Genomic DNA, 71,587 nt, shown 5'->3' with positions numbered 1-71,587 from the left:
GAGACTTTGGGAGACTGTTTACCCACAAAATAAGGAAGGCTAAGGATGATGGTTTGGTTAAAATCTCTGATTGTAACAAGTAAGCAGATTATATACAAACTTTCTATCATTGACAAAGAAGAGCCATAAGAAGGATGAGATGATTAGGAAACAAACCTTCAAAGAAGACTCAAGGAGTTCAGTCTATTCCACTTAACAAAGACTAGGTTAAGGGTGACTTGAGCCCAGTTTATAATTACTTAGATGGGGAACAAATATTTGATAATGGGCTCGTCAATCTAGCAGACAAAATTATAACAAAATCCAATGGCTGGAAGTTGAAGCTAGACAAATTCAGACTGGAAATAAGTTGTAAAATTTTAAGAGCGAGGGTAATTAACCATTGGAAGAATTTACCGAGTGTCATAGTGAATTCTCCATCGCTGGCAGCTTTTAAATCAAGGTTGGATTTTATTTAAATGATACGCTTTAGTTCAGAAGGAATTATTTTGGGGAAGTTCTATGGCCTGTGTTAAACAGGAGGTCACACTAGATGATCACAATGGTCCCATCTGGCCTTGGAATCTGAGAGTCTATGTTATTTTCAAACCAGTTTAGAGAATTATAGGGCAGAGCAGGGTGGAGATAATGCTAATAATTCCACCTCCTTTGTTAAGATTTAATCTCAGCATGCAAACCTGTTCTGTGCAGTAACAGAGTAGAGTGCTCTGGTTTCTAAAGCTTGTGAGTCAGCAATACATGCAAATGAATAAGCAGAAAATATTCTTTTGTGAAAAGAAAACCCACAGATTATATAAATGATCACAATTCACTTTCCTTCAGTGGACCTACACTAACTTATACCTGCTGAGGGGCTGGATCTACAAATGTTAGTTGTACACATAAGAACTCAGGAATTTCTAGACCAGTCAAGCCCACTTTTCCAGCTAGTCCATTATTCTGTCCTTCATAGAGTTGAGCCCCAGATACTGCAGAAATCAATTATAAGTACTCTGAAATGGTCCATTATAGAATAATCTGCCCATAGGGAGAGTTTGTCCCTTATACAAGTAAGGTACAGGTGAGTTTTTCCCTGAAAAAGGAGGATATACAAACGATGGAGTCTAGCCAGCTAGCTAGTTCCACTTCAAAATATCTATGAAAGCTGATCACCATAGCTTGATGGAATTAGTAGGGCCAAATCCTCTGCTGGTGTATTTTGCCCTGACTCTAGTAAAACAAGGTGGTCAAGAAAATATTTTGAGAGAGACAAGCTTTCGAGCTACACAGAACTCTTCGGGGCCTGAAAAAGAGTTCGATGAAGCTTGAAAGCTTGTCTCTCTCATCAGCAGAAGTTGGTCCAGTAAAAGATATCACCTCACCCACCTTGTTTCTCTAATATCCTGGGGCCGACATGGCTACAGAAACACTGTTTCTAGTAAGTCAGATGAGGATTTGGCCATTAATGTATATATTTAAAAAATGCCAAAATAATACTCTCTAGTAGCCAAGTACCTTTTAGGCTGAGAATTTTTGAAAGCTGTCTAAGGTTTAGGAGTATCCAATTTAAATTTAACCAGAATTAGGAGTCCCAAATCCCTATGTGGTTTTGAAATTACCCACCTTATATTTTCCACCTGAAACTGGACTCCACTACTGCCTGCAACTGACTGGGCAACATTTTTTGGGTGAATTATTTATTCATTGAAATTGGAGTTAACTGAAACTGTTTGTGAATTTGGGGTGCATTTCCCTAACATTGCTTAGAATCACAGAATGTTTGTGCAGGTTCAATTCTATGTTAAAACTAACACTAAAGCAACATTTTAATATTAATGAGTTTTGTTAAACCATCCAGAGGATATGAGAAGCCCTTTGTGAAGGAAGTCCTTGTCATTTACCAAACTAAATTTTCACACGGGTAACACCTCTAATTTTGGTAATTGTTTTAATAACTGTTTATGGTTATTAGGCATTCCCAGATTGTAGGATATGCATATTACGCCCTGCAAATTGCTTTAATCTTAAATCCTTATGGACCATATTATTTCCTTGTTTCATTCCACTGACTTCATTGGTGTCAAAATGAGAATTTAATAACCTGATAATATGAGCTGGCTCAGATATGTATCAGTAGCACAATCTGCTGTTGTGCACAGGATTCTAGGTTAGTTTTTTCTTTTTCTAAATCCAGGCGAGTATCTAGTTGGGGGCATGGTGGAATTTATCCTTGTAACTGCGAGGAGGATGGGAGATTTTATTCTGTATGTTTAGGATTCCTATCCCTAACAATTCTCTATGGGCCCTTTGAAATGGATTAATAGAGTTTAAGGTATTTCACAGGCCACCAAAGCTACCCACCGCCCACACACTCACTCCCAATAATCTAAATGCAATAAAATATTACAGTCCACGGGAGTCTACACTATTGTCTACCACAGGCAGAGAATAGAAGGGACCAAGTTGTACCAGTGCTTGAGGCTCCTGCAATGGCAGGTAACTGGAAGAAAATCAATGGCCATCTTTTCAATGAGTTAAATGGCCTCCAACTCAAGGAATATTTCCAACACACCTCTGACCAACATATTAACCCACAGAGACCTTCCTACCAACACTACAAAAAGAAGGATTCTGGGTGGACTCCTCCTGAAGGTCGAAACAACAGACTGGACTTCTACATAGAGTGCTTCTGCCGACGTGCACGGGCTGAAATTGTGGAAAAGCAGCATCGCTTGCCCCATAACCTCAGCCGTGCAGAACACAATGCCATCCACAGCCTCAGAAACAACTCTGACATCATAATCAAAAAGGCTGACAAAGGAGGTGCTGTCGTCATCATGAATAGGTCGGAATATGAACAAGAGGCTACAAGGCAGCTCTCCAACACCACTTTCTACAAGCCATTACCCTCTGATCCCACTGAGGGTTACCAAAAGAACCTATACCATTTGCTCAAGAAACTCCCTGAAAAAGCACAAGAACAAATCCGCACAGACACACCCCTAGAACCCCGACCTGGGGTATTCTATCTGCTACCCAAGATCCATAAACCTGGAAATCCTGGACGCCCCATCATCTCAGGCATTGGCACCCTGACAGCAGGATTGTCTGGTTATGTAGACTCCCTCCTCAGGCCCTACGCTACCTGCACTCCCAGCTATCTTTGAGACTCCACTGACTTCCTGAGGAAACTACAATCCATCGGTGATCTTCCTAAAAACACCATCCTGGCCACTATGGATGTAGAAGCCTCTACACCAACATTCCACACAAAGATGGACTACAAGCCGTCAGGAACAGTATCCCCGATAATGTCACGGCTAACCTGGTGGCTGAACTTTGTGACTTTGTCCTCACCCATAACTATTTCACATTTGGGGACAATGTATACCTTCAAATCAGTGGCACTGCGATGGGTACCCGCATGGCCCCACAGTAGGCCAACATTTTTATGGCTGACTTAGAACAACCTTCCTCAGCTCTCGTCTCCTAATGCCCCTACTCTACTTGTGCTACATTGATGACATCATCATCATCTGGACCCATGGAAAAGCAGCCCTTGAGGAATTCCACCATGATTTCAGCAATTTCCATCCCACCATCAACCTCAGCCTGGACCAGTCCACACAAGAGATCCACTTCCTGGACACTACGGTGCTAATAAGCAATGGTCACATAAACACCACCCTATACCAGAAACCTACTGACCGCTATTCCTACCTACATGCCTCCAGCTTTCACCCAGACCACACCACACGGTCCATTGTCTACAGCCAAGCTCTACAATACAACCGCATTTGCTCCAACCCCTCAGACAGAGACAAACACCTACAAGATCTCTATCATGCATTTCTACAACTACAATACCCGCCTGCTGAAGTGAAGAAACAGATTGACAGAGCCAGAAGAGTACCCAGAAGTCACCTACTACAGGACAGGCCCAACAAAGAAAATAACAGAACGCCACTAGCCATCACCTTCAGCCCCCAACTAAAACCTCTCCAACACATCATCAAGGATCTACAACTTATCCTGAAGGATGACCCATCACTCTCACAGATCTTGGGAGACAGACTTGCTTACAGACAGCCCCCCAATCTGAAGCAAATACTCACCAGCAACCACACAACAGAACCACTAACCCAGGAACCTATCCTTGCAACAAATCCCGTTGCCAACTCTGTCCACATATCTATTCAGGGGACACCATCATAGGGCCTAATCACATCAGCCACACTATCAGAGGCTCGTTCACCTGCGCATCTACCAATGTGATATATGCCATCATGTGCCAGCAATGCCCCTCTGCCATGTACATTGGTCAAACTGGACAGTCTCTACGTAAAAGAATGAATGGACACAAATCAGACGTCAAGAATTATAACATTCAAAAACCAGTCGGAGCACACTTCAATGTCTCCGGTCACTCAATTACAGACCTGAGAGTGGCTATCCTTCAACAAAAAAACTTCAAAAACAGACTCCAATGAGAGACTGCTGAATTGGAATTAATTTGCAAACTGGATACAATTAACTTAGGCTTGAATAGAGACTGGAAGTGAATGGGTCATTACACAAAGTAAAACTATTTCCCCATGTTATTTCTCCCCGCCACCCCACACTGTTCCTCAGACGTTCTTGTTAACTGCTGGAAATGGCCCACCTTGATTATCACCATAAAAGATTTTCCTCCTTCCCCCCCGCCGCCCGCTGGTAATAGCTCATCTTAAGTGATCACTCTCCTTACAGTGTGTATGATAAACCCATTGTTTCATGTTCTCTGTGTGTGTATATAAATCTCCCCACTGTATTTTCCACCGAATGCATCCGATGAAGTGATCTCTAGCTCACGAAAGCTTATGCTCAAATAAATTTGTTAGTCTCTAAGGTGCCACAAGTATTCCTTTTCTTTTTGTGAATACAGACTAACACGGCTGCTACTCTGAAACCTTCAAATATGACTCTGTGGGTTGCAGTTATCTCCTGGACATAGTCCTGGCAGAAGGCATATGCACTATTTAAATCCTTATTAAACTTTCAAAATAGGATTTAAGTGCGACAGAAGTGGAGCATAGAACTTTAGGCTGACTCTCTGCCCTGGGGCCCATTTCATTGTAAAAGGATTAGAAATTCAGCTCCGAAGGACCTCCAGTCATGTGAATCATTGACAGTCACTATTGCAGCAGGAGAAAGAACAGATTTTTCAGTTCAGTGGCAGTTCTGAAAAATAAATAATAAAAGAAATAAATAAAAGGGAAAAAAAAGACAAGGTGGGTGAGACAGTGTTTTTCCTTGGACCAACTTTTAGTGAAAGAGACAAGCTTTCAAGCCAGACAAAGCTCTTCTGAAGGTCTGGGAAAGGTACTCAGGGTGTCACAGCTAAATACAAGGTGGAACAGATCATTTAGCATAAGTAGTTAACACATATTCTAAGAGACCATTCAAGGTGAAGTGACCCAACACCTTCAAATCACAAGCCTGGGAGCTTAAATTTATAACTTTGCTAGACACTAAAAATCATGGATTGAACAGAGAAACTGGATTTATGGTTTATTATAACCCACTAATCCCCCTTTTTAGTCCTGTTTCAGAGTAGCAGCCGTGTTAGTCTGTATTCGCAAAAAGAAAAGGAGTACTTGTGGCACCTTAGAGACTAACAAATTTATTAGAGCATAAGCTTTCATGAGCTACAGCTCACTTCATCGGATGCATTTTTAGTCCTGAGACTGCAGAGCTTAATGGGCCACTTCACCTTGAATGGTCTCTTAGAATATGTGTTAACTACTTATGCTAAACTATCTGTTCCACCTTGTATTTAGCTGTGGCACCCTGAGTACCTTTCCCAGCATGGAAACAGAGCTCAGCATAACTCGAAAGTTTGTCTTTCTCATTGACAGAATTTGGTCCAATAAAATATGTGATCTCACCCACCTTGTCTCTCTAATAACTTGAGACCAACAACCTACTAGAACACAGCAAACAAAAAGAAAAAAAAATCAATTTGGCCAAACTGAATCTTAAATTCTCTGGAATTTTTTGTTAATTGAAAAAGTCTGTTTTGAGATATTCTGTCCTCTGACCAATCTGTTCCACCTTGAGATGTTCCAGAGCAGGGATTTGAACCCATGACTACGGTGCTATCTGCCAGGCTAAAGGTTATAACTGGGTCAGGTGGCAGTCCACTATTAACACTTCTTTATTTCAGAGTAGCAGCCGTGTTAGTCTGTATTCGCAAAAAGAAAAAAACCACATTTTTATTGACAGCCTCCCTCCTCCACCAGCCATCTTGTGAATGGCTGAAACTATTTGTGTCAAATTTGCAAACAGTTTTGGGGCGACCAAAACCGCATTTTTCGTCAAATAAACCTTTAGTCTGAAAAAATTTATTCAGCTGTGTGCTGAGACACCAGCGGAGGCGCTAGTGCTGTATTTTACTGCAGGACACTCCAGCTCTCTCAGTGACATGTATGCTCTTCTTCTTTATGGTAAAACAATCTTCTCTATCTTTAGGCATGTCTGTAAATAGGTTTAGCAGGCTCGCTTAGCCTTCAGTAGGAAGCCTGAAGAAATGAAAGCCAAAATTGCTAGTTTTTCTTGCTGGAATTAGTATACACCCTGCTTTAATAATTCAGAATGAAGATTTAATTAACGCCCTTGGAATTATTTGTTTTTGAAGCTGGATATTGGTACCACACCCTAGATGAGCTAAGAGATGGTGCAGAGATATAAGGTTACATTGATGCTACCCATAGATTTTTGCATGGCTGTGATCGAAAGATGTTATAAGAATCAGGCCATCTTAAAAAGGGCTTACTTGGTGGGGTGGAGTTCTTGGGAACCTCCAGCCTGAATAACACGAAACATGATTCACTACCTCCACCCCAGCCGCTTATCTGGTACAGCCCTGTCTGACAATCTGAGTATGCCAGTGGAATCTCAAGCTGGTTTACACCAGCTGTGGATCTAGCCAGTCAATTCTAACAAGTATTTTTTTAATGAAAATACTAGTAAAATCCTAATGAAAATCAAATAGCCACTGGGGGATATTGTCTCTTCAGGAGATCATTGGTGAGCAAGTCAGCATCACTGAGTTAACTATACCTCTGACCCTGCATGATCTCCTCAAGTCCACTCCATCAGGTGATAGGTTTCGTTACCTCCACCTCTCTACCCCATTCTCTGACCAGGACTTTGGCTGCAGTCCTTTATGTCCCATCTCTGATTCCTTAGCTGCATTTTGGCCTTTCCTGTCAACTTCCATTTGGGAGCTATGATTAGGGATTATTACAGTGACCAAGTGATTACTTAAAACAAAGTATGGTTTACACAATGTTTTACCAAAGCTGGTGCTGCCAGATTATAATAGACCCCCTAGTCTTTTTAGACCACTTTAAGCTCTGCTAGAAACCAGGTTTTTTGGAGAAACATACCTTGCCATATTAGACAGTCTACACACTTTTATACAAAGATAAACAAGAATCAACAGTTGGAAGTTGGAGCTAGACAAATTCAGAAGGAAATCAGATGTAAAATATTGACAGGGAGGGTAATGAACCAAGGATCATGGCGGATTATCCATCACTGGCAATTGGATGTTTTGTTTAAAAGATATGCTCTACTTCATAAGGAATTATTTTGGAGGAAGTTCTATGGCCTGTGATATCCAGGAGGTCAGATTAGATGATTTAAAGAGTCCCTTTTAGCTTTGGAGTCTATGAACCTATGTCTTACCTGTACTTACATGGACCTAGCTTATCCTAAGCTCTCCTCCCTCCCCGCACACTTCTGGAGTCCAAAGAGCAGAAGGCCTCCATGCAGTTCCTCCATCTCCATCTCATCAGAGCCTGTGCTTTAAACAGTTTCAAAGATCTTTGTTAGGTTCTCTGTCTGGATTACATCTCCCTTGGAAGCACGAGCATGGCAGTGTCTTAAGCAAAGCGGAGGTAAACTTCAAAGAATTTGAAAGTTCTGTTGGCTTTTGTGTAATAGCTTTAGGGATTATCTGAAGCCACTGTCTGCTTGCTAGCCAACCGTAGCTAGCTCTCACAGAATTAACTCTTTGGTAGTCACCTAGCAAGCAATTTAATAGCTACTAAATAAATGGATGGATATATAATACTCATAAACATGTTACAGGCAGCTCTCATGTTCTCCACCAGTGGCTTTAGTGAAGAGACATATAGCCTTTCGACCCAAGGACTCTGAATATGAACCCTCTTTGGCAAATGTATGTAACAATAGTGAAACTGTCCAAAGGATGTGCACAATGCTAATGACCACTTAACAGGCCAGATTCTCATCTTACCTGAGTGAGGCTTAAGTAGTACATAGGCCTAGTGCAGGTCCCTTGCACAGGTGTGAATTTCACCAAGGGGTGTGTAAATAAAAAATGCAGGAGGAAGGAAAACCAGAAGGCTAATACTATGATGCAACAGAATTTTAAAGCAAATGAGAAGTCAAGTCTATACTTTCAGAACAAAGTGATGCAGAGTAGAGCGAATATAGTTCCAGGGTTTCACGGCAGGCTATAATCATTCACCTACTCCAGCCAGCTGCATTTAACACAGGATGTTCTTCGTTCTTGGTTGCATGTGTGGAGTTTGACAGTCACGTCCTATTTTCAACAATTTTAGATTACTTGTTTTACCTCACTTGATGTCAAAAAAGGACAAATATAATATAAGTAGGGGCTTAAGCTGAAATGTGATAAAACAAAAAAGCTATTCATATAAGGAAAAGCATAACAAGGGGAAAACATATGCAGATATGATTTAAAGAGGTTCTGAGCTTTTCTGTTTCCCTTTGACTTCCCTTGGATTTATGGATATTCAGCACTTGCGAAAGCCATGCCCATAAGCTCAGTTGTGAAACTGCATCTTGCTTTTCATTTCCTGGTGCTTCCTTGTTCTGTGCATATTTCTTCTGGATTTAACATTGCCCAAAACTTCCAGAGCCATATCTAAAGCCTTATAGGAAACCCCAGAACTCTATGATGCCCTGGAACTATAGGAGGTACCAAAACCTTTAGAGCCCCCAGAACCATACACATTCCTTATTCAGTTGGCACTGCAGTTCCCACTAAGCTTTCCTGAGAGCAAGCGCTGAGAATTGGTCCCGGAATGTGACAACTGGTAGTACATAGACCACCGCTCTTGTGTCTCCACATGATGTGACACAAGGGCTCATTGCAGACTTTAACTTATCGGTGGGGAAATATCACATGACAAGGTGGCGTCGCTCCGTGTGGCTCACAAGCTTGTACTCTTTCCTCAACAGAAGTTGGCCAATAAAAGGTATGACCTCACCCCCATTGTCTTTAATATCTCGGGACTAACACGGTTACAAAAACAGTGCAAACAATCTGTCAATAGGAAGACATGTCTCTGTGATGGAGGTTAACCTGAAACACACTGTGGAGAGTAGAATAAGAATAAAAGTTCCAATGATCCAATATTATTATAATAGGGGCTATGTAGGAACTTGCATATATAGCTAATTAAAGAGAGGGTGTTGATGACTTGGTCCTCGAGTTCTTGGCTAGATCTCTGGCCCATTTTCTCCTTTTGGTCCTTTTCCCCATAGACTTCCTTCTAACCAATATTTTTGAACCCTTCACCTTCTTTTATCTCCTCACTCCCCGCCCCCTCATCCCTTGACACCTCTGTTTCTTTGGGACCTGCCACTGAAATGCTTCTGTTTTCTAAAGCCTTTATTGGTGACCATTTGTAGCGATCCCACAGCTCTGACCTTCTACCATCCTCTTCCTTCCACTTCTCTTGGCCACCTGCCCCCCGTTTCCTGACCATTCCACCCTGCAGCTACTAATCCTTCCTTTTACAGCTTCAGACAATAAAAAGAAGTCTGGCCATAACTTTTATAGCAGTTTACATTTTCACCATTCATGGCACCATTAATTCTCACAACACTTGTATGAAGTAGGTAATTATTATTTTATTATCTAATAAAGAGACCGTTGATGCACAAATCCTAATTGAGTTGCCCAAGGCCACTTCAGTGGAAAGACTAGAACTAGAATACCGCCACACCTAATTACTATTAATCTTATTATTTATAATCTGAACTCCGGATATCCTGGATGCCACCGCTGAGATTAGGGCCCCAGTGTGCTGCTCACTTTACAAGCCCAGAGTCTGAGACAGTTCCCATCTTGAAGAGTTGACAAATTAACTAGACATGACTGAGAAAGGGTGGGAGGAAGGACAATCATCACCATTTTGCAGATTGGGAGGCGATGAACTGACTTGCCCAAAGTCCTGCAGAATGTTTTTCTAAAAGACATGCTCTAGGATTTTTTTCGGAGCTATTCAGTGGCCTGCATTATACAAGCGATCAACATGAATGATCACAGTAGTCCCTTTTGTGGCCTTGGAATCTATAAATCCATGAATCATTATCCCCATATGAATGATAGGGAGGACATGAACAGAGAGATTAAGAGCAAGGTTTTTAATACAGTCAGGGCTGATACAATGCCCAATGAAATCCAATAACTTGAGTTCCCTTCTAATATGTCCCTGTCCCTGTGGGTTGCACTTTCCTTCTCCGCAAAGGGCAACAAAAGGCTGCATTTGGATCTCTCTTAAACATACAAAGAACTGAAGTAGGACTGAAGTGAGGAACAAACCTTTATGGTGTCCCTCTAGCCTGGCTGAATTTCATCCTATGATAATTGGAGGACTGGTGTAAATTCATCAAGATGAAATTGAATAAAAACAAGTGCAAAGTACTTCATTTGGGAAGGAACACTCCAATGCAAACTACAAAATGGGAAATAACTGGCAAGGTGGTCGTACGGCTGAAAAGGATCTGTGGGCTATAGTGGATCACAAACTGAATGTGATGTGATGCAGTTGTGAAAAAGGATAATATCATTCTAGGCTGTATTAACAGGAGTGTTGTATGGAAGACACAGGAGGCAACTGTCCCACTCCACTCAGCACAGGTGAGGCCTCAGTTAAAACACTGTGTCCAGTTCCGGGCTCCACACTCTAAAAGATGTTGCTGCACTGGAGAGACTCCAGAGTAGAGAAACAAGGACAAAAGTTTAGAAAGCCGGACCTACAAGAAAAAAGGTTAAAAAAAACTGGGCATGTTTAGTCTTGAGAAAAGAAGATTGAGTGATGACCCGATAAATGTCTTCAAATATGTTCAGGGCATTTATGATCAACTGTTCTTCATGTCCATTGAAGATAGGACAAGAAGTAATGGGTTTAAAATGCAGCAAGGGAGATTTAGATTAGCTATTAGGAACTCTTTCTAGCTCTAAGGGTAGGTTAGCTCTGGAATAGGCTTCCAAGGGGGGTTGTGGAATCCCTATCACTGGATGTTTTTAAGAACAGGTTGGACAAACACCTATTGGGGATGGTCTAGGTTTACTTGGTCCTGCCTCACTTCAGGGGAATGGACTAGATGACTTCTCAAGGTCCCTTCCAGTCTCACATTTTTATTATTCTATAATTATAAATTCATCTCTGAAGGGACTTCTAGTCATGTGAGTCTTGAGGCAACACCAATGATATTGTTCCAGTTTACACCAGTTGAGAATTTGGCCCTATATTTCAAGTAGTATTTTCCTAGGACACTCCAGCTCCGCTAGTGATGTGTATTCTCTTTTGTGGGAAAAGCATGCTCTGTCTCTTTAAGCATATCTATACATTTCTTTTCCAGGCTCTTCTGAGCCTAGTTGAAGGCTCCCATGTTCTTTAGTATAAAGTATGAAGGACATTTATCCATCAGACATTATTCTATAATACCCACTAGCACAGTACATTAAACCTTTGCTATATGTCCTCACACGTTCTTGTCAACTGCTGGAAATGGCTCACCTTGATTAGCACTACAAAAGGTTTCCCTCCCCCTCCCACCCCCGCTCTCCTGCTGGTCACCTTAGCTCACCTTACCTGATCACTCTTGTTACAGTGAGTATAGTAACACCCATTGTTTCATGTTCTCTGGGTATATAAATCTCCCCACTGTATTTTCCACTGCATGCATCTGATGAAGTGAGCTGTAGCTCACGAAAGCTTATGCTCAAATAAATTTGTGAGTCTCTAAGGTGCCACAAGTACTCCTTTCCTTTCTTTGAAAGAGGTGCTACTGGGTATTATTGACCAAAGGATCTAGGACCAGAGGAACGACTGAGCAATTCCTCTCTTCCTAAATATCCACAGAGAGTTCCCCAGTAACCTTCATAGAGTCTTTTGTTCCTCCAACTGCCCTCGTTATAGGAAGCTATGCTTGGATTGTACATTAGAGAGACATGGAGGGTCAGGTAATATCTTTTATTGGATCAACTTCTGTTGCTGAGAGACAAGCTTTTGAGCTACACTGAGCACTTCTTCAGGTCATGGGCTGTATATAGCAATTTAAAAATCATTCCAGCAGTGGTAGGGTAGTTCTCTGAAAAAGGAAGACACATCCTGTTGCATCCTGTGCTGAAGCTAGTCATACACTGGATTGGTCTACTTTGCTCTAGAACAACAGGTTTCAGAGTAGCAGCCGTGTTAGTCTGTATTCACAAAAAGAAAAGGAGTACTTGCGGCACCTTAGAGACTCACAAATTTATTTGAGCATAAGCTTTCGTGAGCTACAGCTCACTTCATCGGATGCATTTGGTGGAAAATACAGTGGGGAGATTTATATACACACACAGAGAACATGAAACAATGGGTTTTATCATACACACTGTAAGGAGAGTGATCACTTAAGATGAGCCATCACCAGCAGCAGGGGGGGGAAGGAGGAAAACCTTTCATGGTGACAAGCAAGGTAGGCCATTTCCAGCAGTTAACAAGAACATCTGAGGAACAGTGTGGGGTGGGGTGGGGGGGAGAAATAACATGGGGAAATAGTTTTACTTTGTGTAATTACTCATCCATTCCCAGTCTCTATTCAAGCCTAAGTTAATTGTATCCAGTTTGCAAATTAATTCCAATAAAGCAGTCTCTCATTGGAGTCTGTTTTTGAAGTTTTTTTGTTGAAGGATAGCCATTCTCAGGTCTGTAATCGAGTGACCGGAGAGATTGAAGTGTTATCCGACTGGTTTTTGAATGTTATAATTCTTGACATCTGATTTGTGTCCATTTATTCTTTTATATAGAGACTGTCCAGTTTGACCAATTTGACTCCAACGAGAGACTGCTGAATTGGAATTAATTTGCAAACTGGATACAATTAACTTAGGCTTGAATAGATACTGGGAATGGATGAGTCATTACACAAAGTAAAACTGTTATTTCTCCCGCCCACAACACCCGACACTGTTCCTCAGATGTTCTTGTTAACTGCTGGAAATGGCCTACCTTGCTTGTCACCATGAAAGGTTTGCCTTCCTGACCAACTGGGTTACTAGGCGTAGATTGACCTATCTTCTATGAACTCGCCTAATTCTTTTTTGAATCCAGTTATCATTTTGGCCTTGTCCCCTGGGAACAAGTTGCAGAGATTGACTGTGTGTTGCATGAAGAAGTACTTCCTTATGTTTGTTTTAAACTTGCTGCCTATTAATTTCTTTGGGTGACCCCTGGTTCATGTGTCATATGAAAGGGAAAACAGCACTTCCTTATGCATTTTCATTATATGATTCATGATTTTGTAGACCTCTGTCATGTTCCCCCTCAGTCCTCTCTTTTCCAAATTGAACACTCTTAGTCATTTTAATCTCGCCTCATATGGAAGCTGTTCTATACCCTTAATCATTTGTGTTGCCCTTCTCTGGACTTTATATCTTTTTTGAGATGGGGTGACCAGAACCACATACAGTATTCCAGGAGTGGCACACAATAGATTTATATAGTGGTATTACAATGTTTTTCTTTCTTAGGATCCTATCCATTTCATAATGGTTCCTAACATTCTCTTAGCATTTTTGACTGCTGGTGGACATTGAGCAGATATTTTCAGAGACCTACCTTCAGTGAGTTTAAAATCTCTTTCCTGAGGGGTAACAGCTAACTTAAACCCCATCATTGTGTATGTAGAGTTGGGATGATGTTTTCCAATGTGCTTTACTTTGCCTTTTCCAACATGCAATTTCATCTGCCATTTTCTTGCCAGTCACCCAGTTTTGTAAGATCCCTTTGCAACTCTTTGCACTCTGCTTCAACTTAACTATCTGGAGTAATTTTGTGTGGTCTGCAAACTTTGACAACTCACAGTATCCCCTCTTTTTCATTTATGAGTACATTGAACAGCATTGGTCCCAGTACAGATCCTTGAAGAAGCCAGCTATTTACCTCTTTCTACTTTGAAAACTGAACATTTTCTTCCTACTCTTTTCCTCCCTGTGTTTTAACCAGTTACTGATTCATGAAGGACCTTCCCTTTTATCCCATAACTGCTTAGTTTACTTAAGGGCTTTCAGTGCAGGAGCTTGTCAAAGACTTTCTGAAAGTCCAGGTATACATTCTCTTCTGGAACACCCTTCTCCACATATTTGTTGACCAACTCAAAGTTCCTTCTGAACTTTCGGGTGAACACAATCTGGTCCTGGTGACTTATTACCATTTAATTTATCAGTTTGTGCTATGTCCTGGTCATGTGTCCAGCACAGTATCGTAACCCAGAAGGCCTGGTTCCAACGCCATTGAACTGATTGGAGAGACATTCATGCAATTCCAAAGGGTGTTGGCTGAAATACCCAGTGTACTGGTAAGGGTGGGAATGCTAGACATGGAGAATAATGTCTCCCACCCCACTAAGAATACAGAAGGGTGAATTCCACCTTGCCGCTAATTAGATACTAGTCAGCATTTCAAGAATGACATGGAATCCCGTACATCACAGCAGATTGTAATATTGATACACCTTCATATTTTGAAGTTATTCAGTGAAGAAGTAATGCAGTGGAACTCTGTCAACACCAAGGAGATCAGTGGGAAGATACCAGCAAGGTATGTTGCCCATAAGGCTTTCAGATTAAAGGAACTTCAGGGTGTAATTCACATGTCATCCATATGTGGGATTGGGAATTGAGTAATTGATGAACCATGGCAAAGTCTTTAAAATAAATAGAGGATAATAGTAATTATCATATAAAGCAAGAAAATATTTTGTTTCGACAGTGGTAAGGCACGGAAGAAAACACTGTGGTTGGTTGGTTATTGAAAGGGTGTCTCCTATCCTTCCCATTGGCTAAGAAAGCACATAAAAGTGCTTGCAACTCTGGGTTGTTCTATCCACTTCTCTTGACTTCATCTCCTTGGTGAACTGGGTAAGTCTATTGAATTCTAATTACTCTAGTTGTTGCTTTAGTGTTGTTGCTTTAGTTTATGGATTGAACCTTTCTCCAATACTGTGTGATTTTAGCATTATTAATGAGGGTAGATTTTCTTTCCAAAGGAGACCTCTCTGTAACTAGTCAGTTTCAGGCCTTGGCAGTGGCAGACTTTAAAAATATCATGCTGGGATTTTCAAATCCACATATGGGATTGGGACACCGATTTGCAATAAATATAATAGGGTAGCGCATGTAAATCCATTACACGATTCTGAAAAATCTCAGCCTTAAACTTTAGCTTTATTCTGACTCTTTATAGATCAATATAATTGCCAGACCATCAGCTGACTTCACTGGACTCACAAGTATTTGCATGAGGGGAGGATCTGATCCTACAGTTTCCATAAAATGCTGGAGATCAGTTTTGAAATGTAACAATTGAACAGCAACTTGATTGTTCTTTTTAGTTTAGTGGATGATCAAGATCTAGATAAGTTTGAGAGGTTGGAAGTGCTTTAAATGAATTTCCCTTCAGGGCAAATCTAGCCCCTAGTTTAGTGATGCTAAGAAGAAATTCTCCTTATGAGCAGTTTCCTCCATAATGGGCTACGTTGAGGACATTGGATGAGTTGGACCATGAGCTGACCCACTATGGCAAAACTTAAAGTCTTAAGGGTAGAACTTGTAATGTTTGATCCCGATCTTTAGCTGGTAGAAGCTGAAATAGCAGCTTTGTATTAAAAGTAGCTCTCACTGACTTCACAGGGTATTGTGCGGCTTAATGGTTGCATGAAGCAGTGAAAGGTAACTTGTTTTGAAATTGCTCGGATTATTTTTTTTCTTTTTTAGTGTGTGTTTGAAGCCTAAGGGGAATGGGTGTGAAGAAATAGAAGGAAAAAAGGGAGCAGATATGTGGCCTTCAACAAAACTTATCTACCTACCTAGCTCCCATTACTCTAAAACTCAAAGCTTGAATCTCTTTTTCCAGTATCAGTTGTGTCTCATGTTTTCTTTATCCCCTCCTGTATTTTTCAGGACTCTCTCCATCACAGAAGATGTCTTACTGCCCACCCCAGGACTGCTATTATGATATATGCCCACGCCCATGTATTGACGTCCGCAACGAGCCATGTGTCACATCATGTGGAGATTCGAGTGCAGTGGTTTATGCGCCACCAGTTGTTGTGAGATTCCCAGGACCAACTCTCGCTACTTGCCCTCAAGACAGCATTGTGGGAACAACCTTACCAAATTTGCCCGCAAGAGCTGGAGTCCCATATAGTTCTGGTGGAGGTTTCAGAGGCTCTATCGGTTCTGGGGGTAGTTATGGTGGTGGTTATTGGGGAGGTTACAATGGTGGTGGTTACGGGGGAGGTAACGGTGTTGTTTATGGGGGAGGTTACAATGGTGGTTATGGGAGTGGAGCCTGGGGTGGTTATGGGGGTGGTTATGGAGGGTCATATGGTTCTGGGGGCTCATGTGGTTATAGCAGGAAGTCATATCGTAGCATTTCTGGGGGAGGATATTCTGGGTCCGGCTATGGAAATTGTGGGCCATGTTAAACCCAGAAGAACAATCCATGGAATGAGAAACAATCAGGAAATGACAAGATAGAGATTCCGCACTGATCTAATGGACAATGATACCTACAACTCTACTTGCAGACTGTGGGTGTTCATCAGCTCTGTAAATCAGGCCTATCGGTGTCTGCCACTTGTTACATATTAGTGTAGGTTTATGATCCAATGGTTTTGCAACTTAGTCTTATGCTCCTATTGTGCTTTGTGCTATTTGATGTTGAACTGGCTAAAGCAAGTCACTTGGTTGAAAAAGGGACGTGATTTTCAAAATCAGCAGCTTCAAGACAGAAAGCAGATCATCTTGTGTGAAAAGCAACACTTTGGAGTGGATGATTGGTTCTTGCTCGTATTGTAACCCTGAAAATACATTCTTTGTACTCTTCATTAATTCATTCTGCAAGTGTGTGCTCCGCTGCTCATTCTCATTAAAAATTTTTCTGCATCATAGCATTGGCCTTCTGGTTTTACATTCTTCTCCCTTCTTTCTATCCAAAGCAATTTGGGTGAAATTCACCCCAGTTTAGATGCTCTGTATCTGCTCCCTGTACGACAATCCTCTATCTCAAGGGAATAACTAAGCAGCAACTGGTCAATAGCATGGTGCTGTCCATCCGCCCAGAGGAGATATTCCCCCTTGTTCCAAAAGTCTCAGAAGGGAATTAGAATATATTTCCCTGCTCTAAATGTTACATAACATTGTAGAATCCTTGAACTATGGGCTGGAAGGAATCTTGGGATGTCACCTAGTCCAACCCCCTCTGTGGACGCAGGACCTGACCTGACTGGTCTTTGTCAAACCTCTCCTGATAAACCGTCAGTGATTTACAACTTCCTGTGAAAGCCTGAAATCAATGCTTTACAATCATTATAGTTAGAAAGTTATGGCGAATATCTAACCTGTATCTCCCATTATGCAGATTAAGCCACGTACATCTCATCTTATCTGCAGCGGACATGCAGAATAATTGATCACCATGCTCTTTAAAGTATGCTACGCATACTTGAAAGTGTTATCCGGTTCCCCGTCAGTTTGCTTTTCTTAATACTAACCAGGCCCAGTGCTTTCAATTTTTCCTCATACGTTAGGTTTCTAAAACTTTTGTCATTTTTGTAGCTCTCCTCTGGACTCTCTCCAGTTTGTCCACATCTTCCCTATTGAAGTATGATGCCCCAAACTGGAGACAAAACTCCAGATTAGGCCTCACCAGTGCCTATCCGAGTGTGACAATTTCCTTCCCAATCTTCATACTTTGTAGTTGCCTTTATTTAATTTCATTTTATGGATTTCAGATGAAGTCTCCAATTAGTGAAGCTCATTTTGAATTCTTATCCTGTCTTCCAAAGTGCTTGCAACCTCTCTCAGCTTGGTGTCCTCTGCAAATATTATCAGTGAACTGTCCATGCCATTATTCAAGTTATTAGAGAATATATTGAAGAGTAAAAGACCCAGTATAACCTCCTCTGGGTACCCCACTACCTATAGCATTCTAGATTGACGTGATTGAGGGAAATGTTTCCCAAGTTTGCTTATAAGAATATCTGGGGTGACTGTCAAAAACTTTCCTAATATCAAGATTTAGATAGGACTCTAAAATAATAAAATAACAACCCTTAAGAGAATACTAGGGTTTTTGATATCAAAAGGGCTGACTTTCAAAAATTAACGAAATTAGTTAGGGAAGTGGATTGGACTGAAGAATTTATGGATCTAAAGGAAGAGGAGGCCTGGGATTACTTTAAATCAAAGCTGCAGAAGCTATCGGAAGCCTGTATCCCAATAAAAGGGGAAAAGATTCATAGGCAGGAGTTGTAGACCAAGCTGGATGAGCAAGCATTTTAGAGAGGTGATTAAGAAGAAGCAGAAAGCATACGGGGAGTGGAAGATGGGAGGGATCAGTTAGGAATGCTATCTTATTGAGGTCAGAACATGTAGGAATAAAGAAAAAGAGTACTTGTGGCACCTTAGAGACTAACAAATTTATTAGAGCATAAGCTTTCGTGAGCTACAGCTCACTTCATCGGATGCATTTGGTGGAAAAAACAGAGGGGAGATTTATATACACACACACAGAGAACATGAAACAATGGGTTTATCATACACACTGTAAGGAGAGTGATCACTTAAGATAAGCCATCACCAACAGCAGGGGGGGGAAGGAGGAAAACCTTTCATGGTGACAAGCAGGTAGGCTAATTCCAGCAGTTAACAAGAATATCAGAGGAACAGTGGGGGGTGGGGTGGGAGGGAGAAATACCATGGGGAAATAGGTTTCAGAGTAGCAGCCGTGTTAGTCTGTATTCTCAAAAAGAAAAGGAGTACTTGTGGCACCTTAGAGACTAACAAATTCAAATTAATTTGTTAGTCTCTAAGGTGCCACAAGTACTCCTTTTCTTCATGGGGAAATAGTTTTACTTTGTGTAATGACTCATCCATTCCCAGTCTCTATTCAAGCCTAAGTTAATTGTATCCAGTTTGCAAATTAATTCCAATTCAGCAGTCTCTCGTTGGAGTCTGTTTTTGAAGCTTTTTTGTTGAAGCTTTTGTTCAAAGCTTCAAAAACAGACTCCCCCCCTTGCTGTTGGTGATGGCTTATCTTAAGTGATCACTCTCCTTACAGTGTGTATGATAAACCCATTGTTTCATGTTCTCTGTGTGTGTGTATATAAATCTCCCCTCTGTTTTTTCCACCAAATGCATCCGATGAAGTGAGCTGTAGCTCACGAAAGCTTATGCTCTAATAAATTTGTTAGTCTCTAAGGTGCCACAAGTACTCTTTTTCTTTTTGCGAATACAGACTAACACGGCTGCTACTCTGAAACCTGTAGGAATAAAGTGAGACAGGCTAAAAGTCAAGTAGAGTTGGACCTTGCAAAGGGAATTAAAACCAATATGAAAAGGTTCTATAGCCATATAAATAAGAAGAAAACTAAGAAATAAGTGGGGCCGCTAAACACTGAGGATGGAGTGGAGGTTAAGTATAATCTAGGCATGGCCCAATATCTAAACAAATACTTTGCCTCAGTCTTTAATAAGGCTAAAGAGGATCTTAGGGATAATGGTAGCATGACAAATAGGAATGAGGATATGGAGGTAGATATTACCATATCTGAGGCAGAAGTGAAAATCAAACAGCTTAATGGGACTAAATCGGGGGGCCCAGATAATCTTCATCCAAGAATATTAAAGGAATTGGCATCTGAAATTGCAAGCCCATTAACAAAAATTTTTAATGAATCTGTAAACTCAGGAGTTTTACCGTATGATTGGAGAATTGCTAATATAGTTCCTATTTTTAAGAAAGGAAAAAAAGGTGATCCGGGTAACTACAGGCCTGTTAGTTTGACATCTGTAGTATGCAAGGTCCTGGAAAAAAATTTGAAGGAGAAAATAGTTAAGGACATTGAAGTCAATGGTAAATGGGATAAAGTACAACATGGTTTTACAAAAGGTAGATCGTGCCAAACCAACCTGATCTCCTTTTCTGAGGAAGTAACAGATTTTTTAGATAAAGGAAATGCAGTGGATCTAATTTACCTAGATTTCAGTAAGGCATTTGATACCATGCCACATGGGGAATTATTAGTTAAATTATAAAAGATGGGGATCAATCTGAACATCGAAAGGTGGATAAGGAATTGGTTAAAGGGGAGACTACAACGGGTCCTACTGAAAGGCAAACTGTCAGACTGGAGTGAGGTTACTAGTGGAGTTCCTCAGGAATCAGTTTTGGGACCAATCTTATTTAGTCTTTTTATTACTGACCTCGGCACAAAAAGTGGGAGTGTGCTAATAAAGTTTGCAGATGATACAAAGCTGGGAGGTATTGCCAATTCAGAGAAGGATCGGGATATTATACAGGTGGATCTGGATGACCTTGTAAACTGGAGTAATAGTAATAGGATGAAATTTAATAGTGAGAAGTGTAAGGTTATGCATTTAGGGATTAATAACAAGAATTTTAGTTATAAGCTGGGGATGCATCAATTAGAAGTAACGGAGGAGGAGAAGGACCTTGGAGTATTGGTTGATCATAGGATGACTATGAGCTGCCAATGTGATATGGCTGTGAAAAAAGCAAATGCATTTTTGGGATGCATCAGGAGAGGTATTTCCAGTAGGGATAAGGAGATTTTAGTACCGTTATACAAGGCACTAGTGAGACCTCACCTGGAATACTGTGTGCAGTTCTGGTCTCCCCTGTTTAAAAAGGATGAATTCTAACCGGAACAGGTACAGAGAAGGGCTACTAGGATGATCCAAGGAATGGAAAACTTGTCTTATGAAAGGAGACTCAAGGAGCTTGGTTTGTTTAGCCTAACAAAAAGAAGGTTGAGGAGAGATATGATTGCTCTCTATAAATATATCAGAGGGATAAATACCGGAGTGGGAGAGGAATTATTTAAGCTCAGTACCAATGTGGACACAAGAACAAAAGGGTATAAACTGGCCACCAGGAAGTTTAGACTTGAAATTAGATGAAGGTTTCTAACCATCAGAGGAGTGAAGTTTTGGAATAGCCTTCCAAGGGAAGCAGTGGGGGCAAAAGATCTATCTGGCTTTAAGATTAAACTCGATAAGTTTATGGAGGAGATGGTTAATGGGATAATGTGATTTTGGTAATTAATTATCTTTAAATATTCATGGTAAATAGGCATAATCCCCTGAGATGGGATATTAGATGGGTGGGATCTGAGTTACCCAGGAAAGAATTTTCTATAGTATCTGGCTGGTGAATCTTGCCATATGCTCAGGGTTTAGCTGATCGCCATATTTGGTGTCGGGAAGGAATTTTTCTCCAGGGCAGATTGGAAGAGGCCCTGGAGGTTTTTCGCCTTCCTCTGTAGCATGGGGCATGGGTCACTTGAGGGAGGATTCTCTGATCCTTGAAGTCTTTAAACCACGATTTGAGGACTTCAATAGCTCAGACATAGGTGAGGTTTTTCGTAGAAGTGGATGGGTGAGATTCTCTGGCCTGTGTTGTGCAGGAGGTCGGACTAGATGATAAGAATGGTCCCTTCTGACCTTAGTATCTATGAATCTATGAGTGAAAGGATTTTTAATTGAATAATAAATTTTCTTCAACTGACACCTACTTACTATACTAGAAACACTTGGCTTGTTTCATGCCCAAAATTTCTAAGTCTCTGTTCCTGCAAAACATATTCACAGAGGAACTGAAAACTAAGAATTTCAAAAGTGCATGGTCCTAGATTCTGCTTGAGACATATTCATGAGAACAGGGGTCCAGAGAATAGACAGTGAGTACTTCTAAAAACAAGGATTTTTTCAAGATGTCTGAAGTTAGGAACCAAAATCACCAGTTGTTTTTGAAAATCGACGTCTTGGGTTTCGCCACAGACGTCTAGCGTGATCTTTGCAAAATCAATATTCTCTTTCATCTCCCTATAAGTAAAAAGGGTGATGGTGATAAATCACTCATTCTGGGGAGATTACAATCTACTTATCTATCTAAGGCCTGGTCTACACAATTAGGGGCGGAGATCGATCTAAGTTACGTCTCAAACAGAATCTAGGATCAAGCACTTTTGAACTCCCAAGTTTTCAGTTCTTCTGTGAATACATTTTGCAGGAACAGAGACTTGGTGGTTTTGTGTAGGGCCGTTTTAAAGAGCATGGTGATCAATTGTTCTGCAGGTCCACTGAAGATAAGATGAGATGTAATTGGCTTAATCTGCATGATGGGAGATTCAGGTTAGATACTGGTCATAACTTTCTAACTATTATGATTGTAAAGCATTGATTTCAGGCTCTCACGGGAAGTTGTGGAATCTCCATCATTGACGGTTTATAAGGAGAAGTTCGACAAAGACCAGTCATGTCAGGTCCTGCGTCCGCGCAGGGGGCTGGACTAGCTGACATCCCAAAGTAACTTCCAGCCCTATAGTTCCAGGATTCTACGATTTTATATAATATTTAGAGCAGGGAAATATATTCTAATTCCCTTCTGAGACTTTTGGAACAAGGGGGAATATCTCCCCTGGGCAGATGGCCAGCACCATGCTATTGACCAGTTGATGCACTTTGCTGCTTAGTCATTCGCTTGAGGTGGAGGGTTGTAGTGCAGGGGGCATGTACTGAGCATCTGCACTGGGGTGAATTTCACCCAAATAGCTTTAGATAGAAAGGAGGGAGGAGAAAGTAAAACCAAAGGCAAATACTATGATGCAGAATATTTTTTAATGGGAATGAGCAGTGGAACACATACTTGCATAATGAATTAATGCAGAGTACAAAGAATATATTTTCAGGGTTAAAATATGAGCAAGAATCAATCACCTGCTCCAAAGTGATGCTTTTCACACAAGATGATCTGCTTTCTATCGTGAAGCTGCTGACTTTGAAAATCATGTCCCTTTTTCAACCAAATGACTTGTTTTAGCCAGTTCAATATCAAATAGCACAAAGCACAATAGGAGCATAAGACTAAGTTGCAAAACCATTGGAACATAAACCTACACTAATATGTAACAAGTGGCAGACACCGATAGGCCTGATTTACAGAGCTGATGAACACCCACAGTCTGCAAGTAGAGTTGTAGGTATCATTGTCCATTAGATCAGTGCGGAATCTCTATCTTGTCATTTCCTGATTCTGTCTCATTCCATGGATCATTCTTCTGGGTTTAACATGGTCCACAATTTCCATAGCCGGACCCGGAATATCTTCCTCCAGAAATGCTACGATATGACTTCCTGCTATAACCACATGAGCCCCCAGAACCATATGACCCTCCATAACCACCCCCATAACCACCCCAGGCTCCACTCCCATAACCACCATTGTAACCTCCCCCATAAACAACACCGTTACCTCCCCAGTAACCACCACCATTGTAACCTCCCCCATAACCACCACCATAACTAACCCCAGAACCGATTGAGCCTCTGAAACCTCCTCCAGAACTATATGGGACTCCAGCTCTTGCGGGCAAATTTGGTAAGGTTGTTCCCACAATACTGTCTTGAGGGCAAGTAGCGAGAGTTGGTCCTGGGAATCTCACAACAACTGGTGGCGCATAAACCACTGCACTCGAATCTCCACATGATGTGACACACGGCTCGTTGCGGACGTCAATACATGGGCGTGGGCATATATCATAATAGCAATCCTGGGGTGGGCAGTAAGACATCTTCTGTGATGGAGAGAATTCTAAAAAACACAGGAGGGAGTAAAGAAAACATGAGACACAACTGATAGTGGAAAAAGAGATTCGGGCTTTGAGATTTAGAGTAATGGAGGCTAGGTAGGTAGATAAGTTTTGTTGAAGGCCACATATCTGCTCCCGTTTCTTCCTTGTATTTCTTCGCACCCATTCCCCTTAGGCTTCAAACACACACCAAAAAATAAAAACAAAAAAAAATCCAAGCAATTTCAAAACAAATTACCTTTTCACTGCTTCATGCAACCATTAAGCTGCACAACACCCTGAGAAGTCAGTGAGAGCTACTTTTAATTCAGATCTGCTATTTCAGCTTCTACCAACTAAAGATCGGGATCGAACATTACAAGTTCTACCTTTAAGACTTTACGTTTTGCCATAGTGGGTCAGCTCATGGTCCAACTCATCCAATGTCCTCAACGTAGCCCATTATGGAGGAAACTGCTCATAAGGAGAATTTCTTCTTAGCATCGCTAAACTAGGGGCTAGATTTGCCCTGAAGGGAAATTCATTTAAAGCACTTCCAACCTCTCAAACTTATCTAGATCTTGATCATCCACAAAACTAAAAAGAACAATCAAGTTGCTGTTCCATTGTTACATTTCAAAACTGATCTCCAGCATTTTATGGAAACTGTAGGATCAGATCCTCCCCTCATGAAAATACCTGTGAGTCCAGTGAAGTCAGCTGACGGTCTGGCAATTCTATTTATCTATAAAGAGTCAGAATAAAGCTGTCCATTCCTAAAGTAGTTTAAGGCTGAGAGTTTTCAGAATTGTGTAATGGATTTACATGCGCTACCCTATTATATTTATTGCAAATCGGTGTCCCAATCCCATATGTGGATTTGAAAATCCCAGCATGATATTTTTAAAGTCTGCCACTGCCAAGGCCTGCAACTGACTAGTTACAGAGAGTCTCTTTTGGGAAGAAAAACTACTGCCATTAATATTGCTAAAATCACACAGTATTGGTGAAGGTTCAATCCATAGTTAAAACTAACACTAAAGCAACAACTAGAGTAATTTGAATTCAATAATACACTTACCCAGTTCACCAAGGGGATGAAGTCAAGAGAAGTGGATAGAACAACCCAGAGTTGCAAGCACTTTTATATGCTTTCTTATCCAATGGGAAGGATAGGAGACACCCTTTCAATAACCAACCAACCAAATTGTTTTCTTGCGTGCATTACCACTGACCAAACAAAATGTTTTCTTGCTTTATATGATCATTATTATTAGCCTCTATTTATTTTAAAGACTTTGCCATGGTTCATCAATTACTCAATTCCCAATCCCACAAATGGATGACATGCGAATTACACCCTGAAGTTCCTTTAATCTGAGAGCTTTATGGGCAACATACCTTCCTGGTATCATCCCAAAGATCTCCTTGGTGTTGACAGAGGTATAAATCCAGTTCCATTGCATTTCTTCTTCATTGAATAACTTCAAAATATGAAGGTGTATCAATATTACAATCTGCTGTGATGTACGGGATTCCATGTCATTCTTGAAATGCTGACTAGTATCTAATTAGTGGCAAGGTGGAATTCACCCTTGTGTATTCTTAGTGGGATGGGAGATATTATTCTCCATGTCTAGCATTCCCGCCCTTACTGGTAGACTGGGTATTTCAGCCTCCACCCTTTAGAATTGCATGAATGTTTCTCCAATCAGTTCAATGGTGTTGGAATCAGGCCTTCTGGGTTACAATACTGTGCTGGACACATGACCAGGACAATAGCACAAACTGATAAATTAAATGGTAATAAGTCACCAGGACCAGATGGTGTTCACCCAAAAGTTCAGAAGGAACTCATATATAAAATAGCAGAACTGCTAACTGTGGTAACTAGCCTATTGCTTAAATCAGCCCCTCTATGAGATGATCGGCAGATAACTAATGTGATGCCAATTTTGAGAAAAGTCTCCTAAATTCAGTATCAGATAAATTGGTTGCAACTTGGTAAAGATCATTATGATCAGTCACATAGACTAACAGGATACACTGGGGCAGAATCAATATGACTTTGTGAAGAGAAATCATCTCTTACCAATCATTAGAATTCTTTGAGTTGGTCAACAAATACATGGAGAATTATGTTCCAGAGGAGAACGTATACTTGGACTTTCAGAAAGTCTTTAACAAGCTCCTGCACTGAAAGCCCTTAAGTAAACTAAGCAGTTATGGGATAAAAGGGAAGGTCCTTCATGAATTAGTAACTGGTTAAAACATAGGGAGGAAAAGAGTAGGAAGAAAATGTTCAGTTTTCAAAGTAGAAAGAGGTAAATAGCTGGTTTCTTCAAGGATCTGTACTGGAACTAGTGCTGTTCAACTTACTCATAAATGAAAAAGAGGGGATTCTGTGAGTTGTCAAAGTTTGCAGACCACACAAAATTACTCCAGATAGTTAAGTTGAAGCATAGTGCAAAGAGTTACAAAGGGATCTTACAAAACTGGGTGACTGGCAAGAAAATGGCAGATGAAATTGCATGTTGGAAAAGGCAAAGTAAAGCACATTGGAAAACATCATCCCAACTCTACATACACAATGATGGGGTTTAAGTTAGCTGTTACGCCTCAGGAAAGAGATTTTAAATTCACTGCAGGTAGGTCTCTGAAAATATCTGCTCAATGTCCCGCAGCAGTTAAAAGCGCTAAGAGAATGTTAGGAAGACAGAAAAACTTTGTAATGCCACTGTATAAATCTATGGTGTGCCACCCCTGGAATACTACATGCGGTTCTGGTCACCCCATCTCAAAAAAGATACAACTCCAGAGAAGGGCAACACGAATGATTAAGGGTATAAAACAGCTTCCATATGAGGCAAGATTAAAATGACTAAGAGTGTTCAACTTGGAAAAGAAAGGACTGAGGGGGAACGTGACAGAGGTCTACAAAATCATGTATCATGTAATGGAAATGCATAAGGAAGTGCAGTTTACCCTTTCACATAACACATGAACCAGGGGTCACCCAAAGAAATTAATAGGCAACAAGTTTAAAACAAACATGAGGAAGTACTTCTTCATGCAACACACAGTCAATCTGTGCAACTTGTTCCCAGGGGACAAGGCCAAAATAATAACTCGATTCAGAAAAGAATAAGGCCCATAGAAGATAGGTCTATCTATGCCTAGTTACCCAGTTGGTCAGGAAGGCAACGCCATGTTCTGGGTGTTCCTGAACCTCTGACGACTAGAAGCTGGGACTGGATGACAAATTGCCCATTTCTGTTCCCTCTTGCTGAAGCATCTGGCACCGACCACTGTTGGAAGATAGGATACTAGGCGAGATTGACCATTGTTCTAACCCTGCAGGGCATTCTTATGTTCATGACTTATCCACAATGTGTTAAATGACTTTTTATTTCAATTTTCACCAAAAAGTTTAGTAATGATAAGATGTCTAAAGTAGTAAACGCCAGTGAAAATGAAGTAGGATCAGAGGTTAAAATATGGAAAGAACAAGTTAAAAACAATTAGACAAATCAGATGTCTTCAAGTTACCAGGGCCTAATGAAATACATGCTTGAATACTCAAGGAGCTGACTGAGTTGGTATCGGAGTCATTCGGGATCATTGGAGAAGAGCAACAAAAATGATTAAAGGTCTAGAAAACATGACCTATGAGGAAACATTGCAGAAATTGGGTTTGTATACTCTGGAGAGGCGAAGACTGAGAGGGGACATGATAACAATTTTCAAGCACATAAAATGCTGTTCGCAGGAGGATGGAGAAAACTTGTTCTCCTTAACCTCTGAGGATAGGACAAGAAGCAATAGTCTCAAATTGCAGACTGGGTGGTTTAGATTGTACATTAGGAAAAAATTCTGAACTGCCACGGAGGTTAAGCACTGGAATAAATTGCCCAGGGAGGTTGTGGAATCTCCATCAATAGAGATCTTAAGAGCAGGTTAGATAAACACCTGTCAGGGATGGTCTAGATAAAACTTAGTCCTGCCATGAGTGCAGGGGACTGGACTACATGACCTCCTAAGGTCCCTTCCAGTCCTACATTTCTGTGATTCTAGGATGGAGCGGACGTTTTCAGAAAACTCCACACAATAATTCCAAGATCTTTCTTGAGTGGCAACAACTAAATTAGACCCCATCATTCTTAGTGTATAATTGTGATTATATTTTCCAATCTGTATTACTTTGCATTTGTCAACTTGAAATCGTACTACCATTTTCTTGCCCAGTCACCCAGTTTTGTAAAATTTGTAAAATTTCTTTGTAATTCTTTGCAGTATGCACTGCCCTTAACTATCATAAGTATTTTGTGTGGTCTGCAGACTTTGCCGATTCAAAGTTTAGCTCTTAATTGGCATCACATTAGATATCCGTCAATCATCTGATAGAGAGGCTGCTGTAAGCAATAGACTTCTTACCACTTCTTACCACAGTTAGTACTTAGGCAACTTCATATTTGAGTTCCTTCTGAACTCTTGGGTGAATACCATCTGGCCCTGGTGACTTATTACCATTTAATTTATCAGTTTGTGCCATTGCCTGGTCATGTGTCCACCACAGTATTGTAACCCAAAAGGCTTGGTTCCAAGGCCATTGAACTGATTGGAGAGACATTCATGCACTTCAAAAGGCTGTTAGCTCAAACATACATGGTATAGCTAAGGGTGGGAATACTAAGCATGCAGAATAATGTCTCCCACCCTAGAAGGATTTAGAAGGGTGAACTCCACCTTGTCACTAATTAGATATTAGTCGGGATATAATGAAGTACCATGGAATCTTGTATGTCACAACAGATTGTAATCTTGATACACCTCTGAGTCATCCTCTAATTTTGAAGTTTTTCAATGGAGTACTAATGAAATGGAACTGGATTTATACCTGTGTCAACACCAAGGAGATCAGAGGGATAATATCAGGGAGGTATCTTGCCCATAAAGATTTAAGATGAAATGTTCATGTCATCTATGTGGAACTGAGAATTGAGTAATTGATTAATCACGATCAAGATTATTGCACTTATTAGAGGTGTTACTTATCGAGAAAAACACATTGTTTTGTTACCAATAAGTTCTCCGTACAGAAAGGGTGTCACCTAGCCTTCTCATTGGCTAAAAAGGCATACAAAAGTGCTTGCAAGGCCAGGATGTTCTATCCACCTCTTTTGACTCCATCCCTTGGTGAACTGGGCAAGTCTATTGAATTCAAACTACTCTAGTTGTTGGTTTAGAGATAGTTTAAATACGGATTGAACCTGCACCAACAATCTGTAATATAAGCAATATTGAGGAGGTTAGTTCTTTCTTTCCAAAAGAGGCTCTCTGGAACCAGTCCATTGAAGGCCTTGGTGGATGCCGACTTTAAAACTATCATGCTAGGAAAACAAATGGAACTGGGACACCCATTCCCAATAATTATACTAGGGTAGATTATGTAAATCCATTACACAATTCTGAAAAATTGCACCCTTAAACGACTTTAGGAATGGACAGCTTTATTCTAACCCGTCATAGATAAGTAAGATTGCCAGACCTTGAGCCGACTCCACTGGATTCAGAGGTATTTCCATGAGGGGATGATCTGATCCTGCTGTTTCAATAAAAGCCTGGAGATCAGTTTTAAAATATAACGATTGAAACACAACCTGATGATTCTTTTTAGTTTAGTAGATGATCCCGATCAAGGTAAGTTTGAAAAGTTGGAAGTGCTATATGTGAATTCTTCTTCAGAGCAATTCTTAGCCTCTTCGTTAGAGACAGGGTACTGGATGAGTTCAACCACTGAGCTTACCAGTATCGCAAAATGTAAAGTAAATGTAAAATTTGTTAGTCTCTAAGGTGCCACAAGTACTCCTTTTCTTTTTGCAAAATATAAAGTATTATTGGTGCAACTTGTAATCTTCAATCCAGATCTTTACCTGGTGTAAGTTGAAATAAGACCTTTGAACTAAAGGTAGCTATGATGACTTAGATCAGATCAGGGTTCTAGCCCCAGTTTTGAGGGCAGTTAATAATGCTACCCGCATTCTTTATAGTGTCTCTGCACTTCTTTCTGGTAAAACTTTCCAAACGATTTGAAAATTCCAGGCATCCATAAGGGAAATAGATTCTACTGTGGGTTTAATAATTAGACTCTATGTTTTTTAACTCATTCCTCCTGGGTTGGTGAGAACAGAAGGTCCTGTGGTCAGGGCAGAGGACAAGGACTCAGTTAATCTGCATTAGGTTTCTGCATTTGATTTCCTGTGTGATGGCGGGCAAGTCCGATAGGACGAGCTTCTTAAACAGCTCAGCACTCAGACAGTGTAGCTGCATTGAAAGCTGGCACTCTAATCTCCTGAAGCTACATCAACAAAGAGACGTAAGCATCTAAGGTCCTCTCTAGCAAATGAAGTCCAACAATAAGGTGACACTGATGTCTTCCAAACTGCTAACACTGCAGGCACCTAAATTCTCTCAACATCTAAGTTTCTATTTGTACACATGCACAAAACCACCAATGTCCTGATTCTCCCATGGTGCTCAGTGTCCTGGCCCCAGAGGGAATTTCCCCCTGATCTCTCCTATGGCTCATAGTGCATTAGGTTGCCTCAGGGCACACCTACCAGTTCAAGACGCACCACAGATATAATTGAAGGTGACCACATCAGGGCTTTGGTGGGCTAGTAGCATGGGAGTGTTCTAGAATATCTGATATATCACTCTGCTCAGATTTAGGAGACCTGTTTTCAGAATCTCACTCTGTCAAAGTCAGAGCAGCAACTTGACCCCAGATCTGACACCTCCCAGGTGAGCTCCTTATCCCTGGTCTTACTCTTTGTTTGTTGTACAGTGCCTGTCACAATGGGGCCCTAGTCTCAGTTGCAGCAATTAGGAGCTATTGGAATTTCCTAATGATCAATTCTATCACAAATAGCCACGAGGAAGGCCTAAATTCTGCTTCCAACTCATCCAATGACTCACCAATGATGGTGAGCAAGTCACTTGCATCTATCCTCTGTGCTGTTAATATTGTTTCCCAGCGAAAATAACCACTCACTTCACTTGTGTGTTGTGCAGCTTTATGCTTGCATGGAGAAGTGAAAAGGTAACTTCTCATGAAATAGCTTGGAATTGCTTTAGTTTATTTTTGTTTCTGAAGCCTAAGGGGCAAAGGGTTCAGAGGAATAGAAGGAAGAAACAGGAGCAGATATGTGGCCTTCAACAAAACTTATCTACCTACCTAGCCCCCATTACTCTAAAACTCAATGCCTGAATCTCTTTTTCCACTATCAGTTGTATCTTACATTTTCCTCCCTCCTGTGTTTTTCAGGATTCTCTCCATCACAGAAGATGTCTTACTCTTATTGCCCACCCCAGGATTGCTATCCTGATATAGTCCCACGCCCATGTATTGACGTCCGCAACGAGCCGTGTGTCACATCATGTGGAGACTCGAGTGCAGTGGTCTATGCGCCACCAGTTGTTGTGAGATTCCCAGGACCAACTCTCGCTACTTGCCCTCAAGACAGCATTGTGGGAACAACCTTACCATATTTGCCCGCAAGACCTGGAATCTCATATGGTTCTGGTGGAGGTTTCAGAGGCTCAATCGGTTCTGGGGGTAGTTATGGTGGTGGTTATGGGGGAGATTATGGTGGTGGTTACGGGGGAGGTAACATTGTTGTTTATGGGGGAGGAGCCAGGGGTGGTTATGGGGGTGGTTATGGAGGCTCATATGGTTATGGGGGCTCATGTGGTTATAGCAGGAAGTCATATCGTACCATTTCTGGGGGAGGATATTCTGGGTCCAGCTATGGAAATTGTGGGCCATGTTAAACCCAGAAGAACGATCCATGGAATGAGAAACAATCAGGAAATGACAAGATAGAGATTCCGCACTGATCTGATTGACAATGATGCCTACAACTCTACTTGCATCATGTCTATAAATCAGGCCTATCTCTGTCTTCCACATTTTACATATTAGTGTAGGTTTACGATGTAATGGTTTTACAGCTTTGTCTTCTGCTCCTATTGTGCTTTGTGCTATTTGATGTTGAACTGGCTAAAACAAGTCACTTGGTTGAAAAAGGGACGTGATTTTCAAAATCAGCAGCTTCAAGACAGAAAGCACAACATCTTGTGTGAAAAGCAACACTTTGGAGCGGATGATTGGTTCTTGCTCGTACCGTAACCCTGAAAATACATTCTTTGTACTCTGCATTAATTCATTCTGCAAGTGTGTGCTCCGCTGCTCATTCTCATTAAAAATTATTCTGCATCATAGCATTGGCCTTCTGGTTTTACATTCTTCTCCCTTCGTTCTAACCAAAGCAATTTGGATGAAATTCACCACAGTGTAGATGCTCCGTATCTGCTCCCCTGCACTACAACCCTCCACCTCAAGGGAATAACTAAGCAGCAACTGGTTAATTGCATGGTGCTGACCATCTGCCCATTGGAGATATTCCGCCTTGTTCCAAAAGTCTCAGAAGGGAATTAGAATATATTTCCCTGCTCTAAATATTACATATAATTGTAAAAAGAAAAGGAGTACTTGTGGCACCTTAGAGACTAACAAATTTATTAGAGCATAAGCTTTCGTGAGCTACAGCTCACTTCATCGGATGCTCTAATAAATTTGTTAGTCTCTAAGGTGCCACAAGTACTCCTTTTCTTTTTGCGAACACAGACTAACACGGCTGCTACTCTGAAACATATAATTGTAGAATCCTTGAACTATAGGGCTGGAAGGAATCTTGGGATGTCACCTAGTCCAGACACCTCTACAGACGCTGGACCTGACCTGACTGGTCTTTGTCAAACCTCTCCTGATAAACTGTCAGTGATTTACAACTTCCTGTGAAAGCCTGAAATCAATGCTTTACAATCATTATAGTTAGAAAGTTATGCTAATATCTAACTTGTATCTACCGTCACGCAGATGAAGCCACGTACATCTCATCTTATCTTTAGCAGACATGCAGAATAATTGATCACCATGCTCTTTAAAGTATGCTACGCATACTTGAAAGTGTTATCCAGTTCCCCATCAGTCTGCTTTTCTTAACACTAACCAGGACCAGTGCTTTCAATTTTTCCTCAGACGTCAGGTTTCTAAAACTTTTGTCATTTTTGTAGCTCTCCTCTGGACTCTCTCCAGTTTGTCCACATCTTCCCTATTGAAGTATGATCCCCAAACTGGAGACAAAACTCCAACTTAGGCCTCACCAGTGCCTATCCGAGTGTGATAATTTCCTTCCCAATCTTCATACTTTGTAGTTGCCTTTATTTCATTTCATTTTAATTATATCAGATGAAGTCTCCATTTAATGAAGCTCATTTTGAATTCTTCTCCTGTCTGACAAAGTGCTTGCAACCTCTCTCAGCTTGGTGTCCTCTGCAAATATTATCAATGAATTGTCCACGCCATTATTCAAGTTATTAGAGAATATACTGAAGAGTAAAAGACCCAGGATAACCTCCTCTGGGTACCGCCCTATGAATAGCATTCTAGGTTGACGTGGTTGGGATAAATGTTTCCCAAATTTGCTTATAAGAATATCAGGGGTGACTGTCGAATACTTTCCGAATATCAAGATATAGATTGGTCTCTAAAATAATAAAATCATAACCCTTAAGAGAATATGAGTGAAAGGATTTTTAATTGAAAATTAATTTTTCTTCAACTGACACCTACTTACTATACTAGAAACACTTGGCTTGTTTCATGCCCGAAATTTTTAAGTCTCTGTTCCTGCAAAATGTACTCACAGAAGAACTGAAAACTAAGAATTTCAAAAGTGCATGGTCCTTGATCAATTGTTCTGAATGTCCGCTGAAGATAAGATGAGATGTAATTGGCTTAATCTGCCTGATGGGAGATACAGGTTAGACACTGGACATATCTTTCTAACTATGATGATTGTAAAGTATTGATTTCAGGCTCTCATGGGAAGTTGTGGAATCTCCATCATTGATGGTTTATAAGGAGAAGTTCGACAAAGACCAATCAGGTCAGGTCCTGCATCCGCACAGGGGGCTGGACTAGCTGACATCCCAAAGTTCCTTCCAGCGCTATATTTTCAGGATTCTATGATTTTATATCATATTTAGAGCAGGGAAATACATTCTAATTCCCTTCTGAGACTTTTGGAACAAGGGGGAATATCTCCCCTGTGCAGATGGCCAGCACCATGCTATTGACCAGTTAATGCACTTTGCTGCTTAGTTATTCCCTTGAGGTGGAGGGTTGTAGTGCAGCGGGCAGGTACTGAGCATCTGCACTGGGGTGAATTTAACACACATTGCTTTAGGTAGAAAGAAAGGAGGAGAAAGTAAAAAAAGAAGGCCAATACTATGATGCAGAATAATTTTTAATGGGAATGAGCATCAGAGCACACACTTGCAGATGAATTAATGCAGAGTACAAAAAATGTATTTTCAGGGTTACAGTACAAGCAAGAACCAATCACCCGCTCCAAAATTATGCTTTTCACACAAGATGATCTGCTTTCTATCGTGAAGCTGCTGACTTTGAAAATCACGTCCCTTTTTCAACCAAGTGACTTATTTTAGCCAGTTCAACATCAGATAGCACAAAGCACAATAGGAGCATAAGACTAAGCTGCAAAACCATTGGATCATAAACCTACACTAATATGTAACAAGTGGCAGACACCGATAAGCCTGATTTACAGAGCTGATGAACACCCACAGTCTGCAAGTAGAGTTGTAGGTATCATTGTCCATTAGATCAGTGGTGAATCTCTATCTTGTCATTTCCTGATTGTGTCTCATTCCATGGATCGTTCTTTTGGGTTTAACATGGCCCACAATTTCCATAGCCGGACCCGGAATATCTTCCTCCAGAAATGCTACGATATGACTTCCTGCTATAACCACATGAGCCCCCAGAACCATATGACCCTCCATAACCACCCCCATAACCACCCCAGGCTCCACTCCCATAACCACCATTGTAACCTCCCCCATAAACAACACCGTTACCTCCCCAGTAACCACCACCATTGTAACCTCCCCCATAACCACCACCATAAGTAACCCCAGAACCGATTGAGCCTCTGAACCTCCACCAGAACTATATGGGACTCCAGCTCTTGCGGGCAAATTTGGTAAGGTTGTTCCACAATGCTGTCTTGAGGGCAAGTAGCAAGAGTTGGTCCTGGGAATCTCACAACAACTGGTGGCGCATAAACTACTGCACTCGAATCTCCACATGATGTGACACACGGCTCGTTGCGGACGTCAATACATGGGCGTGGGCATATATCATAATAGCAATCCTGGGGTGGGCAGTAAGACATCTTCTGTGATGGAGTGAGTCCTGAAAAACACAGGAGGGAGTAAAGAAAACATGAGACACAACTGATAGTGGAAAAAGAGATTCAGGCTTTGAGTTTTAGAGTAATGGGGGCTAGGTAGGTAGATAAGTTTTGTTGAAGGCCACATATCTGCTCCCGTTTCTTCCTTCTATTTCTTCGCACCCATTCCCTTTAGGCTTCAAACACACACCGAAAAATAAAAACAAAAAAAAATCCCAGCAATTTCAAAACAAATTAACTTTTCACTTCTTCATGCAACCATTAAGCTGCACAACACCCTGTGAAGTCAGTGAGAGCTACTTTTAATTCAAAGCTGCTATTTCAGCTTCTACCAGCTAAAGATCGGGATCAAACATTACAAGTTCAACCCTTAAGCCTTTACGTTTTGCCATAGTGGGTCAGCTCATGGTCCAACTCATCCAATGTCCTCGACGTGGCCCATTATGGAGGAAACTGCTCATAAGGAGAATTTCTTCTTAGCATCACTAAACTAGGGGCTAGATTTGCCCTGAAGGGAAATTCATTTAAAGCACTTCCAACCTCTCAAACTTATCTAGATCTTGATCATCCACTAAACTAAAAAGAACAATCAAGTTGCTGTTCCATTGTTACATTTCAAAAGTTATCTCCAGTATTCTATGGAAACTATAGGATCAGATCATCCTCTCATGCAAATACCTGTGAGTCCAGTGAAGTCAGCTGACAGTCTGGCAATTCTATTTATCTATAAAGAGTCAGAATAAAGCTGTCCATTCCTAAAGTAGTTTAAGGCTGAGAGTTTTCAGAATTGTGTAATGGATTTACATGCGCTACCCTATTATATTTATTGCAAATCGGTGTCCCAATCCCATATGTGGATTTGAAAATCCCAGCATGATATTTTTAAAGTCTGCCACTGCCAAGGCCTGCAACTGACTAGTTACAGAGAGTCTCTTTTGGGAAGAAAAACTACTGCCATTAATATTGCTAAAATCACACAGTATTGGTGAAGGTTCAATCCATAGTTAAAACTAACACTAAAGCAACAACTAGAGTAATTTGAATTCAATAATACACTTACCCAGTTCACCAAGGGGATGAAGTCAAGAGAAGTGGATAGAACAACCCAGATTTGCAAGCACTTTTATATGCTTTCTTAACCAATGGGAAGGATAGGAGACACCCTTTCAATAACCAACCAACCAAAGTGTTTTCTTGCGTGCATTACCACTGACCAAACAAAATGTTTTCTTGCTTTATATGATCATTATTATTAGCCTCTAATTATTTTAATGGCTTTGCCATGGCTCATCAATTACTCAATTCCCAATCCCACATATGGAAGACATGCGTATTACACCCTGAAGTTCCTTTAATCTGAAAGCTTTATGGGCAACATACCTTCCTGGTATCATCCCACTGATCTCATTGGTGTTGACTGAGGTATAAATCCAGTTCCATTGCATTACTTCTTCAATGAATAACTTCAAAATATGAAGGTGTATCAATATTACAATCTGCTGTGATGTACGGGATTCCATGTTGTTCTTGAAATGCTGACTAGTATCTAATTAGTGGCAAGGTGGATTCACCCTTCTGTATTCTTAGTGGGGTGGGAGATATTATTCTGCATGTCTAGCATTCTTGCCCGTACTGGTAGACTGGGTATTTCAGCCAACACCCTTTGCAATTACATGAATGTCTCTCCAATCAGTTCAATGGTGTTGGAATCAGGCCTTCTGGGTTACAATACTGTGCTGGACATATGACCAGGACAATAGCACAAACTGATAAATTAAATGGTAATAAGTCACCAGGACCAGATGGTGTTCACACAAAAGTTCAGAAGGAACTCATATATTAAATTGGAGAATTGCTAACGGTGGTAACTAGCCTATTGCTTAAATCAGCCTCTCTATGAGATGACTGGCAGATAACTAATGTGATGCCAATATTGAGAAAAGTCTCCTAAATTCAGTATCAGCTATATTGGTTGCAACTTGGTAAAGATCAGAATGATCAGCCACATCATAGAGTGGGGCAGAATCAATATGACTTTGTGAAGAGAAATCATCTCTTACCAATCATTAGAATTCTTTGAGTTGGTCAACAAATACGTGGAGAAGGATATTCCAGAAGAGAATGTATACTTGGACTTTCAGAAAGTCTTTGACAAGCTTCTGCACTGAAAGCCCTTAAGTAAACTTATCTTATGGGATAAGAGGGAAGATCCTCTCATGAATCAGTAACTGGTTAAAACATAGGGAGGAAAAGGGTAGGAAGAAAATGTTCAGTTTTCAAAGTGGAAAGGTAAATAGCTGGCTTCTTCAAGGATCTGTACTGGAACTAGTGCTGTTCAACTTACTCATAAATGAAAAAGGGGGTATACTGTGAGTTGGCAAAGTTTGCAGACCACACAAAATTACTCCAGATAGTTAAGTTGAAGCATAGTGCAAAGAGTTACAAAGGGATCTTACAAAACTGGGTGACTGGCAAGAAAATGGCAGATGAAATTGCATATTGGAAAAGGCAAAGTAATGCACATTGAAAAACATCATCCCAACTCTACATACACAATAATGGGGTTTAAATTAGCTGTTACGCCTCAGGAATTAGATTTCAAACTCACTGCAGGAAGGTCTCTGAAAATATCTGCTCAATGTCCAGCAGCAATCAAAAGTGCTAAGAGAAGGTTAGGAAGACAGAAAAACATTGTAATGCCACTGTATAAATCTATGGTGTGCCACTCCTGGAATACTGCATGCGGTTCTGGTCACCCCATCTCAAAAAAGATACAACTCCAGAGAAGGGCAATACGAATGATTAAGGGTATAAAACAGCTTCCATATGAGGCAAGATTAAAATGACTAAGAGTGTTCAACTTGGAAAAGAGAGGACTGAGGGGGAACGTGACAGAGGTCTACAAAATCATGTATCATGTAATGGAAATGCATAAGGAGTGCTTTTTACCCATTCACATAACACGTGAACCAGGGATCACCCAAAGAAATTAACAGGCAGCAAGTTTAAAACAAACATGAGGAAGTAATTTTTCATACAACACACAGTCAATCTGTAGAACTTGTTCCCAGGGGACAAGGCCAAAATGATAACTGGATTCAAAAAAGAATTAGGCCCATAGAAGATAGGTCTATCTATGCCTAGTTACCCAGTTGGTCAGGAAGGCAACGCCATGTTCTGGGTGTTCTTGAACCTCTGACGACTAGAAGCTGGGACTGGATGACAAATTGCCCATTTCTGTTCCCTCTTGCTGAAGCATCTGGCACCGGCCACTGTTGGAAGATAGGATACTGGGCTAGATGGACCATTGTTCTAACCCTGCAGGGCATTCTTATATTCATGACTTATGCACAATGTGTTAAATGACTTTTTATTTCAATTTCACCAGAAAGGTTAGTAATGATAAGAGGTCTAATGTAGTGAACGCCAGTGAAAATGAAGTAGGATCAGAGGCTAAAATAAGGAAAGAACAAGGTAAAAACAATTAGACAAATCAGATGTCTTCAAGTTACCAGGGCCTGATGAAATACATGTTTGAATACTCAAGGAGCTGACTGAGGTGATATCGGAGTCATTCGGGATCATTGGAGAAGAGAAAGAAAAATGATTAAAGGTCTAGAAAACATGACCTAAGAGGGAACATTGCAGAATTGGGTTTGTATACTCTGGAGAGGAGAAGACTGAGAGGGGACATGATAACAGTTTTCAAGCACATAAAATGTTGTTAGTAGAAGGATGGAGATCTCAAGAGCAGGTTAGATAAACACCTGTCAGGGATGGTCTAGATAAAACTTAGTCCTGCCATGAGTGCAGGGGACTGGACTACATGACCTCCTAAGGTCCCTTCCAGTCCTACATTTCTGTGATTCTAGGATGGAGCGGACATTTTCAGAAAACTCCCCACAATAATTCCAAGATCTTTCTTGAGTGGCAACAACTAAATTAGACCCCATCATTCTTAGTGTATAATTGAGATTATATTTTCCAATCTGTATTACTTTGCATTTGTCGACTTGAAATCATACTACCATTTTCTTGCCCAGTCTTCCAGTTTTGTAAGATTTCTTTGTAACTCTTTTCAGTATGCACTTCACTTAACTATCGTAAGTATTTTGTGTGGTCTGCAGACTTTGCCGATTCAAAGTTTAGCTCTTTTTCCAGATCATTTATGAATACATTAAAGAGCACTGGTCTCTGTACAGCTCCTTGAGGGAGCCCACTGTTTACCTCTTTCCACTTTGAAAACTAAAAGTTTCCTGTCTACCCCTTTCCATTATATATTAACTGGTTACTGATCCATGAGAGAACTTTCCCTTTTACCCCATAACTGCTTAGTTTGTTTAAGAGCATTTGGTGCGGAAGCTTGTCAAAGACTTTCTGAAACTCCAAGTCCCCATTCTCCACTGGATAACCCTCGTCCATATATTTGTTGACTGACTCAAAGAATTCTAATTATTAGTAAGCCATGACTTCTCTTCACAAAAGCCATATAGACTCTTAACCCAGAATATCATGTTCCTCTATATGGCTGAGAATACTGATCTTACTATAGTTTCAAACAAGTTACCTTGTACTGAACTTAAGAACCATTTTTAAAAATCGGCATCACATTAGATATCCGTCAATCATCTGATAGAGAGGCTGCTGTAAGCGATAGACTTCTTACCACAGTAGTACTTAGGCAACTTCATATTTGAGTTCCTTCTGAACTCTTGGGTGAATACCATCTGGCCCTGGTGACTTATTACCATTTAATTTATCAGTTGTGCCATTGCCTGGTCATGTGTCCACCACAGTATTGTAACCCAAAAGGCTTGGTTCCAAGGCCATTAAACTGATTGGAGAGACATTCATGCACTTCAAAAGGCTGTTGGCTCAAACATACATGGTATAGCTAAGGGTGGGAATACTAAGCATGCAGAATAATGTCTCCCACCCTAGAAGGATTTAGAAGGGTGAACTCCACCTTGTCACTAATTAGATACTAGTCGGGATTTAATGAAATAACATGGAATCCTGTATGTCACAACAGATTGTAATCTTGATACACCTCTGAGTCATCCTCTTATTTTGAAGTTTTTCAATGGAGTACTAATGAAATGGAACTGGATTTATATCTGTGTCAACACCAAGGAGATCAGAGGGATAATATCAGGGAGGTATCTTGCCCACAAAGATTTAAGATGAAATGTTCATGTCATCTATGTGGAACTGAGAACTGAGTAATTGATTAATCACGATCAAGGTTATTGTACTTATTAGAGGTGTTACCCATCGAGAAAAACACTTTGTTTTGTTACCAATAAGTTCTTAGTACAGAAAGGGTGTCACCTAGCCTTCTCATTGGCTAAGAAGGCATACAAAAGTGCTCGCCAGGCTGGGTTCTTCTATCCCTCTCTCTTGACTTCATCCCCTGGTGAACTGGGTAAGTCTATTGAATTCAAACTACTTTAGTTGTTGGTTTAGAGATAGTTTAACTATGGACTGAACCTGCACCAACAGTCTGTAATATTAGCCATATTGAGGAGGTTAGTTCTTTCTTTCCAAAAGAGGCTCTCTGGAACTAGTCCATTGTAGGCCTTGGTGGATGCCGACTTTAAAAATATCATGCTAGGAAAATAAATGGAACTGGGACACCCATTCCCAATAATTATACTAAGGTAGGCTATGTAAATCCATTACACAATTCTGAAAAATTGCAGCCTTAAACAACTTAAACGACCCAACATAGATAAGTAAGATTGCCAGACCTTAAGCTGACTCCAATGGATTCAGATGTATTTGCATGAGGGGATGATCTGATCCTGCTGTTTCCATAAAACCCTGGAGATCAGTTTTAAAATATAACAATTGAAATGCAACCTGATTGTTCTTTTTTAGTTTAGTAGATGATCCAGATCAAGGTAAGTTTGAGAAGTTGGAAGTGCTAAATGTGAATTCCTCTTCAGGGCAATTCTAGTGTCTTCGTTAGTAATGTTAGGAAGAAATTCTCCTTATGAGCAGTTTCTTCAATAACGCGCCATTACAGGGCTCCTATAATTTCCTCGGAAAGGGGTGGTGCTGCACAACATTAGAGACAGGGTACTGGATGAGTTCAACCACTGAGCTTACCAGTATCGCAAAATGTAAAGTGTTATTGGTGCAACTTGTAATCTTCAATCCAGATCTGTACCTGGTGTAAGTTGAAATAAGACCTTTGAACTAAAGGTAGCTATGATGACTTAGATCAGATCAGGGTTTCTAGCCCCACTTTTGAGCTCAGTTAACAAGGCTACCCACATTCTTAATAGTGTCTCTGCACTTCTTTCTGGTAAAACTTTCCAAACGATTTGAAAATTCCAGGCATCCATAAGGGAAATAGTTTCAACTGTGGGTTTAATAATTAGACTCTATGTTTTTTAACTCATTCCTCCTGGGCTGGTGAGAACAGAAGGTCCTGTGGTCAGGGCAGAGGACAAGGACTCAGTTAATCTGCATTAGGTTTCTGCATTTGATTTCCTGTGTGATGGCGGGCAAGTCCGATAGGACAAGCTTCTCAAACAGCTCAGCACTCAGACAGTGTAGCTGCATTGAAAGCTGGCACTCTAATTTCCTGAAGCTACATCAACAAAGAGACGTAAGCATCTAAGGTCCTCTCTAGCCAATGAAGTCCAACAATAAGGTGACACTGATGTCTTCCAAACTGCTAACACTGCAGGCACCTAAATTCTCTCAACATCTAAGTTTCTATTTGTGAACATGCACAAAACCACCAATGTCCTGATTCTCCCATGGTGCTCAGTGTCTTGGCCCCAGAGGGAATTTCCGCCTGATCTCTCCTATGGCTCATAGTGCATTAGGTTGCCTCAGGGCACACCTACCAGTTCAAGACGCACCACAGATACAATTGAAGGTGACCACATCAGGGCTTTGGTGGGCTAGTAGCATGGGAGTGATCTAGAATATCTGATAGACCAGTGGTTAGAGCACTGTGCTCAGATTTAGGAGACCTGTTTTCAGAATCTCACTCTGTCAAAGTCAGAGCAGCAACTTGACCCCAGATCTGACACCTCCCAGGTGAGCTCCTTATCCCTGGTCTTACTCTTTGTTTGTTGTACAGTGCCTGTCACAATGGGGCCCTAGTCTCAGTTGCAGCAATTAGGAGCTATTGGAATTTCCTAATGATCAATTCTATCACAAATAGCCACGAGGAAGGCCTAAATTCTGCTTCCAACTCATCCAATGACTCACCAATGATGGTGAGCAAGTCACTTGCATCTATCCTCTGTGCTGTTAATATTGTTTCCCAGCGAAAATAACCACTCACTTCACTTGTGTGTTGTGCAGCTTTATGCTTGCATGGAGAAGTGAAAAGGTAACTTCTCATGAAATAGCTTGGAATTGCTTTAGTTTATTTTTGTTTCTGAAGCCTAAGGGGCAAAGGGTTAAGAGGAATAGAAGGAAGAAACAGGAGCAGATATGTGGCCTTCAACAAAACTTATCAACCTACCTAGCCCCCATTATTCTAAAACTCAATGCCTGAATCTCTTTTTCCACTATCAGTTGTATCTTACATTTTCCTCCCTCCTGTGTTTTTCAGGATTCTCTCCATCACAGAAGATGTCTTACTCTTATTGCCCACCCCAGGATTGCTATCCTGATATAGTCCCACGCCCATGTATTGACGTCCGCAACGAGCCGTGTGTCACATCATGTGGAGACTCGAGTGCAGTGGTCTATGCGCCACCAGTTGTTGTGAGATTCCCAGGACCAACTCTCGCTACTTGCCCTCAAGACAGCATTGTGGGAACAACCTTACCATATTTGCCCGCAAGACCTGGAATCTCATATGGTTCTGGTGGAGATTTCAGAGGCTCAATCGGTTCTGGGGGTAGTTATGGTGGTGGTTATGGGGGAGATTATGGTGGTGGTTACGGGGGAGGTAACATTGTTGTTTATGGGGGGGAGCCAGGGGTGGTTATGGGGGTGGTTATGGAGGCTCATATGGTTATGGGGGGCTCATGTGGTTATAGCAGGAAGTCATATCGTACCATTTCTGGGGGAGGATATTCTGGGTCCAGCTATGGAAATTGTGGGCCATGTTAAACCCAGAAGAACGATCCATGGAATGAGAAACAATCAGGAAATGACAAGATAGAGATTCCTTACTGATCTGATTGACAATGATGCCTACAACTCTACTTGCATCATGTCTATAAATCAGGCCTATCTCTGTCTTCCACATTTTACATATTAGTGTAGGTTTACGATGTAATGATTTTACAGCTTAGTCTTCTGCTCCTATTGTGCTTTGTGCTATTTGATGTTGAACTGGCTAAAACAAGTCACTTGGTTGAAAAAGGGACGTGATTTTCAAAATCAGCAGCTTCAAGACAGAAAGCACAACATCTTGTGTGAAAAGCAACACTTTGGAGCGGATGATTGGTTCTTGCTCGTACCGTAACCCTGAAAATACATTCTTTGTACTCTGCATTAATTCATTCTGCAAGTGTGTGCTCCGCTGCTCATTCTCATTAAAAATTATTCTGCATCATAGCATTGGCCTTCTGGTTTACATTCTTCTCCCTTCGTTCTAACCAAAGCAATTTGGATGAAATTCACCACAGTGTAGATGCTCCGTATCTGCTCCCCTGCACTACAACCCTCCACCTCAAGGGAATAACTAAGCAGCAACTGGTTAATTGCATGGTGCTGACCATCTGCCCATTGGAGATATTCCGCCTTGTTCCAAAAGTCTCAGAAGGGAATTAGAATATATTTCCCTGCTCTAAATATTACATATAATTGTAAAAAGAAAAGGAGTACTTGTGGCACCTTAGAGACTAACAAATTTATTAGAGCATAAGCTTTCGTGAGCTACAGCTCACTTCATCGGATGCTCTAATAAATTTGTTAGTCTCTAAGGTGCCACAAGTACGCCTTTTCTTTTTGCGAACACAGACTAACACGGCTGCTACTCTGAAACATATAATTGTAGAATCCTTGAACTATAGGGCTGGAAGGAATCTTGGGATGTCACCTAGTCCAGACACCTCTACAGACGCTGGACCTGACCTGACTGGTCTTTGTCAAACCTCTCCTGATAAACTGTCAGTGATTTACAACTTCCTGTGAAAGCCTGAAATCAATGCTTTACAATCATTATAGTTAGAAAGTTATGCTAATATCTAACTTGTATCTACCGTCACGCAGATGAAGCCACGTACATCTCATCTTATCTTTAGCAGACATGCAGAATAATTGATCACCATGCTCTTTAAAGTATGCTACGCATACTTGAAAGTGTTATCCAGTTCCCCATCAGTCTGCTTTTCTTAACACTAACCAGGACCAGTGCTTTCAATTTTTCCTCAGACGTCAGGTTTCTAAAACTTTTGTCATTTTTGTAGCTCTCCTCTGGACTCTCTCCAGTTTGTCCACATCTTCCCTATTGAAGTATGATCCCCAAACTGGAGACAAAACTCCAACTTAGGCCTCACCAGTGCCTATCCGAGTGTGACAATTTCCTTCCCAATCTTCATACTTTGTAGTTGCCTTTATTTCATTTCATTTTAATTATATCAGATGAAGTCTCCATTTAATGAAGCTCATTTTGAATTCTTCTCCTGTCTGACAAAGTGCTTGCAACCTCTCTCAGCTTGGTGTCCTCTGCAAATATTATCAATGAATTGTCCACGCCATTATTCAAGTTATTAGAGAATATACTGAAGAGTAAAAGACCCAGGATAACCTCCTCTGGGTACCGCCCTATGAATAGCATTCTAGGTTGACGTGGTTGGGATAAATGTTTCCCAAATTTGCTTATAAGAATATCAGGGGTGACTGTCGAATACTTTCCGAATATCAAGATATAGATTGGTCTCTAAAATAATAAAATCATAACCCTTAAGAGAATATGAGTGAAAGGATTTTTAATTGAAATTAATTTTTCTTCAACTGACACCTACTTACTATACTAGAAACACTTGGCTTGTTTCATGCCCGAAATTTTTAAGTCTCTGTTCCTGCAAAATGTACTCACAGAAGAACTGAAAACTAAGAATTTCAAAAGTGCATGGTCCTTGATCAATTGTTCTGAATGTCCGCTGAAGATAAGATGAGATGTAATTGGCTTAATCTGCCTGATGGGAGATACAGGTTAGACACTGGACATAACTTTCTAACTCTGATGATTGTAAAGTATTGATTTCAGGCTCTCATGGGAAGTTGTGGATCTCCATCATTGACGGTTTATAAGGAGAAGTTCGACAAAGACCAATCAGGTCAGGTCCTGCATCCGCACAGGGGGCTGGACTAGCTGACATCCCAAAGTTCCTTCCAGCGCTATATTTTCAGGATTCTATGATTTTATATCATATTTAGAGCAGGGAAATACATTCTAATTCCCTTCTGAGACTTTTGGAACAAGGGGAATATCTCCCCTGTGCAGATGGCCAGCACCATGCTATTGACCAGTTAATGCACTTTGCTGCTTAGTTATTCCCTTGAGGTGGAGGGTTGTAGTGCAGCGGGCAGGTACTGAGCATCTGCACTGGGGTGAATTTAACACACATTGCTTTAGGTAGAAAGAAAGGAGGAGAAAGTAAAAAAGAAGGCCAATACTATGATGCAGAATAATTTTTAATGGGAATGAGCATCGAGCACACACTTGCAGATGAATTAATGCAGAGTACAAAAAATGTATTTTCAGGGTTACAGTACAAGCAAGAACCAATCACCCGCTCCAAAATTATGCTTTTCACACAAGATGATCTGCTTTCTATCGTGAAGCTGCTGACTTTGAAAATCACGTCCCTTTTTCAACCAAGTGACTTATTTTAGCCAGTTCAACATCAGATAGCACAAAGCACAATAGGAGCATAAGACTAAGCTGCAAAACCATTGGATCATAAACCTACACTAATATGTAACAAGTGGCAGACACCGATAGGCCTGATTTACAGAGCTGATGAACACCCACAGTCTGCAAGTAGAGTTGTAGGTATCATTGTCCATTAGATCAGTACGGAATCTCTATCTTGTCATTTCCTGATTGTGTCTCATTCCATGGATCGTTCTTTTGGGTTTAACATGGCCCACAATTTCCATAGCCGGACCCGGATATCTTCCTCCAGAAATGCTACGATATGACTTCCTGCTATAACCACATGAGCCCCCAGAACCATATGACCCTCCATAACCACCCCCATAACCACCCCAGGCTCCACTCCCATAACCACCATTGTAACCTCCCCCATAAACAACACCGTTACCTCCCCAGTAACCACCACCATTGTAACCTCCCCCATAACCACCACCATAAGTAACCCCAGAACCGATTGAGCCTCTGAAACCTCCACCAGAACTATATGGGACTCCAGCTCTTGCGGGCAAATTTGGTAAGGTTGTTCCCACAATGCTGTCTTGAGGGCAAGTAGCAAGAGTTGGTCCTGGGAATCTCACAACAACTGGTGGCGCATAAACTACTGCACTCGAATCTCCACATGATGTGACACACGGCTCGTTGCGGACGTCAATACATGGGCGTGGGCATATATCATAATAGCAATCCTGGGGTGGGCAGTAAGACATCTTCTGTGATGGAGTGAGTCCTGAAAAACACAGGAGGGAGTAAAGAAAACATGAGACACAACTGATAGTGGAAAAAGAGATTCAGGCTTTGAGTTTTAGAGTAATGGGGGCTAGGTAGGTAGATAAGTTTTGTTGAAGGCCACATATCTGCTCCCGTTTCTTCCTTCTATTTCTTCGCACCCATTCCCTTTAGGCTTCAAACACACACCGAAAATAAAAACAAAAAAAAATCCCAGCAATTTCAAAACAAATTAACTTTTCACTTCTTCATGCAACCATTAAGCTGCACAACACCCTGTGAAGTCAGTGAGAGCTACTTTTAATTCAAAGCTGCTATTTCAGCTTCTACCAGCTAAAGATCGGGATCAAACATTACAAGTTCAACCCTTAAGACTTTACGTTTTGCCATAGTGGGTCAGCTCATGGTCCAACTCATCCAATGTCCTCGACGTGGCCCATTATGGAGGAAACTGCTCATAAGGAGAATTTCTTCTTAGCATCACTAAACTAGGGGCTAGATTTGCCCTGAAGGGAAATTCATTTAAAGCACTTCCAACCTCTCAAACTTATCTAGATCTTGATCATCCACTAAACTAAAAAGAACAATCAAGTTGCTGTTCCATGGTTACATTTCAAAAGTTATCTCCAGTATTCTATGGAAACTATAGGATCAGATCATCCTCTCATGCAAATACCTGTGAGTCCAGTGAAGTCAGCTGACAGTCTGGCAATTCTATTTATCTATAAAGAGTCAGAATAAAGCTGTCCATTCCTAAAGTAGTTTAAGGCTGAGAGTTTTCAGAATTGTGTAATGGATTTACATGCGCTACCCTATTATATTTATTGCAAATCGGTGTCCCAATCCCATATGTGGATTTGAAAATCCCAGCATGATATTTTTAAAGTCTGCCACTGCCAAGGCCTGCAACTGACTAGTTACAGAGAGTCTCTTTTGGGAAGAAAAACTACTGCCATTAATATTGCTAAAATCACACAGTATTGGTGAAGGTTCAATCCATAGTTAAAAGTAACACTAAAGCAACAACTAGAGTAATTTGAATTCAATAATACACTTACCCAGTTCACCAAGGGGATGAGTCAAGAGAAGTGGATAGAACAACCCAGAGTTGCAAGCACTTTTATATGCTTTCTTAACCAATGGGAAGGATAGGAGACACCCTTTCAATAACCAACCAACCAAAGTGTTTCTTGCGTGCATTACCACTGACCAAACAAAATGTTTTCTTGCTTATATGATCATTATTATTAGCCTCTAATTATTTTAATGCCTTTGCCATGGCTCATCAATTACTCAGTTCCCAATCCCACATATGGAAGATATGCGTATTACATCCTGAAGTTTCTTTAATCTGAAAGCGTTATGGGCAACATACCTTCCTGTTATCATCCCACTGATCTCCTTGGTGTTGACAGAGGTATAAATCCAGTTCCATTGCATTACTTCTTCAATGAATAACTTCAAAATATGAAGGTGTATCAATATTACAATCTGCTGTGATGTACGGGATTCCATGTTGTTCTTGAAATGCTGACTAGTATCTAATTAGTGGCAAGGTGGATTCACCCTTCTGTCTTCTTAGTGGGGTGGGAGATATTATTCTGCATGTCTAGCATTCTTGCCCGTACTGGTAGACTGGGTATTTCAGCCAACACCCTTTGCAATTGCATGAATGTCTCTCCAATCAGTTCAATGGTGTTGGAATCAGGCCTTCTGGGTTACAATACTGTGCTGGACATATGACCAGGACAATAGCACAAACTGATAAATTAAATGGTAATAAGTCACCAGGACCAGATGGTGTTCACCCAAAAGTTCAGAAGGAACTCATATATTAAATTGGAGAATTGCTAACGGTGGTAACTAGCCTATTGCTTAAATCAGCCTCTCTATGAGATGACTGGCAGATAACTAATGTGACGCCAATATTGAGAAAAGTCTCCTAAATTCAGTATCAGCTATATTGGTTGCAACTTGGTAAAGATCAGAATGATCAGCCACATCATAGAGTGGGGCAGAATCAATATGACTTTGTGAAGAGAAATCATCTCTTACCAATCATTAGAATTCTTTGAGTTGGTCAACAAATACGTGGAGAAGGATGTTCCAGAGGAGAATGTATACTTGGACTTTCAGAAAGTCTTTGACAAGCTCCTGCACTGAAAGCCCTTAAGTAAACTAAGCAGTTATGGGATAAGAGGGAAGATCCTCTCATGAATCAGTAACTGGTTAAAACATAGGGAGGAAAAGGGTAGGAAGAAAATGTTCAGTTTTCAAAGTGGAAAGAGGTAAATAGCTGGCTTCTTCAAGGATCTGTACTGGAACTAGTGCTGTTCAACTTACTCATAAATGAAAAAAGGGGGTATACTGTGAGTTGGCAAAGTTTGCAGACCACACAAAATTACTCCAGATAGTTAAGTTGAAGCATAGTGCAAGAGTTACAAAGGGATCTTACAAAACTGGGTGACTGGCAAGAAAATGGCAGATGAAATTGCATATTGGAAAAGGCAAAGTAATGCACATTGAAAAACATCATCCCAACTCTACATACATAATAATGGGGTTTAAGTTAGCTGTTACGCCTCAGGAATTAGATTTCAAACTCACTGCAGGAAGGTCTCTGAAAATATCTGCTCAATGTCCAGCAGCAGTCAAAAGCGCTAAGAGAATGTTAGGAAGACAGAAAAACATTGTAATGCCACTGTATAAATCTATGGTGTACCACTCCTGGCATACTGCATGCGGTTCTGGTCACCCCATCTCAAAAAAGATACAAGTCCAGAGAAGGGCAACACGAATGATTAAGGGTATAAAACAGCTTCCATATGAGGCAAGATTAAAATGACTAAGAGTGTTCAACTTGGAAAAGAGAGGACTGAGGGGGAACGTGACAGAGGTCTACAAAATCTTGTATCATGTAATGGAATGCATAAGGAAGTGCTTTACCCATTCACATAACACGTGAACCAGGGATCACCAAAGAAATTAACAGGCAGCAAGTTTAAAACAACATGAGGAAGTAATTTTTCATACAACACACAGTCAATCTGTACAACTTGTTCCCAGGGGACAAGGCCAAAATGATAACTGGATTCAAAAAAGAATTAGGCCCATAGAAGATAAGTCTATCTATGCCTAGTTACCCAGTTGGTCAGGAAGGCAACGCCATGTTCTGGGTGTTCCTGAACCTCTGACGACTAGAAGCTGGGACTGGATGACAAATTGCCCATTTCTGTTCCCTCTTGCTGAAGCATCTGGCACCGACCACTGTTGGAAGATAGGATACTGGGCTAGATGGACCATTGTTCTAACCCTGCAGGGCATTCTTATATTCATGACTTATGCACAATGTGTTAAATGACTTTTTATTTCAATTTTCACCAGAAAGGTTAGTAATGATAAGAGGTCTAATGTAGTGAACGCCAGTGAAAATGAAGTAGGATCAGAGGCTAAAATAAGGAAAGAACAAGGTAAAAACAATTAGACAAATCAGATGTCTTCAAGTTACCAGGGCCTGATGAAATACATGTTGAATACTCAAGGAGCTGACTGAGGTGATATCGGAGTCATTCGGGATCATTGGAGAAGAGAAAGAAAAATGATTAAAGGTCTAGAAAACATGACCTAAGAGGGAACATTGCAGAAATTGGGTTTGTATACTCTGGAGAGGAGAAGACTGAGAGGGGACATGATAACAGTTTTCAAGCACATAAAATGTTGTTAGTAGAAGGATGGAGATCTCAAGAGCAGGTTAGATAAACACCTGTCAGGGATGGTCTAGATAAAACTTAGTCCTGCCATGAGTGCAGGGGACTGGACTACATGACCTCCTAAGGTCCCTTCCAGTCCTACATTTCTGTGATTCTAGGATGGAGCGGACATTTTCAGAAAACTCCCCACAATAATTCCAAGATCTTTCTTGAGTGGCAACAACTAAATTAGACCCCATCATTCTTAGTGTATAATTGAGATTATATTTTCCAATCTGTATTACTTTGCATTTGTCGACTTGAAATCATACTACCATTTTCTTGCCCAGTCTTCCAGTTTTGTAAGATTTCTTTGTAACTCTTTTCAGTATGCACTTCACTTAACTATCGTAAGTATTTTGTGTGGTCTGCAGACTTTGCCGATTCAAAGTTAGCTCTTTTTCCAGATCATTTATGAATACATTAAAGAGCACTGGTCTCTGTACAGCTCCTTGAGGGAGCCCACTGTTTACCTCTTTCCACTTTGAAAACTAAAAGTTTCCTGTCTACCCCTTTCCCATTATATATTAACTGGTTACTGATCCATGAGAGAACTTTCCCTTTTACCCCATAACTGCTTAGTTTGTTTAAGAGCATTTGGTGCGGAAGCTTGTCAAAGACTTTCTGAACTCCAAGTCCCCATTCTCCACTGGATAACCCTCGTCCATATATTTGTTGACTGACTCAAAGAATTCTAATTATTAGTAAGCCATGACTTCTCTTCACAAAAGCCATATAGACTCTTAACCCAGAATATCATGTTCCTCTATATGGCTGAGAATACTGATCTTTACTATAGTTTCAAACAAGTTACCTTGTACTGAACTTAAGAACCATTTTTAAAAATCGGCATCACATTAGATATCCGTCAATCATCTGATAGAGAGGCTGCTGTAAGCGATAGACTTCTTACCACAGTTAGTACTTAGGCAACTTCATATTTGAGTTCCTTCTGAACTCTTGGGTGAATACCATCTGGCCCTGGTGACTTATTACCATTTAATTTATCAGTTTGTGCCATTGCCTGGTCATGTGTCCACCACAGTATTGTAACCCAAAAGGCTTGGTTCCAAGGCCATTGAACTGATTGGAGAGACATTCATGCACTTCAAAAGGCTGTTGGCTCAAACATACATGGTATAGCTAGGGTGGGAATACTAAGCATGCAGAATAATGTCTCCCACCCTAGAAGGATTTAGAAGGGTGAACTCCACCTTGTCACTAATTAGATACTAGTCGGGATTTAATGAAATAACATGGAATCCTGTATGTCACAACAGATTGTAATCTTGATACACCTCTGAGTCATCCTCTTATTTTGAAGTTTTTCAATGGAGTACTAATGAAATGGAACTGGATTTATATCTGTGTCAACACCAAGGAGATCAGAGGGATTATATCAGGGAGGTATCTTGCCCATAAAGATTTAAGATGAAATGTTCATGTCATCTATGTGGAACTGAGAACTGAGTAATTGATTAATCACGATCAAGGTTATTGTACTTATTAGAGGTGTTACCCATCGAGAAAAACACTTTGTTTTGTTACCAATAAGTTCTTAGTACAGAAAGGGTGTCACCTAGCCTTCTCATTGGCTAAGAAGGCATACAAAAGTGCTCGCCAGGCTGGGTTCTTCTATCCCTCTCTCTTGACTTCATCCCCTTGGTGAACTGGGTAAGTCTATTGAATTCAAACTACTTTAGTTGTTGGTTAGAGATAGTTTAACTATGGACTGAACCTGCACCAACAGTCTGTAATATTAGCCATATTGAGGAGGTTAGTTCTTTCTTCCAAAAGAGGCTCTCTGGAACTAGTCCATTGTAGGCCTTGGTGGATGCCGACTTTAAAATATCATGCTAGGAAAACAAATGGAACTGGGACACCCATTCCCAATAATTATACTAAGGTAGGCTATGTAAATCCATTACACAATTCTGAAAAATTGCAGCCTTAAACAACTTAAACGACCCAACATAGATAAGTAAGATTGCCAGACCTTAAGCTGACTCCAATGGATTCAGATGTATTTGCATGAGGGGATGATCTGATCCTGCTGTTTCCATAAAACCCTGGAGATCAGTTTTAAAATATAACAATTGAAATGCAACCTGATTGTTCTTTTTAGTTTAGTAGATGATCCAGATCAAGGTAAGTTTGAGAAGTTGGAAGTGCTAAATGTGAATTCCTCTTCAGGGCAATTCTAGTGTCTTCGTTAGTAATGTTAGGAAGAAATTCTCCTTATGAGCAGTTTCTTCAATAACGCGCCATTACAGGGCTCCTATAATTTCCTCGGAAAGGGGTGGTGCTGCACAACATTAGAGACAGGGTACTGGATGAGTTCAACCACTGAGCTTACCAGTATCGCAAAATGTAAAGTGTTATTGGTGCAACTTGTAATCTCAATCCAGATCTGTACCTGGTGTAAGTTGAAATAAGACCTTTGAACTAAAGGTAGCTATGATGACTTAGATCAGATCAGGGTTCTAGCCCCACTTTTGAGCTCAGTTAACAAGGCTACCCACATTCTTAATAGTGTCTCTGCACTTCTTTCTGGTAAACTTTCCAAACGATTTGAAAATTCCAGGCATCCATAAGGGAAATAGTTTCAACTGTGGGTTTAATAATTAGACTCTATGTTTTTTAACTCATTCCTCCTGGGCTGGTGAGAACAGAAGGTCCTGTGGTCAGGGCAGAGGACAAGGACTCAGTTAATCTGCATTAGGTTTCTGCATTTGATTTCCTGTGTGATGGCGGGCAAGTCCGATAGGACAAGCTTCTCAACAGCTCAGCACTCAGACAGTGTAGCTGCATTGAAAGCTGGCACTCTAATTTCCTGAAGCTACATCAACAAAGAGACGTAAGCATCTAAGGTCCTCTCTAGCCAATGAAGTCCAACAATAAGGTGACACTGATGTCTTCCAAACTGCTAACACTGCAGGCACCTAAATTCTCTCAACATCTAAGTTTCTATTTGTGAACATGCACAAAACCACCAATGTCCTGATTCTCCCATGGTGCTCAGTGTCTTGGCCCCAGAGGGAATTTCCGCCTGATCTCTCCTATGGCTCATAGTGCATTAGGTTGCCTCAGGGCACACCTACCAGTTCAAGACGCACCACAGATACAATTGAAGGTGACCACATCAGGGCTTTGGTGGGCTAGTAGCATGGGAGTGATCTAGAATATCTGATAGACCAGTGGTTAGAGCACTGTGCTCAGATTTAGGAGACCTGTTTTCAGAATCTCACTCTGTCAAAGTCAGAGCAGCAACTTGACCCCAGATCTGACACCTCCCAGGTGAGCTCCTTATCCCTGGTCTTACTCTTTGTTTGTTGTAAAGTGCCTGTCACAATGGGGCCCTAGTCTCAGTTGCAGCAATTAGGAGCTATTGGAATTTCCTAATGATCAATTCTATCACAAATAGCCACGAGGAAGGCCTAAATTCTGCTTCCAACTCATCCAATGACTCACCAATGATGGTGAGCAAGTCACTTGCATCTATCCTCTGTGCTGTTAATATTGTTTCCCAGCGAAAATAACCACTCACTTCACTTGTGTGTTGTGCAGCTTTATGCTTGCATGGAGAAGTGAAAAGGTAACTTCTCATGAAATAGCTTGGAATTGCTTTAGTTTATTTTTGTTTCTGAAGCCTAAGGGGCAAGGGTTCAGAGGAATAGAAGGAAGAAACAGGAGCAGATATGTGGCCTTCAACAAAACTTATCTACCTACCTAGCCCCCATTACTCTAAAACTCAATGCCTGAATCTCTTTTCCACTATCAGTTGTATCTTACATTTTCCTCCCTCCTGTGTTTTTCAGGATTCTCTCCATCACAGAAGATGTCTTACTCTTATTGCCCACCCCAGGATTGCTATCCTGATATAGTCCCACGCCCATGTATTGACGTCCGCAACGAGCCGTGTGTCACATCATGTGGAGACTCGAGTGCAGTGGTCTATGCGCCACCAGTTGTTGTGAGATTCCCAGGACCAACTCTCGCTACTTGCCCTCAAGACAGCATTGTGGGAACAACCTTACCATATTTGCCCGCAAGACCTGGAATCTCATATGGTTCTGGTGGAGATTTCAGAGGCTCAATCGGTTCTGGCGGTAGTTATGGTGGTGGTTATGGGGGAGATTATGGTGGTGGTTACGGGGGAGGTAACATTGTTGTTTATGGGGGAGGAGCCAGGGGTGGTTATGGGGGTGGTTATGGAGGCTCATATGGTTATGGGGGCTCATGTGGTTATAGCAGGAAGTCATATCGTACCATTTCTGGGGGAGGATATTCTGGGTCCAGCTATGGAAATTGTGGGCCATGTTAAACCCAGAAGAACGATCCATGGAATGAGAAACAATCAGGAAATGACAAGATAGAGATTCCGCACTGATCTGATTGACAATGATGCCTACAACTCTACTTGCATCATGTCTATAAATCAGGCCTATCTCTGTCTTCCACTTTTTACATATTAGTGTAGGTTTACGATGTAATGGTTTTACAGCTTTGTCTTCTGCTCCTATTGTGCTTTGTGCTATTTGATGTTGAACTGGCTAAAACAAGTCACTTGGTTGAAAAAGGGACGTGATTTTCAAAATCAGCAGCTTCAAGACAGAAAGCACAACATCTTGTGTGAAAAGCAACACTTTGGAGCGGATGATTGGTTCTTGCTCGTACCGTAACCCTGAAAATACATTCTTTGTACTCTGCATTAATTCATTCTGCAAGTGTGTGCTCCGCTGCTCATTCTCATTAAAAATTATTCTGCATCATAGCATTGGCCTTCTGGTTTTACATTCTTCTCCCTTCGTTCTAACCAAAGCAATTTGGATGAAATTCACCACAGTGTAGATGCTCCGTATCTGCTCCCCTGCACTACAACCCTCCACCTCAAGGGAATAACTAAGCAGCAACTGGTTAATTGCATGGTGCTGACCATCTGCCCATTGGAGATATTCCGCCTTGTTCCAAAAGTCTCAGAAGGGAATTAGAATATATTTCCCTGCTCTAAATATTACATATAATTGTAAAAAGAAAAGGAGTACTTGTGGCACCTTAGAGACTAACAAATTTATTAGAGCATAAGCTTTCGTGAGCTACAGCTCACTTCATCGGATGCTCTAATAAATTTGTTAGTCTCTAAGGTGCCACAAGTACTCCTTTTCTTTTTGCGAACACAGACTAACACGGCTGCTACTCTGAAACATATAATTGTAGAATCCTTGAACTATAGGGCTGGAAGGAATCTTGGGATGTCACCTAGTCCAGAGACCTCTACAGACGCTGGACCTGACCTGACTGGTCTTTGTCAAACCTCTCCTGATAAACTGTCAGTGATTTACAACTTCCTGTGAAAGCCTGAAATCAATGCTTTACAATCATTATAGTTAGAAAGTTATGGCTAATATCTAACTTGTATCTACCGTCACGCAGATGAAGCCACGTACATCTCATCTTATCTTTAGCAGACATGCAGAATAATTGATCACCATGCTCTTTAAAGTATGCTACGCATACTTGAAAGTGTTATCCAGTTCCCCATCAGTCTGCTTTTCTTAACACTAACCAGGACCAGTGCTTTCAATTTTTCCTCAGACGTCAGGTTTCTAAAACTTTTGTCATTTTTGTAGCTCTCCTCTGGACTCTCTCCAGTTTGTCCACATCTTCCCTATTGAAGTATGATCCCCAAACTGGAGACAAAACTCCAACTTAGGCCTCACCAGTGCCTATCCGAGTGTGACAATTTCCTTCCCAATCTTCATACTTTGTAGTTGCCTTTATTTCATTTCATTTTAATTATATGAGATGAAGTCTCCATTTAATGAAGCTCATTTTGAATTCTTCTCCTGTCTGACAAAGTGCTTGCAACCTCTCTCAGCTTGGTGTCCTCTGCAAATATTATCAATGAATTGTCCACGCCATTATTCAAGTTATTAGAGAATATACTGAAGAGTAAAAGACCCAGGATAACCTCCTCTGGGTACCGCCCTATGAATAGCATTCTAGGTTGACGTGGTTGGGGTAAATGTTTCCCAAATTTGCTTATAAGAATATCAGGGGTGACTGTCGAATACTTTCCGAATATCAAGATATAGATTGGTCTCTAAAATAATAAAATCATAACCCTTAAGAGAATATGAGTGAAAGGATTTTTAATTGAAAATTAATTTTTCTTCAACTGACACCTACTTACTATACTAGAAACACTTGGCTTGTTTCATGCCCGAAATTTTTAAGTCTCTGTTCCTGCAAAATGTACTCACAGAAGAACTGAAAACTAAGAATTTCAAAAGTGCATGGTCCTTGATCAATTGTTCTGAATGTCCGCTGAAGATAAGATGAGATGTAATTGGCTTAATCTGCCTGATGGGAGATACAGGTTAGACACTGGACATAACTTTCTAACTATGATGATTGTAAAGTATTGATTTCAGGCTCTCATGGGAAGTTGTGGAATCTCCATCATTGACGGTTTATAAGGAGAAGTTCGACAAAGACCAATCAGGTCAGGTCCTGCATCCGCACAGGGGGCTGGACTAGCTGACATCCCAAAGTTCCTTCCAGCGCTATATTTTCAGGATTCTATGATTTTATATCATATTTAGAGCAGGGAAATACATTCTAATTCCCTTCTGAGACTTTTGGAACAAGGGGGAATATCTCCCCTGTGCAGATGGCCAGCACCATGCTATTGACCAGTTAATGCACTTTGCTGCTTAGTTATTCCCTTGAGGTGGAGGGTTGTAGTGCAGCGGGCAGGTACTGAGCATCTGCACTGGGGTGAATTTAACACACATTGCTTTAGGTAGAAAGAAAGGAGGAGAAAGTAAAAAAAGAAGGCCAATACTATGATGCAGAATAATTTTTAATGGGAATGAGCATCGGAGCACACACTTGCAGATGAATTAATGCAGAGTACAAAAAATGTATTTTCAGGGTTACAGTACAAGCAAGAACCAATCACCCGCTCCAAAATTATGCTTTTCACACAAGATGATCTGCTTTCTATCGTGAAGCTGCTGACTTTGAAAATCACGTCCCTTTTTCAACCAAGTGACTTATTTTAGCCAGTTCAACATCAGATAGCACAAAGCACAATAGGAGCATAAGACTAAGCTGCAAAACCATTGGATCATAAACCTACACTAATATGTAACAAGTGGCAGACACCGATAGGCCTGATTTACAGAGCTGATGAACACCCACAGTCTGCAAGTAGAGTTGTAGGTATCATTGTCCATTAGATCAGTACGGAATCTCTATCTTGTCATTTCCTGATTGTGTCTCATTCCATGGATCGTTCTTTTGGGTTTAACATGGCCCACAATTTCCATAGCCGGACCCGGAATATCTTCCTCCAGAAATGCTACGATATGACTTCCTGCTATAACCACATGAGCCCCCAGAACCATATGACCCTCCATAACCACCCCCATAACCACCCCAGGCTCCACTCCCATAACCACCATTGTAACCTCCCCCATAAACAACACCGTTACCTCCCCAGTAACCACCACCATTGTAACCTCCCCCATAACCACCACCATAAGTAACCCCAGAACCGATTGAGCCTCTGAAACCTCCACCAGAACTATATGGGACTCCAGCTCTTGCGGGCAAATTTGGTAAGGTTGTTCCCACAATGCTGTCTTGAGGGCAAGTAGCAAGAGTTGGTCCTGGGAATCTCACAACAACTGGTGGCGCATAAACTACTGCACTCGAATCTCCACATGATGTGACACACGGCTCGTTGCGGACGTCAATACATGGGCGTGGGCATATATCATAATAGCAATCCTGGGGTGGGCAGTAAGACATCTTCTGTGATGGAGTGAGTCCTGAAAAACACAGGAGGGAGTAAAGAAAACATGAGACACAACTGATACTGGAAAAAGAGATTCAGGCTTTGAGTTTTAGAGTAATGGGGGCTAGGTAGGTAGATAAGTTTTGTTGAAGGCCACATATCTGCTCCCGTTTCTTCCTTCTATTTCTTCGCACCCATTCCCTTTAGGCTTCAAACACACACCGAAAAATAAAAACAAAAAAAAATCCCAGCAGTTTCAAAACAAATTAACTTTTCACTTCTTCATGCAACCATTAAGCTGCACAACACCCTGTGAAGTCAGTGAGAGCTACTTTTAATTCAAAGCTGCTATTTCAGCTTCTACCAGCTAAAGATCGGGATCAAACATTACAAGTTCAACCCTTAAGCCTTTACGTTTTGCCATAGTGGGTCAGCTCATGGTCCAACTCATCCAATGTCCTCGACGTGGCCCATTATGGAGGAAACTGCTCATAAGGAGAATTTCTTCTTAGCATCACTAAACTAGGGGCTAGATTTGCCCTGAAGGGAAATTCATTTAAAGCACTTCCAACCTCTCAAACTTATCCAGATCTTGATCATCCACTAAACTAAAAAGAACAATCAAGTTGCTGTTCCATTGTTACATTTCAAAAGTTATCTCCAGTATTCTATGGAAACTATAGGATCAGATCATCCTCTCATGCAAATACCTGTGAGTCCAGTGAAGTCAGCTGACAGTCTGGCAATTCTATTTATCTATAAAGAGTCAGAATAAAGCTGTCCATTCCTAAAGTAGTTTAAGGCTGAGAGTTTTCAGAATTGTGTAATGGATTTACATGCGCTACCCTATTATATTTATTGCAAATCGGTGTCCCAATCCCATATGTGGATTTGAAAATCCCAGCATGATATTTTTAAAGTCTGCCACTGCCAAGGCCTGCAACTGACTAGTTACAGAGAGTCTCTTTTGGGAAGAAAAACTACTGCCATTAATATTGCTAAAATCACACAGTATTGGTGAAGGTTCAATCCATAGTTAAAACTAACACTAAAGCAACAACTAGAGTAATTTGAATTCAATAATACACTTACCCAGTTCACCAAGGGGATGAAGTCAAGAGAAGTGGATAGAACAACCCAGAGTTGCAAGCACTTTTATATGCTTTCTTAACCAATGGGAAGGATAGGAGACACCCTTTCAATAACCAACCAACCAAAGTGTTTTCTTGCGTGCATTACCACTGACCAAACAAAATGTTTTCTTGCTTTATATGATCATTATTATTAGCCTCTAATTATTTTAATGCCTTTGCCATGGCTCATCAATTACTCAGTTCCCAATCCCACATATGGAAGATATGCGTATTACATCCTGAAGTTTCTTTAATCTGAAAGCGTTATGGGCAACATACCTTCCTGTTATCATCCCACTGATCTCCTTGGTGTTGACAGAGGTATAAATCCAGTTCCATTGCATTACTTCTTCAATGAATAACTTCAAAATATGAAGGTGTATCAATATTACAATCTGCTGTGATGTACGGGATTCCATGTTGTTCTTGAAATGCTGACTAGTATCTAATTAGTGGCAAGGTGGATTCACCCTTCTGTATTCTTAGTGGGGTGGGAGATATTATTCTGCATGTCTAGCATTCTTGCCCGTACTGGTAGACTGGGTATTTCAGCCAACACCCTTTGCAATTGCATGAATGTCTCTCCAATCAGTTCAATGGTGTTGGAATCAGGCCTTCTGGGTTACAATACTGTGCTGGACATATGACCAGGACAATAGCACAAACTGATAAATTAAATGGTAATAAGTCACCAGGACCAGATGGTGTTCACCCAAAAGTTCAGAAGGAACTCATATATTAAATTGGAGAATTGCTAACGGTGGTAACTAGCCTATTGCTTAAATCAGCCTCTCTATGAGATGACTGGCAGATAACTAATGTGACGCCAATATTGAGAAAAGTCTCCTAAATTCAGTATCAGCTATATTGGTTGCAACTTGGTAAAGATCAGAATGATCAGCCACATCATAGAGTGGGGCAGAATCAATATGACTTTGTGAAGAGAAATCATCTCTTACCAATCATTAGAATTCTTTGAGTTGGTCAACAAATACGTGGAGAAGGATGTTCCAGAGGAGAATGTATACTTGGACTTTCAGAAAGTCTTTGACAAGCTCCTGCACTGAAAGCCCTTAAGTAAACTAAGCAGTTATGGGATAAGAGGGAAGATCCTCTCATGAATCAGTAACTGGTTAAAACATAGGGAGGAAAAGGGTAGGAAGAAAATGTTCAGTTTTCAAAGTGGAAAGAGGTAAATAGCTGGCTTCTTCAAGGATCTGTACTGGAACTAGTGCTGTTCAACTTACTCATAAATGAAAAAGGGGGTATACTGTGAGTTGGCAAAGTTTGCAGACCACACAAAATTACTCCAGATAGTTAAGTTGAAGCATAGTGCAAAGAGTTACAAAGGGATCTTACAAAACTGGGTGACTGGCAAGAAAATGGCAGATGAAATTGCATATTGGAAAAGGCAAAGTAATGCACATTGAAAAACATCATCCCAACTCTACATACATAATAATGGGGTTTAAGTTAGCTGTTACGCCTCAGGAATTAGATTTCAAACTCACTGCAGGAAGGTCTCTGAAAATATCTGCTCAATGTCCAGCAGCAGTCAAAAGCGCTAAGAGAATGTTAGGAAGACAGAAAAACATTGTAATGCCACTGTATAAATCTATGGTGTACCACTCCTGGCATACTGCATGCGGTTCTGGTCACCCCATCTCAAAAAAGATACAAGTCCAGAGAAGGGCAACACGAATGATTAAGGGTATAAAACAGCTTCCATATGAGGCAAGATTAAAATGACTAAGAGTGTTCAACTTGGAAAAGAGAGGACTGAGGGGGAACGTGACAGAGGTCTACAAAATCTTGTATCATGTAATGGAAATGCATAAGGAAGTGCTTTTACCCATTCACATAACACGTGAACCAGGGATCACCAAAGAAATTAACAGGCAGCAAGTTTAAAACAAACATGAGGAAGTAATTTTTCATACAACACACAGTCAATCTGTACAACTTGTTCCCAGGGGACAAGGCCAAAATGATAACTGGATTCAAAAAAGAATTAGGCCCATAGAAGATAAGTCTATCTATGCCTAGTTACCCAGTTGGTCAGGAAGGCAACGCCATGTTCTGGGTGTTCCTGAACCTCTGACGACTAGAAGCTGGGACTGGATGACAAATTGCCCATTTCTGTTCCCTCTTGCTGAAGCATCTGGCACCGACCACTGTTGGAAGATAGGATACTGGGCTAGATGGACCATTGTTCTAACCCTGCAGGGCATTCTTATATTCATGACTTATGCACAATGTGTTAAATGACTTTTTATTTCAATTTTCACCAGAAAGGTTAGTAATGATAAGAGGTCTAATGTAGTGAACGCCAGTGAAAATGAAGTAGGATCAGAGGCTAAAATAAGGAAAGAACAAGGTAAAAACAATTAGACAAATCAGATGTCTTCAAGTTACCAGGGCCTGATGAAATACATGTTTGAATACTCAAGGAGCTGACTGAGGTGATATCGGAGTCATTCGGGATCATTGGAGAAGAGAAAGAAAAATGATTAAAGGTCTAGAAAACATGACCTAAGAGGGAACATTGCAGAAATTGGGTTTGTATACTCTGGAGAGGAGAAGACTGAGAGGGGACATGATAACAGTTTTCAAGCACATAAAATGTTGTTAGTAGAAGGATGGAGATCTCAAGAGCAGGTTAGATAAACACCTGTCAGGGATGGTCTAGATAAAACTTAGTCCTGCCATGAGTGCAGGGGACTGGACTACATGACCTCCTAAGGTCCCTTCCAGTCCTACATTTCTGTGATTCTAGGATGGAGCGGACATTTTCAGAAAACTCCCCACAATAATTCCAAGATCTTTCTTGAGTGGCAACAACTAAATTAGACCCCATCATTCTTAGTGTATAATTGAGATTATATTTTCCAATCTGTATTACTTTGCATTTGTCGACTTGAAATCATACTACCATTTTCTTGCCCAGTCTTCCAGTTTTGTAAGATTTCTTTGTAACTCTTTTCAGTATGCACTTCACTTAACTATCGTAAGTATTTTGTGTGGTCTGCAGACTTTGCCGATTCAAAGTTTAGCTCTTTTTCCAGATCATTTATGAATACATTAAAGAGCACTGGTCTCTGTACAGCTCCTTGAGGGAGCCCACTGTTTACCTCTTTCCACTTTGAAAACTAAAAGTTTCCTGTCTACCCCTTTCCCATTATATATTAACTGGTTACTGATCCATGAGAGAACTTTCCCTTTTACCCCATAACTGCTTAGTTTGTTTAAGAGCATTTGGTGCGGAAGCTTGTCAAAGACTTTCTGAAACTCCAAGTCCCCATTCTCCACTGGATAACCCTCGTCCATATATTTGTTGACTGACTCAAAGAATTCTAATTATTAGTAAGCCATGACTTCTCTTCACAAAAGCCATATAGACTCTTAACCCAGAATATCATGTTCCTCTATATGGCTGAGAATACTGATCTTTACTATAGTTTCAAACAAGTTACCTTGTACTGAACTTAAGAACCATTTTTAAAAATCGGCATCACATTAGATATCCGTCAATCATCTGATAGAGAGGCTGCTGTAAGCGATAGACTTCTTACCACAGTTAGTACTTAGGCAACTTCATATTTGAGTTCCTTCTGAACTCTTGGGTGAATACCATCTGGCCCTGGTGACTTATTACCATTTAATTTATCAGTTTGTGCCATTGCCTGGTCATGTGTCCACCACAGTATTGTAACCCAAAAGGCTTGGTTCCAAGGCCATTGAACTGATTGGAGAGACATTCATGCACTTCAAAAGGCTGTTGGCTCAAACATACATGGTATAGCTAAGGGTGGGAATACTAAGCATGCAGAATAATGTCTCCCACCCTAGAAGGATTTAGAAGGGTGAACTCCACCTTGTCACTAATTAGATACTAGTCGGGATTTAATGAAATAACATGGAATCCTGTATGTCACAACAGATTGTAATCTTGATACACCTCTGAGTCATCCTCTTATTTTGAAGTTTTTCAATGGAGTACTAATGAAATGGAACTGGATTTATATCTGTGTCAACACCAAGGAGATCAGAGGGATAATATCAGGGAGGTATCTTGCCCATAAAGATTTAAGATGAAATGTTCATGTCATCTATGTGGAACTGAGAACTGAGTAATTGATTAATCACGATCAAGATTATTGTACTTATTAGAGGTGTTACCCATCGAGAAAAACACTTTGTTTTGTTACCAATAAGTTCTTAGTACAGAAAGGGTGTCACCTAGCCTTCTCATTGGCTAAGAAGGCATACAAAAGTGCTCGCCAGGCTGGGTTCTTCTATCCCTCTCTCTTGACTTCATCCCCTTGGTGAACTGGGTAAGTCTATTGAATTCAAACTACTTTAGTTGTTGGTTTAGAGATAGTTTAACTATGGACTGAACCTGCACCAACAGTCTGTAATATTAGCCATATTGAGGAGGTTAGTTCTTTCTTTCCAAAAGAGGCTCTCTGGAACTAGTCCATTGTAGGCCTTGGTGGATGCCGACTTTAAAAATATCATGCTAGGAAAACAAATGGAACTGGGACACCCATTCCCAATAATTATACTAAGGTAGGCTATGTAAATCCATTACACAATTCTGAAAAATTGCAGCCTTAAACAACTTAAACGACCCAACATAGATAAGTAAGATTGCCAGACCTTAAGCTGACTCCAATGGATTCAGATGTATTTGCATGAGGGGATGATCTGATCCTGCTGTTTCCATAAAACCCTGGAGATCAGTTTTAAAATATAACAATTGAAATGCAACCTGATTGTTCTTTTTTAGTTTAGTAGATGATCCAGATCAAGGTAAGTTTGAGAAGTTGGAAGTGCTAAATGTGAATTCCTCTTCAGGGCAATTCTAGTGTCTTCGTTAGTAATGTTAGGAAGAAATTCTCCTTATGAGCAGTTTCTTCAATAACGCGCCATTACAGGGCTCCTATAATTTCCTCGGAAAGGGGTGGTGCTGCACAACATTAGAGACAGGGTACTGGATGAGTTCAACCACTGAGCTTACCAGTATCGCAAAATGTAAAGTGTTATTGGTGCAACTTGTAATCTTCAATCCAGATCTGTACCTGGTGTAAGTTGAAATAAGACCTTTGAACTAAAGGTAGCTATGATGACTTAGATCAGATCAGGGTTCTAGCCCCACTTTTGAGCTCAGTTAACAAGGCTACCCACATTCTTAATAGTGTCTCTGCACTTCTTTCTGGTAAAACTTTCCAAACGATTTGAAAATTCCAGGCATCCATAAGGGAAATAGTTTCAACTGTGGGTTTAATAATTAGACTCTATGTTTTTTAACTCATTCCTCCTGGGCTGGTGAGAACAGAAGGTCCTGTGGTCAGGGCAGAGGACAAGGACTCAGTTAATCTGCATTAGGTTTCTGCATTTGATTTCCTGTGTGATGGCGGGCAAGTCCGATAGGACAAGCTTCTCAAACAGCTCAGCACTCAGACAGTGTAGCTGCATTGAAAGCTGGCACTCTAATTTCCTGAAGCTACATCAACAAAGAGACGTAAGCATCTAAGGTCCTCTCTAGCCAATGAAGTCCAACAATAAGGTGACACTGATGTCTTCCAAACTGCTAACACTGCAGGCACCTAAATTCTCTCAACATCTAAGTTTCTATTTGTGAACATGCACAAAACCACCAATGTCCTGATTCTCCCATGGTGCTCAGTGTCTTGGCCCCAGAGGGAATTTCCGCCTGATCTCTCCTATGGCTCATAGTGCATTAGGTTGCCTCAGGGCACACCTACCAGTTCAAGACGCACCACAGATACAATTGAAGGTGACCACATCAGGGCTTTGGTGGGCTAGTAGCATGGGAGTGATCTAGAATATCTGATAGACCAGTGGTTAGAGCACTGTGCTCAGATTTAGGAGACCTGTTTTCAGAATCTCACTCTGTCAAAGTCAGAGCAGCAACTTGACCCCAGATCTGACACCTCCCAGGTGAGCTCCTTATCCCTGGTCTTACTCTTTGTTTGTTGTAAAGTGCCTGTCACAATGGGGCCCTAGTCTCAGTTGCAGCAATTAGGAGCTATTGGAATTTCCTAATGATCAATTCTATCACAAATAGCCACGAGGAAGGCCTAAATTCTGCTTCCAACTCATCCAATGACTCACCAATGATGGTGAGCAAGTCACTTGCATCTATCCTCTGTGCTGTTAATATTGTTTCCCAGCGAAAATAACCACTCACTTCACTTGTGTGTTGTGCAGCTTTATGCTTGCATGGAGAAGTGAAAAGGTAACTTCTCATGAAATAGCTTGGAATTGCTTTAGTTTATTTTTGTTTCTGAAGCCTAAGGGGCAAAGGGTTCAGAGGAATAGAAGGAAGAAACAGGAGCAGATATGTGGCCTTCAACAAAACTTATCTACCTACCTAGCCCCCATTACTCTAAAACTCAATGCCTGAATCTCTTTTTCCACTATCAGTTCTATCTTACATTTTCCTCCCTCCTGTGTTTTTCAGGATTCTCTCCATCACAGAAGATGTCTTACTCTTATTGCCCACCCCAGGATTGCTATCCTGATATAGTCCCACGCCCATGTATTGACGTCCGCAACGAGCCGTGTGTCACATCATGTGGAGACTCGAGTGCAGTGGTCTATGCGCCACCAGTTGTTGTGAGATTCCCAGGACCAACTCTCGCTACTTGCCCTCAAGACAGCATTGTGGGAACAACCTTACCATATTTGCCCGCAAGACCTGGAATCTCATATGGTTCTGGTGGAGATTTCAGAGGCTCAATCGGTTCTGGCGGTAGTTATGGTGGTGGTTATGGGGGAGATTATGGTGGTGGTTACGGGGGAGGTAACATTGTTGTTTATGGGGGAGGAGCCAGGGGTGGTTATGGGGGTGGTTATGGAGGCTCATATGGTTATGGGGGCTCATGTGGTTATAGCAGGAAGTCATATCGTACCATTTCTGGGGGAGGATATTCTGGGTCCAGCTATGGAAATTGTGGGCCATGTTAAACCCAGAAGAACGATCCATGGAATGAGAAACAATCAGGAAATGACAAGATAGAGATTCCGCACTGATCTGATTGACAATGATGCCTACAACTCTACTTGCATCATGTCTATAAATCAGGCCTATCTCTGTCTTCCACTTTTTACATATTAGTGTAGGTTTACGATGTAATGGTTTTACAGCTTTGTCTTCTGCTCCTATTGTGCTTTGTGCTATTTGATGTTGAACTGGCTAAAACAAGTCACTTGGTTGAAAAAGGGACGTGATTTTCAAAATCAGCAGCTTCAAGACAGAAAGCACAACATCTTGTGTGAAAAGCAACACTTTGGAGCGGATGATTGGTTCTTGCTCGTACCGTAACCCTGAAAATACATTCTTTGTACTCTGCATTAATTCATTCTGCAAGTGTGTGCTCCGCTGCTCATTCTCATTAAAAATTATTCTGCATCATAGCATTGGCCTTCTGGTTTTACATTCTTCTCCCTTCGTTCTATCCAAAGCAATTTGGATGAAATTCACCACAGTGTAGATGCTCCGTATCTGCTCCCCTGCACTACAACCCTCCACCTCAAGGGAATAACTAAGCAGCAACTGGTTAATTGCATGGTGCTGACCATCTGCCCATTGGAGATATTCCGCCTTGTTCCAAAAGTCTCAGAAGGGAATCAGAATATATTTCCCTGCTCTAAATATTACATATAATTGTAAAAAGAAAAGGAGTACTTGTGGCACCTTAGATACTAACAAATTTATTAGAGCATAAGCTTTCGTGAGCTACAGCTCACTTCATCGGATGCTCTAATAAATTTGTTAGTCTCTAAGGTGCCACAAGTACTCCTTTTCTTTTTGCGAACACAGACTAACACGGCTGCTACTCTGAAACATATAATTGTAGAATCCTTGAACTATAGGGCTGGAAGGAATCTTGGGATGTCACCTAGTCCAGACACCTCTACAGACGCTGGGCCTGACCTGACTGGTCTTTGTCAAACCTCTCCTGATAAACTGTCAGTGATTTACAACTTCCTGTGAAAGCCTGAAATCAATGCTTTACAATCATTATAGTTAGAAAGTTATGGCTAATATCTAACTTGTATCTACCGTCACGCAGATGAAGCCACGTACATCTCATCTTATCTTTAGCAGACATGCAGAATAATTGATCACCATGCTCTTTAAAGTATGCTACGCATACTTGAAAGTGTTATCCAGTTCCCCATCAGTCTGCTTTTCTTAACACTAACCAGGACCAGTGCTTTCAATTTTTCCTCAGACGTCAGGTTTCTAAAACTTTTGTCATTTTTGTAGCTCTCCTCTGGACTCTCTCCAGTTTGTCCACATCTTCCCTATTGAAGTATGATCCCCAAACTGGAGACAAAACTCCAACTTAGGCCTCACCAGTGCCTATCCGAGTGTGACAATTTCCTTCCCAATCTTCATACTTTGTAGTTGCCTTTATTTCATTTCATTTTAATTATATGAGATGAAGTCTCCATTTAATGAAGCTCATTTTGAATTCTTCTCCTGTCTGACAAAGTGCTTGCAACCTCTCTCAGCTTGGTGTCCTCTGCAAATATTATCAATGAATTGTCCACGCCATTATTCAAGTTATTAGAGAATATACTGAAGAGTAAAAGACCCAGGATAACCTCCTCTGGGTACCGCCCTATGAATAGCATTCTAGGTTGACGTGGTTGGGGTAAATGTTTCCCAAATTTGCTTATAAGAATATCAGGGGTGACTGTCGAATACTTTCCGAATATCAAGATATAGATTGGTCTCTAAAATAATAAAATCATAACCCTTAAGAGAATATGAGTGAAAGGATTTTTAATTGAAAATTAATTTTTCTTCAACTGACACCTACTTACTATACTAGAAACACTTGGCTTGTTTCATGCCCGAAATTTTTAAGTCTCTGTTCCTGCAAAATGTACTCACAGAAGAACTGAAAACTAAGAATTTCAAAAGTGCATGGTCCTCGATCAATTGTTCTGAATGTCCGCTGAAGATAAGATGAGATGTAATTGGCTTAATCTGCCTGATGGGAGATACAGGTTAGACACTGGACATAACTTTCTAACTATGATGATTGTAAAGTATTGATTTCAGGCTCTCATGGGAAGTTGTGGAATCTCCATCATTGACGGTTTATAAGGAGAAGTTCGACAAAGACCAATCAGGTCAGGTCCTGCATCCGCACAGGGGGCTGGACTAGCTGACATCCCAAAGTTCCTTCCAGCGCTATATTTTCAGGATTCTATGATTTTATATCATATTTAGAGCAGGGAAATACATTCTAATTCCCTTCTGAGACTTTTGGAACAAGGGGGAATATCTCCCCTGTGCAGATGGCCAGCACCATGCTATTGACCAGTTAATGCACTTTGCTGCTTAGTTATTCCCTTGAGGTGGAGGGTTGTAGTGCAGCGGGCAGGTACTGAGCATCTGCACTGGGGTGAATTTAACACACATTGCTTTAGGTAGAAAGAAAGGAGGAGAAAGTAAAAAAAGAAGGCCAATACTATGATGCAGAATAATTTTTAATGGGAATGAGCATTGGAGCACACACTTGCAGATGAATTAATGCAGAGTACAAAAAATGTATTTTCAGGGTTACAGTACAAGCAAGAACCAATCACCCGCTCCAAAATTATGCTTTTCACACAAGATGATCTGCTTTCTATCGTGAAGCTGCTGACTTTGAAAATCAAGTCCCTTTTTCAACCAAGTGACTTATTTTAGCCAGTTCAACATCAGATAGCACAAAGCACAATAGGAGCATAAGACTAAGCTGCAAAACCATTGGATCATAAACCTACACTAATATGTAACAAGTGGCAGACACCGATAGGCCTGATTTACAGAGCTGATGAACACCCACAGTCTGCAAGTAGAGTTGTAGGTATCATTGTCCATTAGATCAGTACGGAATCTCTATCTTGTCATTTCCTGATTGTGTCTCATTCCATGGATCGTTCTTTTGGGTTTAACATGGCCCACAATTTCCATAGCCAGACCCGGAATATCTTCCTCCAGAAATGCTACGATATGACTTCCTGCTATAACCACATGAGCCCCCAGAACCATATGACCCTCCATAACCACCCCCATAACCACCCCAGGCTCCACTCCCATAACCACCATTGTAACCTCCCCCATAAACAACACCGTTACCTCCCCAGTAACCACCACCATTGTAACCTCCCCCATAACCACCACCATAAGTAACCCCAGAACCGATTGAGCCTCTGAAACCTCCACCAGAACTATATGGGACTCCAGCTCTTGCGGGCAAATTTGGTAAGGTTGTTCCCACAATGCTGTCTTGAGGGCAAGTAGCAAGAGTTGGTCCTGGGAATCTCACAACAACTGGTGGCGCATAAACTACTGCACTCGAATCTCCACATGATGTGACACATGGCTCGTTGCGGACGTCAATACATGGGCGTGGGCATATATCATAATAGCAATCCTGGGGTGGGCAGTAAGACATCTTCTGTGATGGAGTGAGTCCTGAAAAACACAGGAGGGAGTAAAGAAAACATGAGACACAACTGATACTGGAAAAAGAGATTCAGGCTTTGAGTTTTAGAGTAATGGGGGCTAGGTAGGTAGATAAGTTTTGTTGAAGGCCACATATCTGCTCCCATTTCTTCCTTCTATTTCTTCGCACCCATTCCCTTTAGGCTTCAAACACACACCAAAAAATAAAAACAAAAAAAAAATCCCAGCAATTTCAAAACAAATTAACTTTTCACTTCTTCATGCAACCATTAAGCTGCACAACACCCTGTGAAGTCAGTGAGAGCTACTTTTAATTCAAAGCTGCTATTTCAGCTTCTACCAGCTAAAGATCGGGATCGAACATTACAAGTTCAACCCTTAAGACTTTACGTTTTGCCATAGTGGGTCAGCTCATGGTCCAACTCATCCAATGTCCTCGACGTGGCCCATTATGGAGGAAACTGCTCATAAGGAGAATTTCTTCTTAGCATCACTAAACTAGGGGCTAGATTTGCCCTGAAGGGAAATTCATTTAAAGCACTTCCAACCTCTCAAACTTATCTAGATCTTGATCATCCACTAAACTAAAAAGAACAATCAAGTTGCTGTTCCATTGTTACATTTCAAAAGTTATCTCCAGTATTCTATGGAAACTATAGGATCAGATCATCCTCTCATGCAAATACCTGTGAGTCCAGTGAAGTCAGCTGACAGTCTGGCAATTCTATTTATCTATAAAGAGTCAGAATAAAGCTGTCCATTCCTAAAGTAGTTTAAGGCTGAGAGTTTTCAGAATTGTGTAATGGATTTACATGCGCTACCCTATTATATTTATTGCAAATCGGTGTCCCAATCCCATATGTGGATTTGAAAATCCCAGCATGATATTTTTAAAGTCTGCCACTGCCAAGGCCTGCAACTGACTAGTTACAGAGAGTCTCTTTTGGGAAGAAAAACTACTGCCATTAATATTGCTAAAATCACACAGTATTAGTGAAGGTTCAATCCATAGTTAAAAGTAACACTAAAGCAACAACTAGAGTAATTTGAATTCAATAATACACTTACCCAGTTCACCAAGGGGATGAAGTCAAGAGAAGTGGATAGAACAACCCAGATTTGCAAGCACTTTTATATGCTTTCTTAACCAATGGGAAGGATAGGAGACACCCTTTCAATAACCAACCAACCAAAGTGTTTTCTTGCGTGCATTACCACTGACCAAACAAAATGTTTTCTTGCTTTATATGATCATTATTATTAGCCTCTAATTATTTTAATGGCTTTGCCATGGCTCATCAATTACTCAATTCCCAATCCCACATATGGAAGACATGCGTATTACACCCTGAAGTTCCTTTAATCTGAAAGCTTTATGGGCAACATACCTTCCTGGTATCATCCCACTGATCTCCTTGGTGTTGATTGAGGTATAAATCCAGTTCCATTGCATTACTTCTTCAATGAATAACTTCAAAATATGAAGGTGTATCAATATTACAATCTGCTGTGATGTACGGGATTC

General features: G+C 40.9%; 9 protein-coding genes across 9 annotated transcripts; 5 read left to right on the top strand and 4 right to left on the bottom strand.

Annotated features, from left to right (window-relative positions):
- Window positions 1–15,176: 15,176 nt before the first annotated feature.
- On the top strand, window positions 15,177–17,165 carry LOC119847923 (claw keratin-like). Its single transcript, XM_038383163.2, has 2 exons — window positions 15,177–15,211; window positions 16,253–17,165. Exon 2 carries the CDS (start codon window positions 16,273–16,275, stop codon window positions 16,777–16,779), a length of 507 nt encoding a protein of 168 aa, XP_038239091.1. The 5' UTR covers window positions 15,177–15,211; window positions 16,253–16,272; the 3' UTR covers window positions 16,780–17,165.
- Window positions 17,166–23,427: 6,262 nt separating this feature from the next.
- LOC119847909 (scale keratin-like) lies at window positions 23,428–25,064 on the bottom strand. The gene is made up of 2 exons (XM_038383128.2): window positions 25,028–25,064; window positions 23,428–23,969 (listed from the first exon to the last, which is right to left on the bottom strand). Exon 2 carries the CDS (start codon window positions 23,947–23,949, stop codon window positions 23,443–23,445), a length of 507 nt encoding a protein of 168 aa, XP_038239056.1. The 5' UTR covers window positions 23,950–23,969; window positions 25,028–25,064; the 3' UTR covers window positions 23,428–23,442.
- A 6,214-nt stretch (window positions 25,065–31,278) lies between these two features.
- LOC119848032 (scale keratin-like) lies at window positions 31,279–31,795 on the top strand. Its single transcript, XM_038383391.2, has one exon. It carries the CDS (start codon window positions 31,294–31,296, stop codon window positions 31,777–31,779), a length of 486 nt encoding a protein of 161 aa, XP_038239319.2. The 5' UTR covers window positions 31,279–31,293; the 3' UTR covers window positions 31,780–31,795.
- A 9,998-nt stretch (window positions 31,796–41,793) lies between these two features.
- LOC119848031 (scale keratin-like) lies at window positions 41,794–43,389 on the top strand. Its single transcript, XM_043502269.1, is given in 4 exon segments — window positions 41,794–41,800; window positions 42,868–43,223; window positions 43,226–43,275; window positions 43,277–43,389. Coding segments are annotated over 4 exon segments (510 nt in total). The 3' UTR covers window positions 43,374–43,389.
- A 2,707-nt stretch (window positions 43,390–46,096) lies between these two features.
- On the bottom strand, window positions 46,097–46,924 carry LOC119847929 (scale keratin-like). Its single transcript, XM_043502026.1, is given in 2 exon segments — window positions 46,097–46,382; window positions 46,385–46,924. Coding segments are annotated over 2 exon segments (504 nt in total). The 5' UTR covers window positions 46,860–46,924; the 3' UTR covers window positions 46,097–46,353.
- A 7,533-nt stretch (window positions 46,925–54,457) lies between these two features.
- On the top strand, window positions 54,458–54,967 carry LOC119848030 (scale keratin-like). Its single transcript, XM_038383390.2, has one exon. It carries the CDS (start codon window positions 54,466–54,468, stop codon window positions 54,949–54,951), a length of 486 nt encoding a protein of 161 aa, XP_038239318.2. The 5' UTR covers window positions 54,458–54,465; the 3' UTR covers window positions 54,952–54,967.
- Window positions 54,968–57,681: 2,714 nt separating this feature from the next.
- LOC119847925 (scale keratin-like) lies at window positions 57,682–58,861 on the bottom strand. The gene has a single exon (XM_038383165.2). The coding sequence runs from the start codon at window positions 58,443–58,445 to the stop codon at window positions 57,939–57,941; it is 507 nt and encodes a 168-aa protein (XP_038239093.1). The 5' UTR covers window positions 58,446–58,861; the 3' UTR covers window positions 57,682–57,938.
- Window positions 58,862–66,063: 7,202 nt separating this feature from the next.
- On the top strand, window positions 66,064–66,573 carry LOC119848029 (scale keratin-like). Its single transcript, XM_038383388.2, has one exon. It carries the CDS (start codon window positions 66,072–66,074, stop codon window positions 66,555–66,557), a length of 486 nt encoding a protein of 161 aa, XP_038239316.1. The 5' UTR covers window positions 66,064–66,071; the 3' UTR covers window positions 66,558–66,573.
- Window positions 66,574–69,544: 2,971 nt separating this feature from the next.
- On the bottom strand, window positions 69,545–70,129 carry LOC119847921 (scale keratin-like). Its single transcript, XM_038383160.2, has one exon. The coding sequence runs from the start codon at window positions 70,049–70,051 to the stop codon at window positions 69,545–69,547; it is 507 nt and encodes a 168-aa protein (XP_038239088.1). The 5' UTR covers window positions 70,052–70,129.
- Between the last annotated feature and the right edge of the window lie 1,458 nt (window positions 70,130–71,587).

The sequence above is a fragment of the Dermochelys coriacea genome, chromosome 24, assembly GCF_009764565.3.
Source record: "Dermochelys coriacea isolate rDerCor1 chromosome 24, rDerCor1.pri.v4, whole genome shotgun sequence".
Taxonomy (NCBI): Eukaryota; Metazoa; Chordata; order Testudines; family Dermochelyidae; genus Dermochelys; species Dermochelys coriacea.
Note: the sequence above shows the minus strand (reverse complement) of the source record. Positions and strands in the feature narration are given on the sequence as shown.

Bases quoted from the DNA above. Each gene is read 5' to 3' on its own strand.
- LOC119847923 (XM_038383163.2), top strand. From the start codon at position 16,273: ATGTCTTACTGCCCACCCCAGGACTGCTATTATGATATATGCCCACGC.
- LOC119847909 (XM_038383128.2), bottom strand. From the start codon at position 23,949: ATGTCTTACTGCCCACCCCAGGATTGCTATTATGATATATGCCCACGC.
- LOC119848032 (XM_038383391.2), top strand. From the start codon at position 31,294: ATGTCTTACTCTTATTGCCCACCCCAGGATTGCTATCCTGATATAGTC.
- LOC119848030 (XM_038383390.2), top strand. From the start codon at position 54,466: ATGTCTTACTCTTATTGCCCACCCCAGGATTGCTATCCTGATATAGTC.
- LOC119847925 (XM_038383165.2), bottom strand. From the start codon at position 58,445: ATGTCTTACTGCCCACCCCAGGATTGCTATTATGATATATGCCCACGC.
- LOC119848029 (XM_038383388.2), top strand. From the start codon at position 66,072: ATGTCTTACTCTTATTGCCCACCCCAGGATTGCTATCCTGATATAGTC.
- LOC119847921 (XM_038383160.2), bottom strand. From the start codon at position 70,051: ATGTCTTACTGCCCACCCCAGGATTGCTATTATGATATATGCCCACGC.